Below are 64,096 nucleotides of genomic sequence, written 5' to 3' on the forward strand. Positions count from 1 at the left end.
TTGATTGATGATTTCAACCTGCAGCAATGACAAGATGCTCTCTCCAAATAATGGATTTAAACTTCTCCCGACCTTCATCATTTGAGACAGGCATGTTGTAGGGCTGTGTAACATTGTGAAATGTTTGACACTGATTGGCCAGTTGCGACTCCGGTACACAGTTTTTTTTAATACTTCATTTCTGCTTATGTTGTGAGGTAGGGTAAGAATCTGATAAAGAACAACACACAAACACACACACACACACAACACAACACATCTTCTCAAGAAACAGCACCAATAGCTAATTATTTAATGAATAACATGTTATTCTTGCTTTTTCAAAATCATAACAAACAAGAACCAGAGCATTCCTTACTGGTGGCAATTTTGAGGCGATGTGAAGTCTCATTTTCTGCTACATTATTAACACATTGCCCAGGCACAAGCATAACCAGGCCATGATGTGACTTTGGGGGCCAGCTATTATTCATTCTGAGACTGGCAACATATACGACTTTGATTTTTTAGCACTAAATAAATAACTGTAGTATTCCAAACCTGACCACTGACAAATCTCTCTCTCTCCCCTTATTTTTGCCTCCAGCCCTTTGCTGCCTTTTCTGTTCCAAATTATGTCTAAAAGCCAAACTCATAAGAGTCTTGCATTTTAATTTTTCACAAGTTAGTGTTTTGTTCTGAGAGGAAATGCTCCCTCTGACTGAAATTAAATTAGGTAAACGGAGCAAATTGTGTTTCATAAATATGCTGGGCTACCAAATGTCAACAGATGTGTGTATGCCAACATAATCACATTTTTATTAGTTTATTAAGTGCCAGTGAACATCCATTGAAGTCAACAATTTCAGTTTATGAACCATATATATTTTTTTCTTTATCTGTTTGAGTTTCTTTAACTTTCTCAAGTCAATTTAGAACTTACTTTATTATTTGCTGCAAATGTTTGACAAGATGCAAAAAAGGCTCCCTATGGCAAATTGTGGGAACAGGCAATACATTACTTTAAAAGTAAAAACAATTGAAACAAGTGTTTATTTAAAATGATTACTCTTTTAACCCATAACCATATTTCCTGTCATGGTAGTTTTTCTTGATTGTTTTAACACACTGCTACAAACAAAACGCCGCTTCTGAAAATGGGGAAATATAAGCAAACACTTTGTGTTACCATTTGCAAAACAAATAAATGCTCCAAAATGTTTTATGTTCTCAAAACTAAAGGGTTCTAAAGGTGTCTACATAGAATAATGATACAAAAAAATTCTTCTTCAAGACAGGAAAAAAGACAAACAACCTTTTTAACACGGACCATCACATCACTTCACACCTGCAGTGATTTATAAAACTGAAAATACTGTCAAATGTATTATTTTGATGAGTCTGTTTACTACTAATATTGCTTATCATTTTCATCAGCTCATAGATTTTCATAGAAATTGCACCTACTGTAATATAATATACTCCCTGGTCAGGCACATTACACATACTGTAAAATAGTTTGCGTGGCAAATCCAACCTTGGCATGCCTCCAGTAGTGTGTTACAGATGAAGTCCATGACTTCAGTGAATGTGGCCTGGACATGATTTTGTGTTTGTAAACTTCCCTTCACCACACAGAAATTTTTTTTATGAGAAGATTGACAGTTTATATTGTTGGATGGGCTTGAAAACGCAGCTCCACTGTCATATTGAACCTCATATTGTCTGATATGGCACTGTAACAAAGCTGGAAATAAAACAAATATTATTCCTTCATTGATTTCTCCCTACTTTTATTCACACACCCCTACAGCATAACTGTATTTCCCAGGTTGGTCTTCTAGTTCGACCACAGAAGCATTTTTCGAGGAACAAGAATGGCAATATTGTGAGCAGAACTCACTCTGCACTCATTGCCACTTGTGCAAATGGTCTGCAAACCTCTTGATGTGAAAGTTGTGTGAAAAGTAACAAGAATTACATGAAGAGAATCACAAATCACAAATATTTGATCCCGATGATCACTGTGTTGCTGCATTTTCCAAATCAATGGAGAAAAAACTGTAATATCTCCTTAAGTATGCCCTTGAGGTATTGTTCTCTGCCAAATTGTTGTGCCACCCCAGCTGTAGTGGTCCAGTCCTCTGGCCAAGTTATTCCTGCAGGCCTTTTTGGACTTTTTGCCTCCCTACTTTTCTCCTTTAGACTTGGTGCCTGTTGTGACTGTGTGCCTGTCATTGAACTGAATTTCATTGAGTCCACAACCTGTTTTATTGAGCTGTTATATAAACAAAATATTTTTCACATAGATGAAGGGGAAAAAATATACTTGAATTTAAACACAGAAAACACACTGAAACAAATTCAAGCTGAAAAAAATATCTATTTTATTCTATTCTGAAGGTAGAATACTTTATTCACTGAATTTCAAGTGACGGTCAACAGTCAGTTAGCATGTGATTGACAGAGCATCAGATATACCACTGGCAGGGCATAGCGAGACCACCGTTATCTCACATACCCTTTCTTTCTTCCTCTCTTGTGACACTTCCACGCTGTCTTGCAGCCGTCCATGCGAGTTTCACATTCAACCCAACTGCCACCTCAAGAGCAGATGCAGCAAAGGAAGCAGGGGTTGAGGGCAGGAAAGAGAGGCAGAGGGTGAGAAATGATGCAGGTAATGTGGGGGTTGGGGTTGGGAGTGGGGGGGAAATCCAATTGAGGTTTTGAATGCTCTCCAGAAAAGGCATTAAGAAGTTACTTATCTAAATCCATTATGCTTCACAGGATGTGCCTGCCTTTCTGCTCTAAATCAAATTATGTGTCCAGGTAATTGTTCTCACATTAGAAAAACTACATCCTACTTCCATCACCTGATCCCTGCCCTATCCATCTGAGTTGAGTGATGGGTAAGGGCCGGGTATGAAGTCTGAATCAAATAATGATGGTTATAATGTTGATGAAGCAATAAACACAATGAGGACGTGTCACCAAGATTGTGTTGATGAGATTAAATTAAATATAATGAAGCAGAAACACAAATAACGATGACAACAGTGGTCGTGGTGATAATGATGATGATGTTGATGATGATGATGATGATGAGGCAGCAGGATTTATTTATTGTGCCTGTGATTTTTCAGCAGTACAGTTTCTCAATTGCACAGTTGTACATGGAAGCTCTTTAATATAACGCCATTATTCTGCTGAGTAGCGCCAGTGGCATCTGTGAAGGATAAGTACCTTTTTCAAAGTAAGCATTATATGTGTTTTTGAAGGACCATTGAAAATGAAAACAGCGAAATGTTTAATAAATAGAAAATGTCATTGACTAAATATACTAGGGTCAAGTTTTTAAAGCAACTGTGGAAAATATCTTCATTGACAACTCCTTCAGTCTCAGGACATCTGAAAAGAACAGTACTCTTCATAAGATAGCAAAACATCACACTCCTTTGCGTGCTGTGCAGGCATTCATTTTAATTATTATGTGAAAAAGACAAATGCTAAAATATTTAAGGTCTATTTACTAGCTTTTTCTAGAGTTTTCAACTGTATCTCAGCAGAAGGCGTCTGCTCAAGTATGAGACTGTATCTTCTATAGGACCTAATTCCAACACAACACAAAGTTTGTTAATATGGCCACATGCATAATTTAAAAACTCATATAATATATGACACACTAGAACACAAGAATTTACAACACACTGCTGGCAGACCACATTAGTCCTCATTCGTTCTGCTGCAAGTAAGAAAAATGACTTTGCCACAGCAAATGAATTACTCAAACCTTCAATGTGTGAAGCCCAAATTGACCTTTACATTCCGCCTATCAAAGGGGTGCATTGCATAATTGAAAATCTTTAAAATATAAATGGACACTGAATCTCATCAACTTTCAATGTAGAGCATCAACAGGAGTGGACTTCTGTACCGTGTCTGCGTGGCTTGATGGGTTTCTGTACTTCACCTAGACATTATAATTTAAATATCAATTATTCTCCAACCGCACACACAGACCCCTCACCCACAGTCTTTCTTTGGCTAGAAGTTTGTTATAATATTACAGTTACAATTTTTACTCGTATTTTCCTTTAACCATTTTAATACTAAAACTGTTTAATACTGAACAATAAGTTACATCTCTCTGTCCTCTTTCACAATATCTTGCCCATTCATAGTCTTCTACTAACACTGAAAACCATTATTGCGGGATTTCTACCAGCATCTTTCTCCTTAGAATAGTTTCCCAAGATGCACACTTTTACATAACTGAGCCGCTACAGTCATTGATAACAACCTAAATTAAAAATTTGTTGGAGGGTTAGATTTTTGATTTGCAGCTTTTCAAAAGCATTCCTGAATCAAATGAAATGTTGTTTAAGTCAAAGTGTACACTATGACTCATCGAACTTGGCTCATTCAGTCCACTTCTGCAAACAAGAAAATTCTCTGGAAGTTAAGACTAATCTTCGATGTCATCAAGCGACACCTCCCCGAGCTGTTCCATTTACCATGGATGGGCCTACTTTGTGAATACTGTGACAGCGCTCAAGGCTATTTTCTGGGGATGTAAGCCCATCTTTTGGTTCAGAGCACTTTTATGAAATAAAACCCATTTGGGTGAAAAATACTTAACAGTTATTCTACAGAGTCGGACTGCAAAGTCGGACCCCCATCATCGGAGAGCAGCAGAAGAAATGGGATGCTGATCACAGAGTCGTGGTTGTCTGGATTTTAGCTTTGGGGTTCACTTGTTCATGTTCATAAATATTAATTGAACTGTCTGAGATGATGAGAGTATTTCATTTTCTTTCACATTGAGATACTATGCCTGTTCTCATTTGAAATTAACATTAGTTGATTTGATAGTGTAATTAACATGAAAACTGAAAAGAGTTGCACAGTTCTGCAGTATTTACTTCATAGTAAGAACTGGGAAAGTTGTACATCTGCAGATTTATATAATTCAATTCTGTGGATGCTTTTATTCAAAACCTTTCATATTGCTTTATACACATTTTTATTTATTTTATTTATGTAGTTTAAGAAAAAGGAAGAAATATGAATTAAGGAAATGCTTTAAGTGGAGTTTTACAGGGGAGTGTTACAGTTTAATGGGCTGGGTTGTCTATATATTTGTGCAGTGTACTACTGTTATGGACAACAGTTGTTCTGCTTGGATGATTTAAGAATTAGTCTCAAACAAACTTAAGAATAACGAGTGAGATATTACAAAATTCCCTACAGTAGTTTAGAGGCTTTGTGGATGCAGCATGTTGTCACCTAAAGCCTCTAAAAATACAACGTAACCAGGGGTATTACCATGAACTCAAGCACACTCCCAAAGAGGACTCCTGCACACTACATTTTCACCAAATGCATCGCTTTCAGCCCATGGCACTTTATTTTTTCTCTAAATTAGACACAAAGCATGTTTCTGTTCTCCAGGTAAAGCAAATGGCCTTGGGTTAGGCAACAGGCATGAAGACACTCCCACTGATTCAGAATACATTTAGCTGCTTTGTAAACAAAGCACTCTTGTAAACTCTGAGGAGTCACAGAATATAATCTGTAGCAGTTCCTAATGTGATCTCTGATTGTCAGTAGTGATCTGTCAACAACGGCTTTTGTTTATTTGCACTTCCTGCATGTCTTCACCTCTCCCTAGTTTACACACCAGGTTGTCTCCAACTGTGTATCTCTCTTATTCTCCCCTGCTATTTTTCATGTGTGGCTGTTGGCAGATTTCCTGTTCTTCATATCTCATAAGCCACAGTCCTGTCCTTGGTGTGTCTCCAAACATAAACCCAGCTGTGCACTTACCTCTGGTAACTCTACTGGTGGTATTTCTGCATGAGGAGCCCAAGGATCTAAACTTGCAGAGACATACAACACACGGTTATAGCTTTGCTGTCCGAGTTCATACAGCAAACCATGCCGGTACTGGGGCTCCCGCCAGGGCCTTTAAGGGCTGCTGATCAGAGGAGCAGAAAGGGATAAGTTTCCACAGACTCCCCACTGCTCAGTGGAGTGGGATAAAAGACATGGAGGCAGGCAGACAGCCTGCACTTACCAGGTTTCCAGCAAAATCTCAGGGTACACAAATACAGGTGGGTACAGAGGCACTAGTAGGTTGTATAAATACTGGAGCTGATTCCACATCTAGCATTTACTGGCCTAAACTTTACTGTTTTGGTTCACTCTCATGGCTCTCATCGGCTTTCTGTCCAGCCACATCAGAAAGGTGTTTCCAGCAAAAAAGGATAAACTCATTGTAAGCTACATGCCTACAACCTAAAGGCAGACGTTTAGTTTGTAGCTGATGAACATAGTGGAGCATTTAGCAGCTAATGAGCCATATATTCTCTTCAGGAATTGGTGAAGTCGAAAACAGAGCTAAAAGAGAGTGAATGTTATACTCATCAGGTATAAGGTACAAGGTACAAGGTAGATTTATTTGTCAATTACAACAGGTTGTAAACTGAAAGTAAGTTTGTAACTCCCTTCTGCTACGTAGCAGACAATATACAGTAATTTAAAATAAATAATAATTATGGTAAACAGAAATAAACTATATTTAGTGGAGCAGTGCTGAGGATGAATTTGAGTTTAAAAGTGTGATAGCTTGGGGGAAAAAGCTGCTCTGCAGTCTGGTGGTGCGGCAGCAGAAACTCCTATATATTTCTTCCGGTGTCAAAAAGCATGATTTCAGATAAATGCTAATGTTTCTGCTTGTGAGCCAAATGAATGCAGTTTTACATTCAACTTTTTTCATGTAGGCTAATTGTAATGTTTTGCCTGGAAATCCATGTTGTGGTACAACAGTATTGAGGCGATGTAAATGGTGAAAGTTTCTACAGACACCCTAACTAATGAAATCATCTTGGATTTTTGTTAGGCAGGCCATTTTGAAAAGAAACATATGGGTTTTGGTTTTGAATACTGCTAATTTCTAGCAACCACTTTGGAACACACGGAACATAAGAATGGACAGTGGAGAAGTGCATTATGTTGCAGGAGTAGTTGGAGAAATATTTGTTTGGATTTTTTCCATTTTTTAATTTAATTTGATTTAATTTCACTTTATTATCTGAATATTTATCCAAAATGTGTCTTATCTCCCAAGACATTGCTTCATGTTTTGATGGAGATTTTTCTTTTTTTCTTATTTTGTAGGTCTGATCATAGAGTCCAAACAGTTGCGTATGGTTTTGGTGTGTAATCTTTCATAATATTTTTTTTACCATCTTTTGTAATTTTTCATGAAAACTTAAGAATTACGTTTTCAACACTGTTGAGGCGTTTCCAGGGAGTTGAAGGCCCTGAATTCTATCGATATTTTAACCCTGGTTGTTTGTATCCTCTTAGTCAGAGACAAAATGGGAGACCCTCTCCATCATGAGCACAACAAGGCTGAGTAGATTATCATCTGTTATTGTGACTAACCAATAGGCATGCACACAATGGGATAGAGTGCTATGGCCTTGGGTTGAACAAGATGTTATGTAAGCATCCTGATAGAAACACAGAAAAGCGTGATGAGCTTTGGATACAGCCTTCTCCTTCGAAATGAATTTAAATCAAAAGCATTAAAAACCACTGGGTTGTGTGAAGATGTACTGCACTTATTACTGTAAGTGATAAGTGCAGTACAGGTAGGCCCCTTATTCATGAAAATAAAACTGTTGTGCTGAGTATGAGTATTTTTTTTCTTTAGCCCTTCTGAATGTCAGCGTAAAGTGAACGTGATGTGTTGCTCTAACCCATGAAAATAATGTTTCCAGGGAAAGCAACAGTTGCACTTTCATCTTTATTTACAGGTTATACTGTATGATGAGCAGTTTTTCATAGTGAATGTTAGACAGTCATTTTGTAGTTTCAAAGATTCAATTTCTGGTGGTTGAAATCTTAAAGTCATCATATCATCCATATCATCTGTTCACATTTTTCCCACAGTTTAGCCCAATCAAGTTGTCATATTCCATGACATTACCATGCTGCTATAGAAAAACCAAGTGTTGAGATGTGATCATTTTGATAATATTAAAAAAATAATGATGGCCAAAGGCTGTACCTTTGGCCATCATATAATCCTGTTTTAATATTATCAAAATGAGACAAATGATACACCTAAATCATTAAGACATGCTCTCCATCTGCAGGGGTGTTAAATGTATACGGGTGCAGTAAATGGACTAAATGGCTCCTCCTCTGGTGTGGTGCTTTGGATGCCATTAAAACACAGAGACAAGATTCCATAGCTGATGGTTGTTGTGATGGTGAAGTGTTCCCTCGGGACAGTCCATTTAGTGACAACGGGGCCTAGCACCCTATCCTCTTTCTGACTCACGCATCGGGCTACATTAGAGCTTTTTGTATTATCTGTGATCTCTGTGCAGTAAAGCGTCCATTTTACATCTCCTGACAAAAAAATGGACCGACAAGATAATATGGCTTCTCAAACTAAGATATTTTGGAAACTCGAGTCTGTGATGAATGGGGGATGGCAGAGCATTGGCAGTGTTTTTCAGATGACAGTTTGGGCTCTGACACAAATTGAACTACAAGAAAGGTGAATGGAAACAGAGAGGCCACCTTGAAGGTGAAAATACCAACAACACTTGCAGTGCAACATCAGGATGCAATGAAGGCCACATGCAGAAATGCATATGCTTTGTACTACAAAGTTAATCTCTACAGCTCTAAAAGTATTACTGGAATTTTTAGGGCATTTGGAATTCTGCCAGGGGAACAGCTAATATTGATGGCAACTGTGTAATGATAGGGAGATTTACTTTTGATTGAAAAATGCATCATCCTGTAAGTACATCCCAAAGCAGATAAATATTTTGGCATCTGCATCCAGTGTGTGTGTGTGTATTTGCATGGAAGCATTTGTGTTGTAGCTTTCTCGCAATTCAGTTGTTTTCCTCACAAAAAAGTAGACACATATTTCACTATCCCTTTAGTTTAACTTATTTGGCCTGCAACTTGCCCCACTCTTCCATTTTGGCATTTGTTTCCCTCATATGTAATCTGTAGTATCTGCATCAGTGACTTTGGGCTCAATTATGTTTTGTGTTTGACAAAGCCGTGACCCTAAAGAAAACATAAAAGCCTCAGAAATAATACCAGAGCTGAAAGCAGAAACTCCCTGTGATCTACCTTTGGGAGTGGAGATTATACCTGCTTAACATCAAGCAGACCAAATACCATATAAAGAGGCTATGAAATCAGTCAGCTATATTTCCCCCTAATCACAGTGGTGAGGTTAGATGCTGGCAGTCGAATCATAGCCACAGTTCAGGAGCATGTGAGAGCCTCATGGAAAGAAGTTGACTGAGCTTGACTGTTAAAAGCTTAGAGCAAACTGAATTTCTAAATAATCCTTATGGTTTATTCAGTCCATATACAATGGATGATTTACTGGACCAGAACAGTTTAGACAGAGCCAGATAAGTTGTCTTTTTGAACTTTCTTTCAACTCAGTAAAACAAGTTTGAAAACATGAATGGAGGATATTATTTATATTTTGTTGATGAACACACATTTTTCTAGTCCCACTGTGTTGAAGGCATTGTTTAGCTGTAAATATCTTCAATTACTGGACTAATTTAAATTAGATAAGATTAAATTAAATTAAAAAGCCATGATGTAAGACCATTCCAAACATGTTCCAAACAAAGATGTATGTCTGGTCCTTTGATCTTCAAGAATTTGGCATTTTATTATTTCATATATTATTACATATATATATGAACAAGACATATTAAGTGCAGCATGTTGCCTAACTGCACATTACCCTTGGACTAAAATGTCAATCATTTATCACATCGGCTTACTCACAGAGTCATTTTCCTCTAAGGCCAGTATTTAAAGTGAGATCCACCCACGATGCAAACACAATCCACATAGTTTGGTAGGTTAAATGCAAACAGTGTGAGGGTAAAAGCCTGTTTAGGTGTACAAGAGGTGATTGATTTGGTGGTTTGTGCCCCCTTGAGGTTGACGGATCTGAATGCCCACAAAGTTGAAACAGTTCACATACCTCTGCAGCTGCCTGTCCACAGAGAGAAGGTTTCTGGCATCTCATATCAAGCCCATTCTAGTGGTACTGTCCTCTATGGTGACTTTTAAAACTTTTAGTAATGTCAGACCACAAAGAGTGCTTCCTCATTTTTCATGTAGGAAACTTTAATAAAGAGACCACCTGGCCTTATACTGAACGTGTCTTTTCTAGTTTCAGTTATCTTGATTGTTTAGTTTTACTCATCGCTGCAGCAGCAGCATTGTGAAATCTCAGGAACAAGTTTCAAAATTTGTTGTGTTGTTCTACTGCTTTTTGGATTTTTGCTTCTGATGTTGCTTCACTTTGGTCTGAATGCCAGACTGCTTCTTGTATCCAATAGTGCTTACAGTAGATCATTCTGCTCCCACAGCTTGATGCTAACCGAGTGGGGCTGTGACAGCATATGTGTGGGTTGTAAAACTGGAATGCTAGTGGAACTGGGCATCTGTGTGTTCAATGATGCCATTACAGAAGACTATACCTCCCCCAGCTCTTATCTAAAGATGACACAACACATCATCACAGCCAGACTCACACATGTCACTCTGTCTGTAGAGAGAATGGGTGCCATGAAAGACGAAATCATTATTGAATTTTTTTAAAGCACAAATGTCACTAATCTAAGCCTTCACATGCCAGTACTGTCACTGCCCACTATGTGCCCAATCTTTTTGATTACAAAAATGAAAACCCTGGGTGCTTTGTAACAGACTGCTGTTATTTATGTTGTGCTGTATTGTAATATACTCAATATATTTCACGCACTTCAACATGACACTACAGGCGGATGCTCTGTTTTGCTTACTACAGATATCTGGATCAGGTTTGTATAATATAGCTGTGTAACACTAATTTCACATGAACGTCAAGGACCCTATAAGAATTCTAAATTGATGTCAATAAAGGTAACAACCTGCATGTATTTTCTCAATGTTATAAACACACACAGATGAATAGGTTTCTGGAGGTAGGTCAGTGCATGAGAGCTCAGGTGCATCCGTGATATGGGGATGCGCCAATTTGGCTCAAATTTGTGCTGTGACTATCGAACCAAGTGGATCTAACCTGACATATCTCTCTCTAGCTTGCTCTGTGTGTGTGTGCGTGTGCGTGTGCGTGTGTGTGTGTGTGTGTGAGATAGAGAGAAAGAGAGTATGAAAAAGATAAACAGAGACAAATATGTATAATCAGAATAAATGTTCAGTATAAGCCATATAGATTAAAAGTAAACATCTCAAATAGCAAATAAGTAGAGGCTTGTCCCTCTATTCCCATCCTTCATGTATCTAATTATCAACCAACCGTGAATGTCTCCCACTGACAAAATGCATCCACATTTCCACCATGGGTTAATTTCACAACAACGGTTACAGTATAGTGGCCATTTAGTATTTTCACATTTATCTAAATTACCTCTTCCATTTCAACTACATCAGTACCTCCAACTCCTGACTAGTATCTCTGGATGGTCAGAGTCTGTGACAGCTGCTGTGACATGGCTGCAGGGCAGAGAGAGATATCTGGCCCTGGGGACAGAATGATATGGACAGTGTATGTGTGTGTGTGTGTGTGTTTGCCTCTGTTTAGACCGGTGTAATTTACAGTATATGATGAGTAAGGCCAAAATATTCATTCATTTTCAAAGCTGTTGGTATGTAGACTATGTATACAATGATATACAATTGAAAAATAGAATGTGAGGACAACAGTAAATGGGCTGTACACATACACTCAACCACTCAAAGCACTTTATAATACATGTCACATACACCCACATTCATACAATGATGGCAGTGGCTGCCATGTGAGGTGCCAACTGCTCATCGGGAAGGAACTAATCATTCACACACATTCACACAGCCTTCAGGAGCAATTTGGTGTGCAGTATCTTGCCGAAGTACACTTCGACATGTAGACTGGAGGTCAATGAAATAAGATTGAGGTACAGTATGGCCAACGAAAGTGCTTTGCAAATTGGATATAGAAGTATATATTAAATATTACAAGTGACTTTTTTATATACAGTCTACGCTTCCTCTCTTTATCTATACTTTAGTCAGGAGTGCTTGCTGGCTTACTCTACTTTGAGGAGTGCTGCATGGTTGATGAAGCATCTGTCAATTTATGCTGAGCCTCACTTGCCACAAATAAACACATGATGGTATTTTCAAATCAGACACACCTCATCTTCCATTCATGTCACACTTAGGTAGCAACAGCTGCAATCTACTTTGATTGCCACAGTCAAATTTTAATAACTAATGTTTAAAAACAGATACCAGACAGTGGCTGGTTATCATTCTGAGTGAATGAGTTCATGAGGCCGCAAACATAAAAAAACAACAACAATGCAACAGCTTACCACGGCTGTAGCCTCATGGGACTTTAAAAGTGATAGTGCAGCATGTTCACTTTCTGTATGCCTGTGGAATAAATGTTCGGAGGGGAATTTGGGCTAATGCACCATGACAAGACGACAATTATGCAAGCACCTGCTTGTTTCCACTGCACCTGCCACTCTCCTCGGTACTCACTTCTTTGCCCCCTTCAGCTTCATGTCATTTTAAATTGGATCAATTAGATGTATTTTTGTTTCTACATTAGTTTTTTTGTGTTACTGGACCACAACATTTTTCTGGACAGGGACAAAATTTGAACTACCCACTGTATCAGCAAAAAGCTCTTCCCATCTTTCAATGAATATAACAACATATGAGACATGCAACTTGGATGAAAGATATATTTAGCATATAAAAACTTGGCAGATGTGAAAGTGTCCTAAGGTCAGTCAAAACAGAAGGCAGAACAATGCTACTGAGGACGCAGCTCTAACAAGCACCAATTCTAATCACTTCGTTTTTTGTGCGGATTATTTATTTATTTATGTTTATTTTCCTGCTCTCTCCTGGAGTAGCATTAAAAGAGATTGGAAACTTGCCATCCAAGCAATATGTGTGTGTGTGTGTGTGTGTGTGTGTGTGTGCGGGGGAATAATGTATAAGTGTATTAGGGAAGTGTAACAGCATAAAGTGTTGGAGAGATGTAACAGCAGTATCGCAGTAATTTATGAGACAGTTTGGGACAGGCTAACCCCTTTACATTTAAGATATATTTTTTCTGAAATATCCCCTCAAGGAGTCATTTGAAAGAACCAAAGCAGGAGCATTAGCATACTTATCTAAGGGTATTGAAATGGGTACTAGAGCACCTTAGAAAGGACAATTCAGACAACAGATTACTCTCCCTGGATTGGTTTCAAAATATGGTGAAAGACTTGGAAACCCACATATATCATAAAATAACTGGTACAGGTTGCATTCCTACTTAATCTCCTTCAGTAAAACACTCAATAAATGTATAAAATAAACATATCAGATTTCTAGGCTCCATTTTGGGGGATGAGGATATTTAGTGTTAAATTGACTGGGCTGTAAGAGCCAGTATCCCTCTCATTTAAGAAGACACTGACGGAAGCTGTCCTTGGTGCTGATTGGTGGTTTGTAATGCAGATGAAAATAAAAGAGCTCTCCAAGGTTCTGAAAGCCTGACTGGACTAGGCTCATGCCTGCGGCTCATTTAGAATTCCAAATAGATCTGTGTGGTATCAAGGAACATATACACACACACACACACACACACACACACACACACACAATCTCCACCTGAAATTATTTGTGTAATTATTTATACAAGAGTTGCCTTGAATGCACTGTAGGAAAAGTGTCATTCATGATTACAACTTTCTTCTATAGACCCTCAGTGTGGTCACTGATACTGTATGAATAGTGTATTTGCTCCTCGCTGGCTGGTTTGGGACCTCGGGATGTGACCTTAGGTCTAATTTTGTGATCCCATGCATTGCATTGTGTTAACTGCTGCATCACATAATTTGGCAGTAATTGACAAAGGGCTTACACCAGCACCCAGTACTTAGACCATCACCATCTTAACATAGAATAATTTTACAATATTAAAACATTTCTTTTATTAACAATAATCACGTGATATAAAGCAATAGTGTGCTAGCAGTAAAAAATAAAACCACCATTTTTCCCTGTAGCACCAGGCTAAGCACCCCCCCCCCCCCCCCCCCCCCCACACACACACACACACACAGTCTATGCAGCTCTGCTTCCGCTTGGTGAAACCACGCATGTGTTGCTCCCTACTGCAGCAACGTGCATCAGTTCCTCTCTGACCCCAGCGTTGATCTGCATTCAAACTGAGGCTCCGCTGCTTTTCTCAGCTGCTCGATATTACTGTAGCTTAGAGGGGGGGCTTCGCCGTCTGAGGCATTTTTAAGGCCCTGCTAGGCAGTCGATTCGGCAACAGCAAAAAAACAAAACAAACACACACAAAAAAAACAAGCGATACGAAATCCAAGCATTCGGCTCGCATCGATTTTGTTTTGGCTGCTTTCACTCCACCGCACGTCCGCCTCGGGTCTAGATTTGCAGACCCGCTCCTACTAACGTGCGTAATGTATGTAGAGAGGAAACACAGTAAATAGACGGACACGTCCATCTGCAATAAAGAGGAAACGAAGATGGTGATGATGGCTTCACCAAATGTAGCCTCCAAATGCTCGACAGCAATGGCGAAGCCTTCCCTCCCCTTGAAGCTGTTTCTCTGGGTGTTTATTGTCGTTAATCTCCCTACAAGGTAAGACATCGTTGTGGGATATTTCCTCTAAAAAAACATGATTCTGTGTCGGCTCTGTTGGGTAGCGTGTTCCTTATTTTAACAACGTATCCTCTTGCTAAACCTAAAGCCAACATAAACCTGCTGTTAATGGGAATCCTGGACGATTAGGTCGCTGAGTGGAATCTAGTTTTAGTAAAAAGCCTTGGCATGTAGTGTATATATCACGGGTATAACTGTGGTTTGACGTGGAAGTGTGACATTCATTTTTTTTTGTGAGACACAGCGACACATGCATCGCATTACTGGGAGATTTTGTGTCCATTTTTATTTTATTTTTTACAGAAAACAAAAGAACTGCTACAGACTGCCTTAAATATTTGTTGCTATGGACATCAGATGATTTAACACCGGTTATTTTGCAGATCACCATTTGTCCAGGATCCCTCACAATCTGTCCGGCGTTAGGAATAGCATAGTGGCAGGCTAATTTGCTTGCAGCTAAGGCTGCATATAGTCTTTGCTAAGCTGTCTTTAAGGATCAAGTCAATTCCAAGAGCCAAAGCCTCATTATGGAACGCGTGTGTCGGATGTGGCTGAACTAGAATAGCCATATGCAAACAGTATTTTGAAATAAAGGCTACTTGAATATGAATCGGCTACGTTTCATCCCACGTATTTGAAATAAAAAAAGAAGCAATTCAAAATGGCAGACAATCACAAAGGGAATACAAGTGTAAAGGCACAATAAGGACAAGGATAACATATGAACTAATCTTTGTCTTGCGCAAACACAAGCACGCACGCAGGCATTCAGCTTGAACTGAGGTGCAGATTTGAGAGAAGCTGTTTGGTTGTCCCTGTCAAGACATTATTCTCGAGTACTAAGATAAGAATAGTCAAGAGGAAGGATGGCTAGGCTCCTCGCATGGCTTTCGTCTTGTGCTGCTGGAGGGTGAAAAATGGAGGAAGATAAATCAGCCGACATACAATCACTGTCATGCTTATGGCAACCTCAGGGCTCCCTGCCCAGCTTACATTGTCAGGCCTGTGTGTTTCTAATTGTGTGCACTAGTAGTGTTCACAATATGCTTGAGTAGACACAGCACCATGTCCCATTGAACTGCAGCCAGGATTGAGAGATATGAGCAGGTTATGGATACTTCTTGAGTGTGAGCTCTTTATGTAAACACGTGTAGAGGTAATAATATGTGTGACTCAAACCTGTGTACTGCATAATGGTTAAAAGACAGGTATTGCTCTGTAAGTTGCATTGAAAGTAATTTGTGATTCAGACTTACATAAGACATCTCTCAAGGCCTTGGACATGCTTTCAGTAATCTCTGCTACTTTGTGACTCATTGACAGTTACTATGTGTAGTGATGTCAAACATTAACCCCGACGTAAAGTCACTGTTTTACACCAAAGGTATCACAGTATTGAGGTTTGGCGCCACAACCTGTAAGTAGACGTAAATCATGTTGTTTTGGTATAGGCCTATTATTCCATCAGTAGTCAGTAAGTAGGCTTCAGATGTAGGCCCAGGATACACTGGGAGAGGTTGTAAACCATGAGATCATAGGCATGACAGAAGGAAGTGATGTCAGAGTAAGGAAGCTCTCCTCAGGTCATCTATTAGGGTTATTGTTTGCTGTTCTGCAAACTCACCTAGGGCAATTGGGTTGCAGATGAAATTTATTGCATAACAACAATTTGGGACACATTATAATGATTTTTTAAAACTTACCTAGAACATATTTTGATATTATTTTAAAATCCCCATTGATCCACAAGAGACTATATTGGTTTTATGAACGAGGACACTGGATATATGTACATGGGGCATTAGCTACAGTAAATTATATTTCAGGATTGTCATTAAGTTTAAGCTTCCATTAACCCATAGTAGTTTTTAGTGACATTTTTAACATTTGGTTATATTGAATAAGAAATATATTTTCCTCAAATGTATAATTATGCATTTGTTATGTAACTCTTAGGTTATCTGGCCATTAACAATGTATTTTCTCCATAGAAAGTAATGAAAAATTCTCAGTACGGCACATTTTCTCTAAATCTTTCAGGGTTTTGCAACAACACAGCTTTAATAATTCTCTGATGTTATTGTTTTTATTTGAACTATATTCCCTCATCACCAAAAATTTCAATGTTAAACATCTGTAGTTGATTCAATGTGTCAAAGTCAGTGATGCAGGACTTCTATAGGATAACACAAGCAATAGAGTGCTACATTTAGCTGTGGCTTAAGAAAAATATCCCATAACAAGTAACAGATACCTTGCCAACAACATATACACCCAAACAGTCATCTGCAGTTGGCATAATTGTAGTATATAAATTAAATCTGTCATCAGTTGCTTAAACATGAGACTACTCATTCTGCAGATGTAATTTTCAGGCTAAAGTTAGCTCACTAGCAAGAATATGGTATGGGCATAGTACATTAAATGAGGATGGTACATAACAGTTATCACAACTGATAAAAATGAAAATAGACTTTTATAGACGTATTCTTTTGAGCTGCCATAAGTGAGGATGATGTGGGACAAATTACACAAGATAAATGTTATGCCAATTTTATGAATTCAGTCCTGTCCATCCTACCACTTGTTGCATTCCAGTTATCCCCATACTGCATTAAGTCTTATCAAATGGGCAGTGTTTATTGTAAGTGCTGTTCCATCCCTTTAAACAGGAAACTACAGTGCATTGGACTCAATCAAGCTATCATACACTATCTGTGTCTCGTCATCATTTGGAAAGGGTTGGGATGCAATATAATTATGACAAACTGTCGATCTGTCATGTATCCCATAATAACTACCATATGTATTTATTTCTCAGGAATTGTGAAATGCAGTTGATAGCACACAAATCTCAGTGTTCTTTTTCCTATGTTGATTTAAGACAGTTTGACAGGACAGTAGAAGATGACAGTCAATGCTTGTAGCTGCCTCCTGCATTTTCAGATGGAAAATAGTGTGGGGGGCAGCAATAACAGTGGTTAGTACTCCCATTTACTCAGCCCAGTAAGAATCGCAATCAAACTGAAGTAGGTTCATGGCTATTGGCACATAAAATGCCTAAGACAGTGTCCTATCTAAAGTTTTTTCACTGTGGCCATCCCTGCTGTCTCAGCCCCAGTTCTATCTTTATCCAGAGAGATTCTCTAAAGAGAGACCTAATTGGCTACCCTTAATCCAAAAAGGTTTGTGCATTCCTATTTAAAGGACACAAGTACACAGCAGGTGCATTTAGGATCCTAAGACTAGTCCACCAATGTTTTGTTTCGTTCTGTGGTAATACATATGATCTGCTTTTGCGTGATGGTTTATTGCATACGGACCTGTATTTGAGAACTATAACTGCTGATGAAACACAATTTACATCTTTAAATGCTCACAGTTTTTTAATTAGTAAAAAGTCGCCATTGTACTCATAGTAGAGCTTGTGAAAGGAAGGTTTTAGCAACAACCTGATGAGCAAGAGTGGTTTGTTGTGCTGTTGCTATTGGGGAAGGACCAGTTTCATGTCAGTTAATAATAAACATTCCATTTGGTTCTTTATTAGCTGCAATTTAAACATGCAAATATGGTAGCTTAAGGAAACTTGCTGTGATACTAATGGTAGGCACATAGCCATTTCCATAGGTGATCCTGCTATCTTTACCCTCCTTAGACTTTCCTTTGAACATGTAAAACTCTGCAGGGGATGGGATGGTTCTCTGCTGCTTTGCATGAAACCTGAGAGGAGATTTGACTTGAGACCTGTCCAATAGCAGAGACAGAGTTTGACTGGTGCATATAGAGAAGATGAGGGTGCTTCTTGATGATGGCGCTAAATGTGAAGGGGTAGAATGCATGAAACAGATTGTCCTCAATGAGGGTAGCTGTGAACACAACACTTAACTCCAGCACTCTCCATCATTGCATCCACAGCCACGGACATACATATGCATGAAATACAAACACAAACACACATACTAGCGTGGACGCGCGCACACACACACAGGCGCAGAACTCTCTGTGGATCTTCAGGTACCGAATTAGTAGGCAAAATCTCAGATCTGCCTGCAGTGGAGAACACATGGCTCTGCCTTTGATGTGCTCTTCTTTGGAACATTTCCATATACACAGAGATACTCTGTGAGATGAATACAGATGATAAAATTGCAGCAACCTGAAAAATGAGCTATTTTGAAGTTCTCACACCCTTCTGTGGTCTGTTTATCTATCTGTTTGTCTGTCCATTTTCCGTCCATGCCAGACACAGAACTCCCTGGATATATTTTTTACAACATCCATTAAGGCATATCTATAAGTATCCACCTGAGTAAAAGAATTAAAATTTAATGTTTTAGGCACTTGTGTTATGGTGGATATGGATGGCACTTAATGCAGTCTAAGGAGTACTGGTCAAAACATTATTCTTTGCACCTAGCCAAAGAACACGAGAACGCTATCAGTGCTTCTATCATCGTGCTTTACCATGGAAACAGTGTCCTTTTTTCCTCACCATCTACTTCTTTATTATTTCATTCAGAAGTCTGTTTTCCTCTCATTTCTCTAAAGCCTTGCCGTAACCTCACAGCTGTTTTCAAGGTTGCTCTTTTATGCTGTTGGCCACCCCCCTGATCTGATTCAGTGACTGTTGGAGGAAGTTATCCAGAGCGCTCATGCTGGAGGTGCACAAGTTATCCAGAGCTCTCACGTAAACATTTTCCTAACATTTCTTCCTTGGAATCCATCTCTATTTGTATCTATCCATTCATCTATCACTTTTCTCCTTTGGACACAGCCTTGCTTCTGATGCAGTTTGCACCCAAACAAATCTGCTATTTAACAAAGAGCCGCAAATGCAAGTTTTCTGTCATCTCAGGCACAACTTACATGTAATTACTGAAGTAGGCTTTTCTTTAATGCATGTACACACATTGGTTATTGCACGAATAGCAGAAGATATGAAACATGTGGTTGATTGTACATTCCATTGGCTATTACCCAAGTTCTTGAACTTGGTCTTTCTTGTAAATTAGTTTCAAGAGTGTGCGTAGTGGGAGGAAGACATTTAAATTTCCTGTATTCTATAGAAGTCTGAACAGCTTAAAGACAAGAAAAAAAACTTCAAATTAAGAGCAATAAATGACAGACTGTCCTGTTTCTAACACTAAACAGAGGGGGAGTGGGAGTTGTGGCTTTGATATCAACAAAAAGGTGAGCTTGAAATTTACTGAGCTGCTGCAGTACTAAGATACCATACCATACAGATACCAGCAAATTGAATTGCCTTGTTCAAAATTGGGCTCTATACATCAAAGTTAAGTTACAGATGATATAAAACAGTATTAAGACAAGACATAAAAAAAGAAAGTGCTTTGACTAGAAGGTACAAAAAAAATTGGAATTCGTGCAGTAGATGGCTTCAGCTGGCAGCTGCGAACTGGCTGCAGTGGCTGCAACGTATTCCTTTGGGGAAATTGCATCAATCAAAATGACGTTTTTTGACCGTTTTGCTACCGACAGGCTCAGAGTGTCATACCAGGTGTCTGACAACAGCATGGAAAGGATCAATACAAATAACACCCCTTGTTTTTAACCAGAAAGAGAAGTCTAGTTCAAGGACAATTCTTACCCTGAAATCTTGTGAGAGTCAAGAAGAACTTTCCTCTCATTTCAGAGGGAGAATTGTCCTTAAGGAAGACTTTTCTTTCTGGTTAAAAATAAGGGGTGTTACCGGGTGTTACACCAGTCTGAGCCTGTCTGTAGCAAAAAGAAAGTGTTTTTGTGGACATAATTTGGATGGGCGCAATTGCCCCAAAGGAATATGCAGCAGCCACTCGACCAGTTCATGGCTGCCAGCTGAAGCCATTTACTGCACGGATTCCAAAATTTTTGTACTTACTAGTCATTTCGACCCCAAAATGTGTGAAAATCATTGAAGATCACGTACCTCCATCTTCTGTCAAGATCTGTTGCAACAAAGAATAAACCTTCATTCCAGACCTATAATTTACTAAGATCATACTTGTCTGTGGTAGAGTAGGAAAAACATTTACAGCTATGCTGTGTTTTTCTTTGTGGTCAGGGGCACTTCAGACATCATTATCCTTTCAGTTTGAGACATCTAAGGTGAAGAAGTAAACTCGGGAAAATTGGCTTGTCTTCTCCAGCTCTGTCAGAAGCTTGGAGGTCCTAAAAACCCACTTTACCATTTGACAAACAATTTTAACTTAGCTTTTATTTAAAGTCATTGTGGAAATGATTTATTCAAACTCTGGGCTTGACATTAACAGTACATGAGATTTTTTTCTTTTGTCACGTTTATACGGTGGTCCTGTGGTTAGCACTGTCGCCTCACAGCAAAAAGATCTGGGGTTCGAACTTTGGTCATCCCAGGCCTTTCTGTGTGGAGTTTGCATGTTCTTGCCGTGTCTGTGTGGGTTCTCTCCAGATGATCCTGCTTCCTTTCTCCGTCCAAACACATGCAGGCTAGGTCAATTGGGCGACTCTAAATTGCCCTTAGTTGTAAACAAGTGGGAAGCTTCCGGTCAGCGAACTGATGATCTGGTGAACACAGAAGTCCCTTAAACCTGAATTCTATCGAACTGCCAGCTAGCTCCACACACGGCTCTTAGCTCTACAGTCTCTTCCAAATATGATCATGTCCAGTGCCGTTGGTTGCAAAAACATGGCGGCTCCCTATCGGCCAAACTCAAACTCATTGCTTCAAATGGCAATCCATAAACCAACAGGTGACGTCACGATGACTACATCCACTTCTTATACACAGTCTATGGGTGTAAATGTGAGTGTAAGTGGCTGTTCCTGCCCTGCGATGGACTGGCGACCTGTCCAGGGTGTACCCCACCTCTTGTCTGATGCCAGCTGGGATTGGCTCCAGCCCCCAAACAACCCTGTACACGGGATAAGCGGTTGACGATGGTTGGATGTTGTTATCCCCATACTGTACCCCATACTGTTGGAAGCAGTGGGAAGACTTTGAAACTCAATTTGGTTTGTTTGTCACAGTTCCAAAACATCCTTGTATATCTTATAGTGTCCCTGTCTGAAACAAACTGTTTTAGCTCCTGTCTCTTTGAGGCCCACATCCCAAAAAGCCCACTTTCTTCTGATTGGCTAACTTCTGAAAGCCTGCCGAGGGGCTGCACCTAGTACTTGTGGCCTGCTCTGCCTCATCCCCTTGCAGACGTGCTCAATGGCATAGCAGTGGAGGTTTTGCATTTTCTGATTTCTAAATTTCCTGATGGACAATAAACACTAACTGCTGTAAACTATAGCTGCTATTATTTAGTTTGGCAGTTAGCTGTGCAGCTAGTGGTCCTATTAGCTTAGGTGACAAGGCCTGCACTGGGAGCTCGAAGCACCAGGAGAGTGTTCGTGTTTACACCACTAGCAAGGAGGTTTTCAGGCTCTGACTCTTAACCAGCCAACAGCAGCTATAGTTTGCAGTTGTTAGCAGTTACTTTAACAACAAGTAAAGCCATCTGGCCATCAAGAAACTAACTAGCCGAGTAGCTTGGGACGAAAGTAAACAAAAACATTGGAAACCTAGTATTAGTAGTCTAAAGCCTGAGGGTTTAAGTATTACTTTTACATACGTTTACTTCATTATTTACAAATTTGACAAAGTTTAATATGAACATCCCACACTGTAAAATTGATATACTGTATATAACAGAAAATAAGGCAAAGCAAAGTAGATCACCTAAATGTAACTTTTTGCTACAATAAAACCCAATTCCTTGAGTCCATGTCTCAGTCTCCAGTCTCATTGGTCAATCAACACTTAGGGCCTGATTTGCAAAGGTTTGCATGAGTAAAAACGTGTGCAAACTTGCTATTACCAGCAAATTAACCCGCAAGCTGATCTACTAACGGTATGCACAGAGAATGACGCATTTCTAAAGTGCAAAATAGCACTTGTTGTTCATTTAGTACTTTTGCCTTAATGAATATACAATTTGGGCCTGTCAGTTTTATTGTGGGAGGGTAACATGTAAATACCTTTATTTACTACACGCAATGTGATCTAACAAGCCTAAACGCAATTTTATGTGAGTGCAACAGCATCTGTATTTAATATGTTTAAAAGGAAGGTGCAAACCGCCGAGTGCTGCGCAGAGATGGCTGCTGTTATTGTTGGAAACACAGCCGTAATCAAGGAAGATGTAGCGAAATTAACAATATTAGATAATATTATTCCGTGTCCACTATATAGAAATACAATTATTTTATTTTATTTATTCCCGGACTATGTGAATTGAATTGAATTAACATTCATGCCAATAAAGCAAATTTCGTTTTGACCTGACTTCTTTTCTCTGGGAGATGGAAGAATTTACAAAGTGGTGTGGCACTGCGGAGAGCGAGTGGCGTATGGATCACGCGTAAAATTCATCCAGCCTGTTCACAGCGCGTCGGTCGTAATAGCAACACAACCCATTGTAGATATCAGAGAGGGAATGGGGCGTTGGGGCGTACAGGGCCAGGGACAGGAGATTGCGGCGCGACCGGGCACGTTGCGGATGGAATTGTTCCCTCTGGCTGGATGAAGCACATACGATACATACGATTTACACATACTCGGGTAGCACTGAACGAAACAAACAAAAGGTTTTTACGCAGTGGCTGCACCTCCCCCCACTCACACACACACACACACACACACACACACACACACACACACACACACACACACATTTCCACTTTCCATGGCGGAAACCGTTAAAACACGCAAACCCTCTTTTAAATACAGCCATCTCCATTGTGTTTGCTCCTGTTGTCATCTACGCAATAATTCTTATTAATCACCCATAACAGGTACTAAAATTGCACATGCAATATTTTAGAATGCACAAGCAATGTAGTGCTCGGGATGTTAGTAAATCGGGCCCTTAGTCACTAAGAACACAATGAACTGTAGTAGGTACTGGGACGAAGCTATGAAATGAACAGAAATCTGGATTTTGATTAAGACCACAGCAACATACTTCAAGAGGTTTGACACTTTTGCACTTTTGTGATGAAACACCACAAGGAATGTGAGGTCTGATCTTGGCATTCAATTTCTATAGCCTTGTATTGCTGTGCATATTCTTAAGATATGAAAGACACTGTCAAATATAAGAGGTTTAAAAGAAGTTACTTTGACTCACTTGCTGACCTGTCCATTTTGTCAAATTCCAACTCCTATTGAGTGAAAACTGTCTAAAGACAAAACATCTCACTTTGAAGGAGTGATTCTTAAGACAAGAAGGAATTCATGAGTCTTTATGATGAATCTGTGCAGGTAGGAAATTAATGTTCAATGTCCACTTTACTTGCTGATTAAACTTACCACATTACTTTAAACATTAGCAACACCTCTTGATGAGGGAAAAGTGTGTACAAGGCTGCCAGGAAGACAAAATAAATGATGAAAGCGATGTGTTGCATAGATTACAGTGGTGGTGGTGGTGCAGACTAATATGCACTGATTTAGGTTCCAATGAAAATAAACAAAATAGTGTGAAACTCAGATTTTGAATTGCCTCATTTAAATCATCTAATGGCATATCCCCTCAGAGATTTCCCTCGGCCAAAAGCTCTCTATAAATCTATTTTATATCCTCTTAAATTAGCATATATGTATGAGCCGTGTGTCATTTCCAGGCTATGATTGTTTTTTGCTTTTGTAAAACTGAGAACCACGGGATTAAGCGGGGGAAAAATCAAGATGCCATCTCCATGCAGGAAATGCCAAGATCTCAAGCAAATAAGTTCAGCCCTTTAATCTCATTTTCACATCAGCCATCAGATAGCACAAAGTTTTATGTGATCTGAATATATGATGGGATTGGTCTTGAAATACTGGTCGGTTCTTCACCAAAACACCACCCTAATTGGTCCCAGATGCGGATTAAGTTTAAAATAATTGACAGAAGTATCAATGTGAATAAAAATCAAAGAGGCATGTTTGAGGAGACACTTTTTAAAATTTGAATTATAATATATGCACAAGATGACATTGCTGCCAGAATTTCACTGTGAAAGAAAACCGTATATTATAGACTGGTACATAATGTGGATTAAGACCTTTGAACCACTTTCTCTCGCTGTATCTCGCATCTCCTAATATTCCTCTATAAAGAAAGCAGAGCACACAAAGAAAGATACTGCTTTCTCTCTTTTTAAAAGAACTTATTGATTGCATGCTATTTTTCTCTCTCTCTCCTCCCTGCAGCTCCTTCCAGACTGATGACGATGATGAAGTGTCTAACAAGACGTGGGTGCTGACTCCCAAAGTGTATGAGAGTGACGTCACACACATCCTAAACAGCCTACTAGATGGATATGACAACAAACTCAGACCTGATATTGGAGGTGGGTGCCGATTTTTCACAGATGATCCATTTAGTTATAGAATCACAAAGAAATACGCCCACGTTTATGGCCAGTTTTGTGCAATCATACACATATGTGCACTCATTAACTGATATAGATGCTGAAATCCACACACTTTACCCATTAACTGTAGAAAAATAGGGACATAGTGTCTGTGATGTCATGTCATGTCTATTCTTTAAAGCCTGAGGCCTGCCATCTTCTCACTTTTTAAAGACAGATAATCCACGATTGTGCAACGGTACGAGAAGCCTGAAATGCTCATCAATGAACCAACTATCCCCAAAGTAGACCCCTATTTAATCTTTAAAAATCATTCTCAAAATCCCTCTCTAAGACTTTTTTTCTCCTTTTTGGAGCCAGAGTCAAGCTGAAATTAGAGGAATTGGAACTTAAGTCGCTGGTGCAAACTGAAGGGCATACTTGCATACTATAAAGAACACATCTAGTGACACTTAATACTACTAAGATCAAGTTTTCAAGGAGCTACAAAAACAGCCTTGTTTAGAATGATGACAACGCTCCATCGTCATTATTAGGGCGGTTCTTAAAAGACATTTCCCTCAGTGAAGATCATCATTACTGGAATAATTTGTTTCTCACACAACAACAGCATATGAGTAATGAATCTATTGACTTTACTTAAAAAAGACTTGCAATTTGACATTAACACCAGTGACTCGTGACTTCACTTGGACTCTAGCCTGATGCCTTGGAATCACTTGATATCCTTCCAAAGTGTAAAGATTAAAAACGATGTTATAAAAAGTACCCTTCTTCCTGAAGACAGATATATTTTGCAGTAATCCAGCAGCAACCAGTCACAAACACAAGGGAAAGGTGTGTTTGGCAGGCTTCTCATTTTCAGCCGGCCCCAGGCATCACTTTTGCTGGTTTGAATGACACATTCCCCGCAGCTAGTTAACAATAATGGTGTTAGTTACTTGTCAAAAGGCCAAAGTAAAACGTGGCTGTTTTGAAATATATATATCAACTTGAGACTTCATGGCTAAGACTTGCTACTTGTGACTTGCAGCTAGTAATAATGTTAGTCATGCCACTTGATATATGTTCGAATATATCTGCTGCAAATTGTAAAATGATAAGAACTAATAGCTTTTTAGGGGAATGAAATGAAAATGGTAGGCCAGCTTAATGGCCTGTGCATATCCCCAACATCCAGGCTATATATACGTACATTCTATGAACAGGCTGTACCCATACTATCTGTGTGTTTTGCAGTGTGATTTGACAGGCAGCCAGCCTACTATAAAGTATCTGGACCTGGGTTTATACACATACATGTGTCATGGTCGGGGATGGCACACCATAATGGTCCTGTATGCCTTGTCTTGTCCATGTGAGAAGGAGATAAGTAACTTAATCCCTTCATTTTGACAGCTGGGCAGGGCTCCATTGTCTACACAAGTGCACATACATCCTAAAGTCTGTCACGTCCATCTGCAAGAGCAGAATAGGGAGATATTCGGTGCCCTGGAATACTTGATTCATAGGTCAGTATTGCAGGGAAAACTGGTTAAAGTCACTATGTGTCACATACACTTGTAGAATAATAAAGATCTACCACTCTCGCTGTATGCTAGCAGTCAATTGCTTCCCAGGGACACTGGGTAGTGTTGTATTAAAGCTGCAAACGACAAGAATAGTTTGAAAGAAATCCCCAGTCTAATCAGTCTATGTTACAAAGTTAGAGTTGAGACACTTTGTATTTGGCTTGTTTGCCTAAATTAGGTTTTGTGTCTTGTAGTAGGGTAGACCCACAGAAAGAAGCAAAACTGCATCCTGCACCCTAAACAGCAGCAACAAGGTGCTCCTTCCAAAGAAGAAAATATTGAACGCTTTTTTTCTATCTCTGCCTAAACAAGTGATCACCAACTGATGAGACAGCTTTAATTGATCATATCTTGTGCAGTTAACCAGTTAACGTTTGCAGTATTGCATGATTTCTGGGGATAAATTACAAGTTTTCAATTAGGTGTTCATGCATTCAAAGCCACCAACATTTAAACTTGTTTAAATCAACCATTTTTGGGTTGTTGTTTTTTTAGTGTGTGTTTTTGTCCGAATTGGAATGTGCTGCAGTTTTGGCCACTGCTCACTCCACTTAACAATTGTAGTAGAGTAGGCCATTTGTTTGAGGTGACAATAAATGATCAAGATGGCGGTACCACTGCTGGCAACTGACAGCTTTAAAGCCTTACTAATGGACTGACAAAAGTTATGCCACAAGATGAAAGCAGCTGAGTAACATGATATACAGTATATTGTAAATCCATTACACTCAGCTACATTTGTGGTTTCTCCATATGCTGAACAATGTTGCATATAATGCGGCACATTTCATGAAGGGCATCATCATTATTCTTAAGACTTTAGAAGTGGGCCTGTGCAGTAAATTGAAGAGCAGCTCAGATCTGCTTTGAGGTGCAGCTTCAGCCCAGAGAGCTGCTGCGTATCTGGGCGGCTGACTGCCACCGTCTTAACCATCATCTTCAAACACACTATGATCTCGCTCTCTCAGCGTTGGTCTTTCAGCTGCCAAGCTACACAGCTACAGAGGGTTTATAATTAGCTGGCTATACTGTCATCTGATCCACCAACCAACCAACCAACCATACCAGGGCATAGCGAAGTTTCACTCCTCAGAGCGCTGAAATGCTGTGGATTTAGATTCATCGCTGATTGTGCCACAGCTTCCCTTTGAAGTCCATTGTGGTGCTCATTTAATTTTAATGCCCCTGGTGTCTACTGTACGTATGAAAGCTGAAGCAAATGGGATCGAGACATTAAGAGAGACAGAAAATTTTAAAATCCTTAATTCTTAATTCATAATACATTCATGGGATTGATCAAGGTCATTTTTTCATAGTATTTACAAATATGGAGAGCAACGGCAAGGACAAATAGTGATTGCGCAGTGAGTTTAAGAGCGGGTCTGTGAGCTAATTTGATCAGCTTTTTACCAGGATGCCTGTGGTGGGTGTATTGGCATGTATTATATTGTATGAGACAGCAAGTTAGAAATTTTAGCACAGCCACTTTATGTTCATTGGCATCCCGGAATAATGTCTTCTTGGCATCTGTTTGTGCATTTATGAAAGGCATCCAGTTGGCTGTATAAAATAAGACAAATTAGTTGTTATTTATTAAAATTCTATTTATGCCATGCCTGTAACTTTACTTGTGATGTTACTAATAATCCAGTCCAGTGTTACATATTTCATACATCGCAATGCAATAATGTGCACTACTATTCATAGCCACTCAATGATATATCTGGACCAAAAGCAACATTTAATAATTGAGAACATTATGGGAGATCAAGTGTAAACAAGTAAGAGCATTGTGTGTGTGTGTGTGTGTGTGTGTGTGTGTTCATGAATGGTAAAGTGTGTGTGGAGTGGTAGGGGTGCAATGCACACTCACGTATGCCTATAAGTGACATGAAAAATGGAAGCAACTTGCACTCATTCCCTTCCTCATCTTTCACACTCACTACAGCTCCCACATCAAGCCCTGAGTCTTAACCTGACTCTCCTCTCCGACGTAACATCCAGTCATCCATAAACATACACATTAGAGTGTAGATGCTGATCCAGGCTGACTTAGAGGATCTGACAGAGCATGGGTGTCCGTTTGACACCAAGCTGTTCAGTTTCCTGACCCATAATGTGTCTGATGTCTGTCTGTCCATCTCAGTAAACCCGTTTAGGCAGTAGACACCAAGTGGTGTAATGCATGGTGGTGGCCAGATGTGTGAACATACAGGTGCACAAGCAGAGAAAATTCATTTCCACACGTGAAGGTGCACATGCAGCAAATTGTGTGTGCACTAGTTTTCTTACAAGAAATTATCCTTACTTAAAAAACAAATGTTTAATAGTTTCTAATGTAACTGCTGTGGGATTGTTATGTATCATATTAAATTTTTTTGGTCTCTTATGGGCCACAAATTGTAAATCTGGTCAAGACAAAACATTAATGAGGCATGTTTAACCTAAAAGTCTGTCTCTGTGGGAGTGCCGGGCCCCAGCAGGTCTGTGAGAAAAGAGAGTAACTGATTAGCTATCAAGAGGACCTCACAGGCCTAAAGCATGGAAGGACAGAAAAAGGGATGGCTGGGATGTTGCAGAGGGCACCAAGGTATTCGAGTAAATGGGTCAGGAGTTGGCCGTAAATACAGACAAAGTGTGGTTCTCTGACATTGGCAGGAAGCCTGTTTGAAGATGAAGTTGGCCCTGTAGGCTCTGGTGTAGTCTCCTCACAGACAAAGGAAAAATCTGAGCCAGGGTTTCTATTTCATCAGCACTATCAGATGTATCATAGACCTGGTGAAATACTGATAATGTAATACAGTGTCGTAAAAGTTGAACTGAATCTCATTAGAAGTAGCAGTAATGTGTTAGTAAAACTAAATACAGCAATAAGAATAATAGCGAGGAATCATGAGCAGTTATCACTGCAATTATTCACTGTAGATTTGTAAAGACATGTTGGGTATTAACTTAAATATTCATTTTTAAGCATTTTAACATATACATTACATGTTAAATGTATTGGAAATGCAATCTATCAGTCATGGACCTTCATTGGGCCAGAAGTTCACAATATTTTCTTTTTTTTAAAATTTTCATTCATTTTATATTTTTACTCTGATATTTATATTTCTTTATATACCACTATCTTTATTTATATTTCTTTTACCTTTTGTGCAATGTGTGAATTTCCCCTCGGGGATCAATAAAGTATTTCTGATTTGGATTCTGATTTCTGATTCTAATATAAAATCTCCAGCATCTTTATAGCCACAGGCTGCAACAACCAATGCAACATCAAACAGCAAATTGCAAACATCTGACTCAATAACAACATAAGTAATTCATTGTAAAAAGATCCCTGGCATGAGACAATCACTATATTTCTGAAGATCAAAATCTCAAGTTTGTTTTGTTTACATTTGCCTTTATTAGGAGTGCATTGGAATATCGGCAAGATATGTTATGAAACAATGTTTTACTTGAGATACTTGCTTGATATTTTGTATAGTACTATATTATTCCCCTTCTCCCTCATTTGATCTGTTATTTTGCTTTGCCCATCTTGTTTTGCATTTGCACTTTTCTATTGTATTAAATGGATCTTAAGCGATATTGTTTCTTATTTTAGGGATGTAATTTTGATCAATTATTGATGGTGTTTGGTTGCTTTTTTCGATTGGTTGTTTCAGCCTGTGGCGTGAGTATAAAGATGTATAAAGATGTTGTTTCATATTGTAAATGTGATGCCTGATAAAGCTCCATGATTAGACTTCCACTAAACTTAATGCAGACAGTGTGCAAGAATAGAAAACTTTCCTTTGCACATCCTACTCACCTGCCTGTCTGCTGTGTATTATACAAAACATGATTTACCACTGAAAGCTATTCACAACAACGAGATTATTTACCTCTTTTCCTTCATTGATGATGGTGTTATAGACAAAACTGACAAACAACTTCCTGAAACTTGTTGTGCATGATATGATAAATTTTCCTTTAAATGTTTTTTTCTTCCTGTGCTTCTTTGCAGTCAAGCCGACAGTGATCCACACAGACATGTTTGTCAACAGCATTGGTCCAGTAAATGCCATCAATATGGTGAGAAATACCGGAATATGATGTTAATGTGTCATTGCTGTTATTAATAATATAGCCTGAAACTGCACTGTATACCTATGTGAGATTATTTATTCCCAAATTTGTGTTCACCCTCTCTCCATCCTTAGGCAGGTGAGAGTATAATGATCCTGAGAGTAGCTCTCTCTCTTGAGCTGGATTCAGTGTCTTAGTCAAGCACACTTCAGCAGGGCAGATGCTTGCTGTCATGGAGGATTGGTTGGTCCACCTAATCTCTATGCTGCCCCACTGCCCTTATAGTGTAGCAACACAATGCACGTGTCAATCAGCTACTTAACCACTGCACTGGCCTTTGCACCACAGTGGATATATGCAGTCCATGTAATGCATATGTTTGCATTAAACAGCTCTTAATTAGAATTAGAAATACTGATTAACAGTTAACCACTTGTGTTGCTACACACAGTCGCGTATTTGCAAATGGCTGCATGAGCTGACCTTAGATGTTTTTCCATTGTAATTGCAAAGAATTGCATCAGCAACAATCTGAGGTGTCACCTGTTCAGTCTCTTTGTGGGTTGTTCTAATAAATATACCAATGTGTGATTTTCCTTGGATATGGCTTGAAGACAAGGCCTTTGATCATTTCTGTCTGTTGTTGTGACAGAGAGAGAAAGTGCCGCATTCAAATTGTGTAGTGGTTGTACTACATTTAGTTGTGTTGCAACTGCAGTGCTTTATTTTCATTAAACATTTCTTTAAAAAAATAAAAGCTTTATTTTCTTTGAATACCATTCTAATAATCAACATAAGAGCAAGAATGACTGTCCTTGTTGGAAATATCAGTCTTGGTCCAATAATAGTTTCTATCTGTGTCTGGATGATTGTTGATTTGGTCTTTTTCATTATACCAAGTAAAGTCGAAATCACAGTATTTAAAGTTAGTGCAAGTTGCAGGCTTGTACTTTGTAAATATTACACCTTTGACCAATTTTATTGCAATTTTATTAAAAGTGTGTTATGTCTGCAAAGATAACTTTGTGTAGCATTTGTTATATTTCTCTTACAAGAATGCACATCAGTTTCAGCCAATATGAGTGGGAGAACTGTTTATTTGTACAGTGTCCAAAAATCATATCTGTCTATGCCTATTTATTAAAATTTGGAAAATTTTAAAGTTGAAAATGTTGGAAATGCTAAATGTATCAACTGTCAAATTAAGCCAGCAAGACCCTACCCCATGGAGACCCTACATAACACATCAATTTGATGTTATTAAAACTGAGGAATAGTAATACAATGCATAGCTGTCGTGCTGCAGTGATGACCAAAATAGGGCAGAACAGGTCATCGGATAGTGGAGAGGGAAAATGTTTGTAGGAGAGAAAGAAGCATTAGAAAAACCTAACATCAGCAATGTTTTATGTGTCAATGTTTTCTGTTGCATGCTCCCGCTGAGAACCCACTTCTTTTGTAATTCTGCAGAACAGTCTGCTCTACATGGTGGTGGCGTTCCATTTCACTTAGTCTTAGCTAAAACACCCACTCTCAATAACCGCAGTCACAGTGAAGCTGGAAGAGAATCATTGATAGGATCAGTTAGAAAATGTGTGTTTGAGCTCACATTAGGGAGTCTGCATGCATGCGTGTGTGTAATGGGGGCATTCCGCTGAAGTGTTGACGGATTACTTCATATTCATATGTAATCAGCGTGGCTGGGCCAGTGCTTTAAGACTATGACATGACAAATGCGGTGAGGTTGGTAGATTCTCTAAAGAGAATCTAAGCATGAACATAATTCTGAATTATGCGTTAGGAATTCCTGTGAAATGGCAAAGTTACAACTCATGTGAGAGAGGAGGAAGGGATGGGGCAGACTAACAGAGAGAAGAAGAGGGAGAGATCAAGGTGTGAAAAAGAAAAAGAATTATAAATTGATGCTTTGGAGCCACTAGAGCTGAGCGGTTCATAGCTGTTCTTAGAGGTGTGCAGCAGTTTGAATTGAAAGAAGTGCGATTCTGTGAAAGATTCCAGACTATATATAGGTTAAAGGAAGAAAAAAAATGAAGTTTATCCCACTCAGCAGGGCCCAGATGAAGATCCTAAGGCATTCAATCTTGCTCTCATCATTGGATTTCAACTGTCTGTCTGTCCTTTGTGGGGGGGAAAAAGGATGCTGAAAGGATGGGAACGCTGCCTGGTGAAAATGTTGTTTTTTAAATCTCATTTAGGACTCTTTGGCATGGATTTAGGCTTTATTGTTGGGCTAAGCTTTGTCAGGAAGTTAATACCTCTTGCACACAAATCCCCTGATTTTTTTTTTCTCTCCTGCTGTACTTCACTTTGAACCTCTGGGCTCAACCATTCCAAATAACAAAATAAATAAGAAAGACTGATAGCTCCCTCTCACTCACTTTCCCCTCTCACATTAGACCGCATCTCACTTCAACTCTGCACGTGCCTCTATCGCCTATGTTTTCACCTCTCATATGTATGTTCGAACAGACAGTCTCTTACTGAATAGTAGACAGAGTGTTTTGTCAGGCTCAGGACAAAGTGCTGCCAAAGCAGCAGGTTAAGAGGTTAGATAATACTTGAGCCAAACAAGGGAAATTATTAATTGCCCCGTTGAACATTTAATTTTCAGGTTGAGGGCGTCAACATGGTCTTTTTCAACAGAATTCTTTAGTGTGGACAAAAGGACTTCTTGGCCTGAATACACACTGTATCGTCTGAGGAAAATGTGCCTGCAAATGTGTTGCAGCCTTATGTTTCCCCCGGCATAGAAAAGTTCCCTTCAGACAGAACAAACAGAGGAGTGCTTTTGCAGCCCACATTTCGATTTGATCTCATTGCATCTCACAGTTAAAAGCTACACATTGGTGACAGCCCTGGTGGCAAACAATACTGTTTGCAAGCTTTTCCTGACAAACAGAGACTTGTATCTAGCGGGTTACATGTTCAGCTTTTAAACTGAAGTTAAACAAAACACAATTTCGGTAAAACTGTGTTTTATCTGTCCTCAGGAATACACCATCGACATCTTTTTTGCTCAGACCTGGTACGACAGAAGGTTAAAATTCAACAGCACGATGAAGGTTCTGCGTCTCAACAGCAACATGGTGGGGAAGATCTGGATCCCAGACACTTTTTTCCGCAACTCAAAGAAGGCCGATGCTCACTGGATCACCACACCCAATCGCATGCTTCGAATCTGGAATGATGGTCGAATACTCTATACCCTCAGGTAACATCAGCGATGCCCGAGATCAGATAGATTTAGATAAACAATAAATTATATTACTCTCCACTGAATAAAGCAGAAAACAATAGATAGCAGTGAAAATACATGGCTACTAGTCTCCTCTCTACAACTTTAGCATTAAAATTGGACTAAGAACCTATGACAACTGTATAGCATTTTATTTTATATTTGTATTATAAATGTATTGCCACTAAAGGTGCTTGGAATCCATCACTAGCAGCAAGCAATGCATGTCCTTTGAAAGCATTGTGAAATACCCAACAATTTACGGCCGCTCTACATAAATGATTCATGGTACTGATTATCCTGAACAGGCCCTGGGCAATTTGAGATTTCAGCATTTTAAATTTGACTTTAATTAGCGTGTAGGAACTCTGTCTTACTGAATGAGGCTGGAAGTTGTTGGTGAAAAGGGAACACTGGAACTACATTGCCCTAAACTGATGTTTTTTGGCACTCTTGCTGGGAGTATATGTCTTTAGAGGTAGGGTTATTTTTAAATAACACAAATATCTTACTAATTGTAAATATTGCTAAATTGTCTGAAGGCCCATTATTGTCTAAAGAGCTTGAAACAGGACAGTGGCACCCTAATTGTAAAATTGTTGGTTGCTCAATAATAACATGACTGCATATTGTTTATGGGCGTAAAGCCCACAGAACTAACAAGATATATGTTAAAGGGAAATGATAGTTGTGCTTTATTATTATGTTTTGCATGCCATCATAAATACAGCAGGCGTTTACACTGACACAACAATATATCATTAGTGATAATAAGACAAAAAGTGAACTCTTCTGGACTCAATCAAGCTGTGACGGATGTTCTGCTATGCAGAACACTACATCTGCACTTATTAATTTGTTAAGGAACTCAGAATTTAACCACTGGTTAATTAGGATGACCGCTGTGATTGGGAGGACAATGATACATGACAATACCGAGTGCATGGATGGGTAAAGTCATTTAAGGTCATTCTCTCATTAAGGGGAAGTTTAATGACTTTGCCTTCAAACTCCCTCAAGTGTGAAAAGAAGGGATGGATGTGTTGCTGTGACAAAAACATCAATTTGCTTTAGTGAAATATTAATTAATAATTTCTTGTGTTATTACCGATAAGGTTGCAGGTTTAATTCTGACTTTTCCAACACATACATGCATACTATTGTTTTTGATAGACGGTTATGTAATTTAAAATCATTATTTACACATATACGTTTTACTATATACATACGTATTGTTTTTTTACTATAGTAACTGAGTCAGTGGATCCAAATATTGTGTCTCTGCAGGTTGACCATCGATGCAGAGTGCCAGCTTAAACTGAACAACTTCCCAATGGATGAGCACTCATGTCCCCTGGAGTTTTCAAGCTGTAAGTTTGGCCATATGCTGATACCCTACTGTCTTACCCCGCCCTCTCTTCCTCCGCTTCATTTCAAACACACACACACACACACACACACACGCTGTGGCCATGAACAAGTGGCATATTAGTTAACAAAGACATAATTTAGATAATAATTATGCAACAGGCCAAATCGAAGAATTCAAGCTGCAGGGTTTTCTTTAAGAAAACTCCAATCTCCTGAAATCTCCTGCTATCTTGCATTTAAAGCATTTAAAGAGATTAGAAAAACAAAACAATATGTGTTTATGTGTTCCAATATGAGAGATGGGAACAAAAACATTTGTTAAACCATTCATTCATTCACAGTATGCACTGGCATTCAGTAAAGGGTTTTAACAATAGATGTCTCGTTGCCAGCTCGACCAGAAGCAAAGTACTGATTGATTTCCCTGCACACTGTCAATACTGTTCTAAAGGACATTTCAGAAAGTGACACAAGTCCAAATGAGTCAGCGCCTCCGTGTGAGGAGCGGATGAGGGGTAAGTTATGCTAATGAGGCTGTTATGAATCTACAGAGAGATGCACCGTGGGATGGTCTCCAGAGAGAATACTTCCTAAATAGCTCTAGAGCAACAAGAAAGAGAAACCAGTGGGGTAGCAGGCCTAAAAATAGAACAGAAGCATTCATTTAAATTTGATGAAAGCCATGGATGTTTTTTAGAACTTTGAAAATCACTTGATGTACAGTACATGAGCTCAATCTCAGATGCAGCAGGCGGAGCAGCAATATATCACGCGGCATAATCCTCAACACGTGCCACAAAGCAACACATCATTGTAGATTTTCAGTGCAACCTCTTTTGCAGACAGCAGCCGATCACGCTGTATTCAGTTGAAGAACGATTTCCAGATGAAGTACATTATCTCAGCTAGCTCAAAATTGCATATTCATTTTTAATATTTTAATTACAGCAACAGTTTCGACAACAACACAAAAATGGCTCCAAAGTGAATTCGTGGCATTGAGCTGCGGGAGCATTGTTGTTCTGGCTTCCCAAAAGGACACTGAATCAATAATTTGTCCTGGATGCATTGCCAGTGAAGGAGCAGACTGCCTGCTTGGTTGGCTGTAATGAGGCAAATGGGCAGATCCTTCCATCTCCTACTCCTCTGAGGTCCAGCATTACTGGATGTCTGAGAGCACTTTAGTCATAAAGCCATTTAAAGTTTGCACTAAGGAAGTTTTATGTGCATTATTCAAGCCACTCCCTCATCAGCTGCACACAGCTCATCGCTAGACTGAAGACAGCACTGAAATGGAAAGAGAACTGGCTAAAGATCATCACATTCAGCCCTGTACTCGGAAACATTAAGTCTGATCCCATCACAGCATAAGGAGCCTAACTCCTAATTCAACTTTCTATTAGTTTAAAAGACTCTTCCTTCCTTTCGTTTCCCAAATTTGGATACCAGACATAATTTCAACACTAACAAATATGATTTGATTAGGATAATGCATCTGCTCATCTTAGTGAATCAGCACCAGACTAGTAACATTGTTATTGTGATTTTCACAACCAGAGAGCATTGCTTAAGGTAATTGAAAGTACTGAAATCCAACTCCCAGCCAGCCATTGATCAGTTCTGTAATTTGGACTTTCAAATCAGCTCAGTGTTTCTGAAAGGATGTTTTCTCCCCACAGATGGACTGCATATATTGTCAACATGTTGTGCAGGAGTGTGTTATATAATTGTTCTTTCATGAAACAGTTTATTTGCAAGCTAGCTGACTTAGTGGGTATGGATTACTTTGAAATAAAACAAACTGTGCTCTGTGGTTGTATTTTAAATTGAACGGTGTTCCAGCACGTTGTTTTATATAGCAGAGAGCTTATCTGAGGAGTCAAATCTGAAGATATTTCCTAAAATGGATGAATGGTAGACTTAGAAAACATTTTTTGAACAAAGCTTCTCTCCTCTGCTTTCCTTGTTTTAACTTAGTCCAATGTAACTATGTTCTTTCCTGTTCAGATGGCTACCCCAGAGAGGAGATTGTGTACAAGTGGAAAAGAAGCTCAGTGGAGGTTGGTGACATTCGCTCCTGGAGGCTCTACCAGTTCTCCTTTGTGGGCCTGAGGAACACCTCTGAGGTTGTCAGGACTGTCTCAGGTAAGAAAACAATACATTCTTTTTCCTAACAAGCCCTCTTCTTTAAAAGTCTGACTGAAAACACATGTTCTTTGCCAGTGACACCCGGCTTGTGTCATTGGACAGTCGTGTGTGTGTGTGTGTGTGTGTGTGTGTGTGTGTGTGTGTGTGTGTCAGAAGTGAATTCCTGAACATGTGAGGACAACAACAGAATGGGGATTCCATGAGAGCTGCACAACACAACACCCATGTTGGGCATGATATATTTAATCTGATGGAGGAGGGTGTGTGCAGGCAGCATCACCCTAATGAGTGGAATATTATGGAATTTCATTTATGAAAATTTGAGAGGCAATATTATTAAAGAGGTGGAATTATGCTCATTTTCAGGTTCAAAATCTTATTTAGGGGTTGTACCAGAACAGGTTTACATGGTTTAATAAACACCATATTTATGTCATACTGCACATTAGCTATGGAGTGATACATCTTGCCTCATATATACATACATGATCTTTGTTGGGAGTTGCACATGCACAGTTCCTAGTTAAGGACTACTAGCCAATCAGAAGCAGAGAAGGGCAAGCCGGTAAACACAGCTTCGGTTCAGCAGTATATCCTCTTACCAGCTTAGCAACATGGACTGGAGCAAGAGTTTTAGAGTGGTGAGTTATTAATCTGTAACAAAAGTATCTTTCATCCACAGTAACAACGTTATGTCCATTGACTGCTTGGAGGCTAGCTAGTGTTTGGAAGGGAGAGGAGAGGTGTGTGCTGCAGCTCAGTATTTTTCCACCGGTGTTTTTGAGGGTATGTCAGACTAGCCGCTTGGCGAGAGTTATATGACGCGAATTTTTCTTTCATCCCTGTGATGTCACAGGGATGGAAGGGAAACAGCTCGACTACAAACGAGCTGTTTTCAGGCAGTTCAGAGCAGTGTTTTCTATGGGAGATGGGTACTCCCTTTGGGGTGGACTTTTCACTTTTTCGCTTTTTCACTTTTCAAACCTATTACATGCACAAAGAAGATATATAACTCAATAAAGGAGAGGGAAAAAGGCAAAAAGCATAATACCACCTCTTTAAAACTAGACGGTTGGCACTTTATAAGATAAAGTCAATTTCTCTCTCTGAATCTCTCAAAATTGCCATTCCTCCTCCAAGTCTGATCTGTAGACTGATCTGGTGTGTATGTTTTGCTAGGGGTTACAACATGAACTTTTAGAAAAACAGGGACATGGCCTGTAATGTTTTTATCCACTTTGAGTTTCTGCTTCCTCAAGGAAAATCCATAAGGGCTACCTACTGTATATATCACTTCCCCTGTGGGTTGGACAGACAGATTTTCAATAGAAAACCATTTTCTGGCAGAATGGGATGGCACATTTTAAGGAGCGATGGATGTATTGTACAAATCGGATAACTATGTTCCAAGATGGTGTCCCATTCATTCACTTAGTGCATGCGCTTTAACTTTTTCATTCATCAGCATTTTTAGGCCATCAGACATGCACATAATAGTTTTTCTATGGCTTGTCCTTACAATCTTTCACCACACACGAATGAACACAATTTTTTTAAAAGACTCTTTGTTGTTTTTTAATTATATATTGGGCCTTATGGTTCAAATTGTGATCCTTTAGAAAGCAATGATCCAAAATCCCAGCAGAGTGATTTAAAAATATATATATTTGAACAAATGCAATTAACTGAAATTCAATTAACTGAAAATGAATTATACTAAAAACTATTATACTTCATCTGTCCTCTGTGGCATTCTCTAACAAGGGTGGATAAATTTAAAGAATGTGGTGCCTATTACATAACAGAGACGAGAAATGTGCATCAGTCCTGCAGTATGGTGCGCTGGCTGGGTTCCATTCAGAATGGTGCAGGAATGTGAATGTTTGCTTGATAAAAAAACAGCTGCTTTCCCTGGACAGTGTTGTGGACGTTTTAGAGAAACAAACTGTGTTTGCATGCATATGCTTATGTTTATTTATGTTTATATTCATGAGATGTCGGTATGTAAGGGATGTAATGCTCTGCAAGAAAATTTAGAGTTCATTCTCATCAGAGGAACTGGCTAAAGTTTTAAAATAAGAGTGTATTATATATGTAAAAGTAAAAGACCGACTCATAAATCCTACTGTTCAATCAATTAGAATGAAACAGCCATTTAAAAATGAATTTGCCTAAAAAAAGAAAAGCTGTTATGGGTTTCTCTAACTACACCAATATAAAGGTGGCCATGTTTTTCTTTTTTAGCTTCAACTCAATCTTCTCTTTATGAGCTATTCAATTTATCCTATTCTATCTGTTATGTGAGTATTGATCAGGGGAATGGATGTTTTTTGGCTGTACTCCATCTGTTTAGAATAAACTGTCAGCTGGAGAGCTACAGAGAGTAAAGTCACTGTATCAGACGTGTGACATAGGGTCATTATTCTTGCTATCATTTGCAGTTCAGTATGTCTAGTCCTTTAGTAAACTGCTTCCGTTTGGCAATAAAGGCTGCCTTGTGAGAAGCACATACTGCAGCTAGTTAAACAGGCAAGCAGTAAAGTAAAATATATAATATGTACAGTTTTTAATGTTTGAAAGATTTGTATGTTTTTTTTGGTGACACAGGTGTAGCTTTACTGCACATGAATGTTTAACGCTTTCTTTAACAGCAGACATACTGCCAGTTGGCAGTGGTGCAACTAATGAACAATACTCTTTTATGATGAACAATTAAGTTGGAGGTAATATTGTGTTTAGAGTGTTTGCTGAGGGTGTAATAGCTGCTATCACTGTTAGGTAATCTCAGCGCTCTATAATGACGACAAACACAACTGTTAACAAAACACCATGAACTTTTAAAGAACAACTTTTACAGAAAACACATTTGAAAAATGTTTGATCACGGTAGAATTTGATGATCTAGTTACATACAATAAAAATAATGCATTGGCCTCTGCAATGTAGCTGATTATTTCAAAATATTTCACATAATCATATCAGACACAGAGAATCTTGTAAATGCTCACTTTACAGTGATGGCCTACAAAATCAAGCTCTATCAGAAATCCAAAGGAACAGCACTCGTACACAAAGTAGCCATGGAAGTAACTGAGTTCCCCCAGTCATTCTGTAATTCACCACAGTTCAACAGAGTGTCACTGCAGCATGATGCTAACACGCACCCATAGGCGCACACAGAGGGAGGCAGAGAGAGTGTTTTCGTGTGTACAGCACATGTGCATTGCTTGTAAATTTTATTTCTGTTTTAATCAAAACATTTTTCAAGTGACAACATGAAAAGGCAATCTGTGTAGGAGGATGAGCTGTAGTGGAGAATTTGCAGCGTCCTCTGACTCTCTCTCTCTCTCTGATCTGGTTTGTTATTTCCACAAACAGCCATCTGCTCTCTTGTCAGAGCAGAGAACCTTGACTGTGGCTGAGAGACCTCTTGTCTCATTTTGCAGTCAGTTTGGGTATCTGACCTGCTTCAAGATTCATGAACACAACATCTGTCTCAAAAAGCAGACAGTTAGGGCCTTATAATTACCCAGTAATTTCGAGCACTTGCCTTGCGGTAGGTGGTGCTCATGAAAGGTGTGCTGGAAATGTAGACACATTCCTTAGTATGCTGTATCATTACCAGCTACTGTTGTGCATTTTAAGTGTAGACAAACATTATAATAATAAACAGTTGTACAAGTTATTTAAATGTTTTGATGTTTTCGATCATTTGGATGATAAATCCACTCCTTTGAATTCAGCTAAGGTTGCTTTCAAACTAAATGCTTATTGACACTATTGCATTTACTTTTTCTGCTGTAAATTCACTAAAGATCTTGTTTTTATTTTTGCCTTTTAAATTTAATTCATGGTTTCATTCAAATGTATACAAATGTCACCATTAATTGTTATGATTGATATCTGGTATTATATAGTTTTGTTTCCTCATTTTAATCATGTTTTGTGATAAGCTCCATACAACTAGTACAGATATTATTTCTTTTAATAAGAAGCATAAACATTATATAATATTTTTGTTGTTGTTGCTGTTGTTTTGTTCATTGACCTAGAGTGAAGCCTTCACACAGCTGCTGCATTTTCTAGTCTTGACTGAAGGAGTGTCTGTAGACTATAGACCAGTGAGTGTGGGGGACTGTCCTTCAGCCAGACGACCCTGGGCTCAAGCTCTCATTTCAGCACCGTCTGGTGCATACCATACTGCGTTGTCCATCGGCAAGATGCTGAATCCCTGCCAGCTAAAGGGTTGTGTGTCTTTGTCCTACCTCAAAAGGTTAAAATTAGTTACAGTTATTCTTAAAAAGCAAGCCTTTTTACAACATTTCAGTTCAAGCACTTTATGCTGGATCACCATCAATTAAACTGGGCTGAAATGGGTCAGGTGAGGCAACAGAGGGATGTATAATGGTAAGCTAAGCAGACAGGCAGGCAGGTGAATTGGCCTGATCCAGACAATGACTGTAGCAAATATTAAGAGGAAGAGATTCCCCTTCATTATATGAGACAAGCCAGTCTCTCCCAGGCTCTACTTGTCACAGAACTACTCTCCTGCATTTATGTATCTGTGCTCGTCTTCTTTTTTTTTTGTTCAAGTTTTTTTTTTAAATAAAAGAAAGGATGATAAAAAGAGATACATGATTAAAGAACGATTGAGTGATATTGTAAGTAAAGGTGGCCGGGACGGTGACGTGCCATCTGCTGCTCTGATGCAGTTGCGTTGTAGCTTTTTATAAAGGCTATGTCTGTTTCTATTTGGTTTCTCTTCCCTCCCTCAGCCAGTGTCCAAAGGCTTGGTCTCTCAACATGTCACTTCACATCAGGGCCGCTTGTACTGCCTGGAAGCCTATACCTGCATTCACAAACACAGACACACAAACCACACACACGCACACTTGCATGCATGCACACAATTCCAGGCCCAGAATAAATAATGACAAGCAAGGACCCTTGAAAGGACACCGGTGGACAGAATAGAGAGAAGCTAAAAGAGATAAAGAGGTTTTAATGTAGCCAAGGCACTAGGTACACAGCTAACATTGCTGTTAACCCCTTGTTCACCAGGTTAAGCTTGATGCTGGGAGTGTGTTCTCACCCTTCTGCTAGGCTGAAGTTCAGGGTTGAACTACATTGTGCAGACAAGGACAAAGAGAAAATAGAAAATGGACAAATGATAGAGAAAGGTGAAGGGAATCAAATGGAAAGACATGGTAGTCGGGGCATTTTATTGGTGAAACTGAATTTTAGTAAACTGTCAGAGCTTGACAAAAATATATCTGTTATTTTTACAGTACCTAAAACAAATGGTCAGTTTGCATCCAACAACAGTGGTGTGGTTAATGTATTATAGATGCAAGTGTTTGATAGATAGAGAGGAGGTTAAAGAAGATCTGGATGTCTTGTGAGGGGAGAATAATGTAGCCAGTGTGGTGCATCCACGTTAACCATCTTTCCAGCACATGGAATAAATTAGCCCAAAAAATCCCAACACTTAGATGGGCCAGAAGCTTTTCCTGTGGAGCTTAAAGGGAATCGATGCCATTTGCTGTCTTTCTTTCTTGTTTTGCAGCGAGTCTCACTTTTCTCAGCAGTGAATCATGGGACGTTTTAAGCAGGACATGAGGTGGTTAATTTGCTGTCCTTTTAGCCGAGCACAAACGTATGCTCTGTGCATCAGCTAGTGGTACATATATGTGTTGTGTGTTTGGCAGCATCCCGAGTGCTTTGGTTTGCGCCTGTGTCCATTAATGAATGCATGTGTCTGTTTGCTTGCATGCACATTTCAGCGTGTGCTCTCCACTGGATAAGTCTTTTTTTATATATATATTGAAAGCTATTCTTAGAGTGACCTTCCAAAAGCCATGGCATGCAGCCCTGTTGTCTGTGTGTGCCAGCCTGTGTGATTCAGTTTGAGTGGAGAAAGCCCAGGGACACATCAGTGGCCCTCTTCCGATTATGGAGCTCCACAGTTTACAGATGATTCGTTGATGGGGCAAATGTGGAGGCATTTTGGCCCGGCAAGAGGAAAACGTTAGCGGAACAAACACATGAACACCGTTGTGCGCTGTGTGCATGCGTGAATGTGTATATAAACACAATCATGTAAGCACAGTCACTCTCTGACATGTCAAAGGATTCTCCTTATAGCATGGCAGAGTGCAACGTTGTTCTGTATTTAGACCTAGACCATGATTTAATCGACGACTACACAAACACACTTTTACACACAACTAGAATAGATACAGTTCTGTTGCAACAAAATAATGGAAGGTGAAGAATCAAATTAGAAAGAGCCCGGAAGATGGAGTCATAATTACTTTATGTCTTGGTCATTCAGTTGCCAAGAGTGGGTCATTCTTATCTCCAGTCTTCTTTCTGATATCACCTTTGGGTCTGTATATCTGAAAGAGGGGTCTTTGTATAAGAAAATCATTGTCATTGGGTCCTTAGATAACATTTGAGTTTGTGAAATCCCCCAGCGGTGGTGTGGTAACTGGCACATTACATACTAGGTTCAATTGTGAAATCCAAAGCAAATTAAAGGAAAAATGTTATCAAATTCTTTCAAAAAAATGATGCCACCGAGACTAGGATGCTTGTCACCACCTGCATGGTTTAATCAAGAAAAGATGGAGGGAGACAGAAAGCAATAACACCAAAATGCCAATAGTTTTTTTTATTGTTACTGAGACATTGCATCCCTGATCAAATAAAGCACCTGTGAGAGCTCAAGCATATTGTCTGAAATTATTTCAGTTCCCAATGCATGAATTGTCTTGATGAGTAACACGTCAGAATAATTCACAAAAATGTAAAAAATAAAAATAAAAAAAATAAACAAAAGGTACAATATGAGATTGTGGAATATAGGAAAGGAAATAGGATTGGAAATATAGGAAAATGTTTCAATATTACTTTGTATCATAGGTTTCCGAGAATAGAGGTACCACTGCCAGTCTTCATATGGTTGTTAAAAGTAGTTACATTTTAGTAAAGTATTAAATCAGACATGAGTAGACAAATAAAAATAGACGACAGGTGCACAATAGGCTATCCATGACTTTATGCTGGATATGAAAACAGTGATTTAATCAGGGTAATAATGCCTTGCAGCTTTTTATCAGATGACAATCACTCTGTCTTTGCTGAAGGAAAAAGGTTAAGAAGCGCTGAAACAATGCCTTGCCGTGGTGTGACTCTGTTACTGTAATAGCTGCTCTCTCTAATCTCTCCCTCCCTTCATTCCCCTTTTCTCTCTGTGCGTTCTCCCTCTTGCTTCTGGGTGATAGTCGTGATGGGCAGGAGTGGGAGGAAAAATGCTCTGACTCAGCCAGAATCCTCCTTTTGTGAAGTTAAATACCAATTTACACTCCTCCCCGTCCTCTCTCCCATCTTCCAAACACACATCCTAACCCACCCTATACACTAACAGTATGTACATTTACACATTTTTGAGTTTTCTATACAGCCTAGCAACCAACTCACCCCTTCTTCCTCTTCTTCCCTCTTCCCTTTATTTTTCACCCGGTGTATTCCTGTGTCCTACTTTTTACACTCCCCTCCCCCTCCTTGCTCTCTCTCTCTCCCTCCCGCTCTTTCTCTCTGCCTTTCTCAGTTGACAGTCTAATAAGCCAGTAATTAAAACCTGAAAACAGGGAATGGTGATAGGCCATAGGAGAAGAGATTGCTTTGGGAAAATAAAGCTCTTGTTTTCCTCCCTGTCGACCACCACCTGCATATAAACGAGCACCTGTGGTGCACAGCAGAGGAGCACAGATTTAGAGAAATATATTCTTTTTTGTCTTTGTGGTATGTTAGATTGTCAGCCCTCTCAGTGATCTGTATAGATGTTTTGTTCATTTTTGGAGGACACACCATGAAGCACAGGAATATGGATTATAGGCAGGTTGAGAAAATAAAAATCAGTGTCAAAGGTAGCACCTTGCTCCACCCCTGCAACCTACTAAAGTTGTAACGTCTTCTAACTTTAATATAAATGTCCTTACAAAGTATATTTTTTCCATCTACTTTAATGACACAAAACTTTTCAATAGAATGGCAAAAACTGTAGCTGCAACATGAGTTTCAGGACCCTAAACTAGGACACTGGAATACATTGACTACAAAATTAAAGTCATCTAATTTGCAAGAGCGAGAAAGATGGGGAAAGCGAGTGGTCGTAAATAAGTGAGGTTATTGTTGGTTCCTGTTTTTCAGTTGAGATGCAGTAGATGAAGATGAAGGTCACAGGGCGGGGAGATGCAAGGAAAAAAAAAAGATGATAAAAACAATAAGTACCAAAACAGGTTAAAGCTGTCAGAGATGCCGTTTTTGGAGGTTAGTGTTCTTCTTGACTTTTGCTGTTGCAGCCGTCATTTTGAAACACTATTGGAGTGGAACAAGAGGGCTCCTTTTTTTTTTAGAGATGTGCAGTGATTTTAGAAATCTTACATTGGAGCAGCCATAGCCTAAATGGAGTCGGTACATGCATTGTACATGCCCGCATATGCATGCACACACACACAAAACAGTAAATGTACAGCCTCTTTTTGCTACCCTGTTGGGGTGGACAGAGCTGGTTTAGAGGCTAAAAGCAATTCAAAGTTGATCCCACTCTGTGGAGCTATTGTTCCTAAGCCAAGCCCTCACCACTCAATAAACTGTTACAGTGTAAAGTTCCGTGCTAGGGTCCTAAATACTCTTCTCACTTAGCTTATTGGCCTTTGTGTAATGTTCTGCAACTGAGGGTTTCAAAGTAATTAGCCATAATAAATATGAAGAGAGTAGTTGTTGAACAGCATGGCATAAAAGGATAAATCTTGAATGAAATGGAAACAGAATGAGCAGTTTTGCCAGGAATCAAAATTACACTGTAGACACAATGGCACATTCTTAAAATGCTAGGAAGCACTTGATTATGACAGTTAAATGCTTTTTTTTCTGTTATTGTGGTATTAGAACTCTGCACATCCAATATGTATGTCATATGTGGCATGTGCTGTTACCAAACCAAGACTTGAAAAGAGCACGGTATGTCTAATCTCTGTATATTATGCTAATACATGTCAGAAACTATAATATCTCAGAGACATATTAACAGTAAGTCTAGCAAAGGCTATTATTGAAATTATATTTCAAGTCATCTAAGCTTAGACTTGAAATGTGTTCCCTGTCGATGAATCTGTATGAGGGGATCCATGGTTTATATCCATGCTGTTGGGATCATGTATGAATTCAAGCACAACGAGCATGTTAGCTTATTACCAGCACCGCATTGAAAATATCACTTTCTTTAAGTGTACGTGTTCTGTGTTTTTGGGAGTGCTGTTTTGGCAAAGCTGTGATTATTAAGTTACTTGCTACTTAGTCTGAGTATGCACAGGCATAAATCAGTGCTGTGGTTTTGGGCAGCTCAGTCAGTATTTTGAATATGATTAATTAGATTTCAAAGCTTGAAACCCAGGGATCCAAAACTCTAATCTGTAATAGCACAAAACCATTGGCATTGAAGTAGGGACTCATTGTCTTGGCTTATGCAGTATTTGTCTAAGCTTATCCAACAAATTTAGATTTAAATTCAAATTACATTGTTGCTATTGTAAAGACCAGTACATTGTGCCATTATGACTGGAAAATCACCCTGAACATGTTCTTATGTACACTTAGCACTTTTAGACATTACATTAATATTATAATATGAGATTTAGGAAATGTTAACTGATACCTCTTGGAATATGTAGTGCAAAACTTGCATTTATTTGACTCAACTTAATCAGCCTTAAATAGCAACGTCAAATGTCTCCGTTTAGATTGTCATGCACAGCTGCATAAGACCATATCGTTTAACAGTTTAAATGTTCTGAAATATCACATCGGAAAATTACAGTTTATATGTTGTTGTTGTGACTCCTAAAGGGGGCATGTGGGAGGTACTTCTAGATTTTTTTAAAAGCATTATTTGATGATAAACTGTGGTGTATTTGCACTAGATCCTTTAGCCAGCTCTGTTACATCCATGACAATCCTTGATTTTGTTATTATTACTGCAGCTAACTACTGAGTGCTTCTTATATTTATTGCAAAGAAACGGCTGTTTGTGCTGCTTTTGCTTTTTTTTCTTGATAGAGACAGTATTCTGCACCAGATGAGTAGAACAGAACAATGAAGGTAAAAGATAAAATGTAAAATGGCTTAAATCACACATATTATATCACTGAAATATATATTCATATGGTGCAAGATTTTACTGACAATTGCAAATATTGTCCGTCTATCTCCTCCGGACTGCTTGTCACCCGTCAAGCCATCTGTGATATTTGGTTTTTCTAAGCTGAACAGATCCACTACCAAGTGGCCCCTGGAAAGCTTTTTTGCCGTGTATGCTTATCTGTAGCTTTCCATCCCTGGCACACTGTCACATTCTCTCCTCTCCTCTACTTCCCAAATTAGCTGTATTTATTTTGGATTGCAGCTATCTTTTTTAAAGAAGCACTAAATGTGACAAATAAGTCCAGCCATCAAGTGTTATGTCACCTGGCCAAAATAGTTGGCCAGGTAAAATATTAAACACGGGGAGGAAGGAGAGTTTGAGTTAAATTTTAGAACTTGGGAGCTTATGTAATGAGTGTGAATCGCATCTTTCCTCAGTGTGTGAATAAGAAATAATGAAGCCATTTTTAGACAATGTAAGCTGGAACACAGATAAAACGGAGAGAGACTGAGAGAGAAGTGAGAGAGAAGTGAGAGAAGTAGCTTATGAATGTGTTGTTTTTAATTATATGACGTGATGGAAATGAACTCCCTGATGGAGTTTGTGTTTCTGTCGAGAAATAAAACAATTTAGGTGAAGACAAGAAGTAAACATGTTTGTTTGTGGCCTGAAATAAAACAGAACCTTTTTATATAGAAAATACCAGAAAGTGTGGTATTGTTTAGTTAGGCAGCAGAGACAGGGTTACCAACTGGGCTGAGGAGGCCAACTGTCTTATGGTCTGTGTGGTAATTGCATTTTGCACCCAACTTGAGCTCAAAAGGGCTTTGGTGGGGGGGCTCAAAAGGGGCCCGGGCCCCTAACTGGGTTAATCGGACCCAAATTACAGTATGTGATATCATCTGCTAAAAGGATACTTTAAAACTTAACTTTCTAATTTTTCCACTTTCTTTTAAACTCTTCCAATAATGGTAAGGAAAACAGTTTTGGCAGCTACTCACTACATGCTGTGAATCCCATAAATAGCCTTGCTCTCAATAATTTGAGAACCATTAGTGTGTCTGAGAGAGGGACAATCATCTGTCTCTGTAACACAATGTTAACAACAAGGAAATCAAACTGCAGACATGTCTGGTGTTTAATCATACTGCCGCAGTTACTAGCCATGACAATGCTGTGCCTTTTTTGCCATGACATCATCATCCCACCCACTGACGGGTAGGAATAGCTGCAGTAGCCTGTGGAGGCAAAATGATAAGCCATTGTAGCTAGTTAATCACTTGCATATAGCCCCAAGTAATGCCACAGAAAGTGGTGAGTTAACATTCTCTGTAAGTATTGTTGACCCTGCCAAACAGACATAGCATAACCCTGGTCATTAGCAAAACTCCTGTCTATACACACATGCACAATAGTATCCACTGTCACCTCTGATATAGATGACCCTTGACAGGAGAGGAGCTCAATATGACAGCATGTCAGCAGCTCTACAGTGTGTCTGGCTCGTCTCCCTTCATTGGATGGCCAGCATGTGCCTCAGGTCTCTCCTGCCCTTCCATATCCACACCAATTTACAGCCTAGCTGCCAGCAGAACGATATTCTCATTTGACAGTTTTTTTTGTTTTTTTAAACTTCTGGTCAGCAATCCTGAATTACCATTTTTCATTCCTATGAACTCCGCTGTGGCTATTCTGCAATAATGTACAGCCACATTGGGATCGACATTTCTTCTCGCATATTCAATACTCTCCCAGCAAATACAGATTATTATAACAATTTCTGTATTCTAATAATAATGAAACATCCATCTTTATCTGTATTTCCACAACAGTAGAAGGCCCCCACCACCACCACTGTGTGAGTGTCTGTCTCTGCGGCTTTTAACAACAAAGCAACACTGTTTTGTTTTGTGAATGATCATCCCCACCAAGTTTTTATTGCTTTCCGTAGATTACATCAGCTTGTAGTAATTTGCTTTTGCCAGAGAAATGTGTGATCCTAATAGAAATACTTAAACCATATCTTAATACGAACAATAGTTTGGAGCTGTTGTCTGCATGGTTGATTTTTCATACAGCTGTCATCAGCATTTTTCCCTAATGAATTATGAACAGAAAGGAAGGGATTGAATTGATAATAAGATGATGGGATTGGACAAATCTCAACTTTGAGGAATTTTGATAACAAAGAAGCAAAGAAAACAGCAGCGGCCAAATGGGAGGCCTCGAAAGACATCTGAACTCTGAGGGGTGAATTCACAAAAGTATTGCTCACCTTTTGTGGCGTCTAAACCTGCACAAATATGACAAAAAGAAACCATGTAATTCTCAAAGGGTGAAATGCACCCCTATCTGCACTGCCGAGCAAATAGCGGCCCAGTGCTATTTGCACATATTTAAACGTGGTAATATGCACCCTTTCTATGAAATGAATCTCATTGCGAAAGAATTCCAATTCACAAGCACCAGCGCTAATAGCCACATGCAGTTAAGAGTGTCTTCGGAGAGTTGGTGATAACTGAAGGGCATTTATAAGGGGTGTCACACCCAGACTTTCCAGTGATCGTGGCAGTGGTAATTGTAGCCAGGCAAAGCACTAGCGCATCACAGTCCATCATGCACACAAATGGCACAGACAGAACAATACCTGATATTCACCACAAGGGAATTAAACTGGAAACTAACATAAAACCTACTCCTGTGAGAAGTGGAGACGATGGTTACACACTGGAACAGTCCAGTGCAGAATAGAGAAAACAGCTCTCAGTGAGCCCAGACACGTAAGGGGGAGCGCACAATTAGAGCACCTCAAAAAACAATCACTCTGATGAAACAGCCAATACGGAGTGAGTCATAGAAAAACGAGAGACATCCTGCAGATAGAAATGAATGTAAGAGCAGGGGGGAGTTAATAGATAATTAGACATTCTCTTTTAAATCTAGCAGTTTGATATGAGTTGAAAGTTTTGTTCTCGCAGCTCCATTTATAACAATTTCTGACTCAAATGTCTACTCTCAGACAGAAAATTGCAGATGAATAACAGACGCAAAACTATGGCAAATTGCACTTAGCTGCAAAACTTTATAATAATTATAATAATAATTTATGGGCGTGTTTGCGCTCTAATATCATTAGCGCAATATCTTTATGAATTGGTCCTTGAGACAGGGCAGAAAGGGACCTTTAATTCCACACACAGGCGTACACATGTGAACTTATTCTAATTAAACTCACAACAAAAACAAGACAAAACAACAATTAGTTGCTTGTATGTTTGGAGGTTTTAGGCTCGCTGAGGTGACGCACGACAGTAATGGATACAGTATGGATACAGTTGAAGCGGTTGTAAGCTACGTGATCTGAAGTGAAGACGCAGAGGGACAGCTCGATAAACTGCTTTTTACAATTGGGGTTCTATTAATATATAAAGTCCCTATGCATAGGATTCCCAAGTGTCTGACATTGGCAACACCTTGTGGTAGCAATACAGATTTGCACACGCCGCTACCCTCCGATCCACCCCCACAGATGGACTGCACAAGTTTTCACCAGGATTGTATACTTTTCTTACATACAAAAACATATTCATTTAAAAGATGACAGAGAAAAATAAAAACACTTTAAAAGTCAAGCAGGGATTCAAGTATCAATATGTAAAACACAACTGTGAAATGTAAAGTGTTCGCACAGTCCACTAATTGTGTTGGGCTGTTTATCTGGAGCACTAAACGATTTGCTCCCCATACGGTAATGTTGTAAAATCCCGGCCAAACACTTAAACCAGCGAGTGAACTGGAAACCATTTTGTTTTGAGTGGAATCAGGAAGTCATTAACAAGCTGATGCATTACTACAGAGTCATAATAGCAGGCGGGTTGATACAGATACATCAGCCTGCCAGAATGGAGGGCATCGGTCGATAACACTTCCTCAAAGGGGCTTCCTGGCAGGCACTGTAGCCCTTAATGAAACTGGCGAACACACGAAGAGAGGCGTGTGGCGTTAGGTTCTTGCACCAGCCGACCTCACCCCTGTGGTGGGAATCCCATTATCATTAAGAGTCTGAGGTAATGTGAAGGAGGCTTTGTGCTGCTGACCAGGCTGTAGTAAGTGTATTAACCGGCAGTTTCTCAGCTGTCAGGGGTCTCGATTTTGGGCCCCTGCTAATGGAATGTTAATAAATACAAAATAACAGGCTGTGGGGCCCCTGAGATCAGTCTTCCTGTGTTTCCTGTACTCGTACAAACCGAGGCAGAGCACTGTAATATACCGTGCGCTTGCCTGCATCAGCAGAAAACACATGGCGATATGAACAGTTATGGTTGTGCTGCTGGGGTTATTGCACTTGGTTTATTTAATGATGCTATCATTGGCTGGGTGAACATAGGTGCATGCTGGGATAAATCACAAAGACTTGGTCTGCTTCCAGACACTACGAGGGCTCAGTCAAACAGAGCGCACACGTTCACAGACATAATAAACACTGACAGCCTCATCTCTTCCTCTCCCTGTCGCTCATTAACACACAAATACACAGATGTTGGCTGTTTTTCAATAAACTGCAGTATGTGTTGTGCGCCCTTTCTCGTGAGGAAAATTATTAGCCAGCTGTTCAGTCCCCAGCTGCAGAGCGTATTCCATGTGTTGTGGGTGCTTAAACACACACACACACACATACACACATACACATGCTGTAGATACATGGCTGAGAGAGGATAGGTTTGTGCCCTACAGGTTACAAGTTACAGCGAGAGGCCAGGGGAGGTTTCCGACACTGTTAACAGTCTGATGTTAATCAATTAGCAGACAGCTGACTGAGCTGGAGGCCAGCAGTGAACTGCCATTAAACCCGGAGATACAGAAAGACAGGTACATAGGAAAGAGGACAGTAACTATTGGCAAGCATTGCTGAATTGTCAAGCTGGCAGGGGATGCTACTGGAACGTGTGTGTGTGTGTGTGTTTGATGAGTTTGTACTTTTTTGCACACCTGTCTCTCTGTTTGGTCCTGGTTCAGTTCACCCTCCTTGCAAGGGTACGTGCACACGTTTGTGCATCCGTGTGCATGCATGCCATCTCACATATTTTAAACAGACAGGCCAGATGATCCATTTTGCCGGGGTCAGGTCGATCTGGGCTCAGCTAACCTCAACCTCTTAACATCTGCTGGGGTCAGACAGACAGCCAGCACAGGGACGGCTCATCATCAGCTGGAAGTGTTCATGTTCCAGCTAACGACTGGCAGGAGACCAGGGTTTGTGTGTATCCGAGCAAGTCTGGCTCCAGCTCTCTGAATCGCTCCGTTTCATTTTAGATCTTGCGTTGCCTTGGGCAAACATACAGTGAAGATTTTGGTTACACTACATTATGTACTGATCTGTCCATGACTTAACAGTTAGTTTAATCTATGTTTGGTGTGTTGACAACCTTTTTGGATCGGAGTGAGATAATGTGAAATGATTTAGTCATCTGGGTATACTGGCTACCTCCTATAGTACATGTTTGACTTTCTTAGTGAACTACATGTCATGTTGACCTTGTTTTTTAGTAGAGACTGTGAACATCAATACTCAAGACAAATAACTTTATTTACACTTATGTAATAAAGTGAATTATATCCTGCATATAAACACGATATAACTTATGTTTTATCATACATTCCACAATGCCCTCACTCTCCCTTTCTTTTCTCTTGTTATTTAACTCTCTCCAGGAGACTACGTGGTGCTGACCGTCTTCTTTGACCTGAGCAGGAGAATGGGCTACTTCACCATTCAGACCTACATCCCATGCACCCTGATTGTTGTCCTCTCCTGGGTATCGTTCTGGATCAACAAGGATGCAGTACCTGCCAGGACATCATTAGGTAAAAAGAAAAGTTATTTTTGCCACAAGATTATGATTATTTGTTTTAAATGAATAAAGGAAAATGTCAGGTAGCAGAACCAATTACTTTTTATACAATTCTCCATAACCCGCTTATCTGTAACTGCTCATCAAGCCTTTGCTTTAGTTCATTTTTATAACCTGTCCACCTAGCCCAAACACGCAAATGCTGCAGTTATACTATTGAGGTTCATTAGCATTCCTGGCCTTAATTACTCCCTGCAATGAAACACATCAAAAACCCTGTGGTGGTCACACACCACCAGCCCACTTAAGCCTCCTCTTTACTGCGGTTCTCTCCTTTCTTTTTGTCTAATCCTTCACCATTCTTCCTCCTCCACTTTTCCCCCTCTGAGACAGGGCAGCTGCTTAGGAATCTAGTCCATCTTGATTAGAAGAGCCTATCCTGGCACATATGTTTTCATGCATGCCATAATGAGACATTAATTATGCAGTACAGCAGGGGAGATGTAGAGATGCAGCCTCAGCACAATAATAATGGAGGTGGCCTCTTGAATGCATGCAATAAAGGGGCAAGGAATGAAAAAAAGAGGGCAAAAAGTAAGGATTTCAAGGAAATCCTCACTTTTTGTCAGCTTTTGAACTTGCCCTTGGCGTCCAGTGGACAAACTCAAAAGTTCACTTGTGATGCAGTTATGTACATATACCTTAGTCAGCTTTAGTTTTGGCCCCTTAAGGCTCTAAATCCTGACCTCAAGTCCATGTGATGTGATCATTAGTGAGCACATCTGAACGTAAAACAATCCTGTGGGCAGAAACCCTCATTCTACCTCACTATCATCATTACTTTGTCCATCATTAATCTCACTAAAAATAGGTTGTGTTTGTTTTCTCCTGCTTCTGCAGCCCCAGACATGATTTGCAGTCGAAATAATAACACTATTAATTCCCTGCTAAAATTGTACCAAGAGTCAAATGTCTTAATTTCCTTTGAAAGATGACGCGGGAGGTACAGGAAGCCAGGTGGTTAGGAAGCGGATTAGCACAGATGACATAATTCTTAATCCTTCAATGCCATCCAGAAATATATCAATTCACTCACAATGCTGCAATGGTAATCTTGACGCAGACTGATGTCTTTCAGTCCACATTAAATTTAGACATTAATCATCTCCTCTTCACAAGGCACGTCTCTTTACATGTATGGTCTATTTAAAGGACGAAGTGGTCTTGTTAGCTGCTTGTTTGTTGGTGTTTAGGAGTTGTGACCCTGCTGTTGGTAATCTGCTCGGTGTACTTACAAACGCATTTTCTCGTCATATGCCCGTCACCCCGCCTCCATGAGTAAAAGGGGAGAGGGTTACCAGATGGTGGATAAAGAAATTCAGTGTGTCAGTGTGGTGGTCAGTGGCAGCTAAACCGTAAAGTATGTGGAGCAAGGGGACAGTAAAACAGAAAACAGCTGCTCACTCCTTCCTCATGGATGTGTAACTGACAAGGGCTATATATGTATATGTGCATATATGTATGTATGTGTATGTATATATATATATATATATATGGACTTATGTGACATGATTTCATGTCTATTAATATATTAATTTATTCTTGTTCAAAGCTGTGAGCAGCAAACTCTTGTTCAGCTTTGTGTTGTCTTTTGTTGATATTATAATGAACAGTATGGCACACTAATATTAACAACAGACAAGACACAATTTAAGACAGGCAGTGTAACATTTTGATGTAGGGAAATTACTGTTACAATACATAATGCAAATTCTAGGGAATTGTTTTAGTTGAAATAGTAATGCAGAATGTGAAATGACACCATTGAGATCTATCCAGCAGTGCAAAAGAGTACAGTATAACTGAACTTTCTTGTTTGATTTCATTTGAACCAGATCTAATTTTCTCTGCTCTCTCCGACGTCACTACCAGGTATCACCACTGTGCTGACCATGACCACGCTGAGTACAATTGCCAGGAAATCCCTTCCAAAAGTTTCCTATGTGACTGCCATGGACCTCTTTGTGTCTGTCTGCTTCATCTTCGTCTTTGCAGCGCTTATAGAGTATGGCACGCTGCACTACTTTGTCAGCAACAGGAAGCCGAGTGCCAAAAAGGACAAGAAGAAGAAAAACCCGGTGAGCGTCTTTCTAAAACTAACTGAAATTAACTTTTTTTTAATATATATTTCTTGAAGTTTATGCTTTTGACAGAAAAGTTGCTCAATTTAACGAGGTAGCTACAAACATTATTTTGATTTATGTACTCTTTGTGTGATATCTTTACAGTGTTTATAGTATCCTTTATTTAGGTGAAAGGTCAAGAACTCCCTACAAACTCTCTGTCCCTCCTCCACTGTATTACAATACTAAGCCTTAGAGAAAATCTATACACTGCTTAACATCCGTAAGGGAGCATCTCCCAGTTCTCCAAGTCAAATGACTCAATGAGCGAGGCATGCAGCTCGAACCTTTTCCTAATCTGCCACACATCTGTTACAGTTGTAATTTGGACCCATGTCACGTGACAGGAGAGTTGCCCTCGTGAGCTTTAAATCCCTCAAGAGGTCAGGGCAGCTCGGTTGAAGGGCCATGATCTCTCGTAGCCGAGTACATTTCCCCTCGACAGCAAGACTAGCATTTCTCCCTTATCAGATAGTGTTGGCTTATGGTTCTAGAAATTAAGATTTTGAATGAAGATTAGATTAAATCTACCACTTGAAGTCTACTTAGTGGAAAAAGTCTACGTTTTTATGCTTTTAGTTTTTTTGGATAACTAAAGTTGCCATGCTTTTTTAAAGGGTTATAGGTGAATTGAAATCCATCTTTGCAGGCATGGTATTTTTTGGGAATTGGACTTGAAAGATATTAAATCTCAAACCTCCAAGTATACTGTGCCTGGATGAACAGGAGTATTGAACTGGAGCTCGGAGGAAAGTGGGCCATTCTAGTTTCAGCCACTGTAACTAAGGTTTTTCACATGGTCTAACTGTCTCGTGGAAAAATGAATGACTAATGATGTGGAAGGTGTGATTCCAGTGTGCCATGTCAGAGAGACTTTTTTAGATTCTCTGTGGGAAGGAAGTATGCAAGAAAAGGAGGCTTTTGATTGAAATTCTTTTGATGTTTTTGAATTGTTAAAAATGTGGAGAAGGAAATCGAGGGAAATACAAATATGGAACTTCAAGAGTTTCTGTTACTACTTATAAGCTGTTTTGGTTCCACGCAATCTAAGTCTTAAAATACAGAGGGACAATTCCGTATCAGATTGTGTATGTCAGAATACTGTACATTACCACAGCATTTCTTAAATTGCATGTGCTAGAAGTGAAGATACTTGATGAAGTGCTGTGTAAGAACAATGTTTCCATGTGAAAATGCAATTATGTCGCACTCGCAGGGAGATTTTTACCTCTGCCTTATGGATAGTGTTTAATCTCTCTAGTTTTGCATCTGTAACATTTTTCCTAAGGTAATCCTGACGTAAGAAGCATGTGAGATACATATATCCCACCATGCATCTCCCCCTGTGTCTGTTTGTAACATGTATGTCTCTCTACAGTATATTTCTTCTCTTTCCATTTTGTGTTAGACAGTACAGTGCTTCTGAATTTCACACATTATCTTGTGTTTCTCTTTATTTATCTTTTTATTTACGTTTGTTTTTTTCATTCTCTGTTTACATGTATTCTTTGTTTTTTGTTACTCTCTTTCAATTCCACATATTCTTTGTTTCCTGTCTGGACAAAAGCTCCTCCGGCTCTTTTCCTCAAAGGTATATTGCCTGTGTCTGACTGCATGTGTCTGCTGCATTTTGGCTCTTTGAGCCCCCAGCAACTCACTGCTTTTTCTGTTTTACAACAGATAGGCCTCTCTCTGTCCCCTCTTTATCTACCTGCATTCTTACTGTACTCCTCATCAGTTACTATATAGGTTTCAGATATAACATTAAAATGGGGCGCTCTGCAGTGCACAGTGCGGAGGCAGCCAGCCAGACATACTTATGCAGTTTTTAAAATTCAAATAAGCATCCCACACATCCCGTGTCCAGAGGAATATAATAGTCCAGGCCCACTGTGGACTCATTCTGGCTCCCTCTGTCCTGTTTCACTCTTTGTTGTTGTTGTAACCACAGTGAACTAGCAGCCGCTGCAATAGCTTCCTCGTCTTTCCTTTCTCCTGCCAGTAAATATATACCTATGTGTTTGTTGGGCTTCTCAACCTGACGCTTCCTACAGAGTCAGCAGAGCCTTAACAGACTGAAACAGACAACCCCTGCACTGTGTTAAGTCTAATTAGAGTTGGAGGTCCATTCAGAAGATTAACATATGCTAATCCTCAAACACCCAAAAAGCATCCAGGGTGGGTGGGCGCTAGCAAAGATCTAAATTTAACCTAACAAGATAATCTGCTTTTCCACATAGAGGTCCACATCAATATATTACTAGGAGAAATATTTTTAAGGTCTGATAAGTTAGATTTAGCCTAGACATGAGTCTAAATGTACTGCTGAAAAATCCACCTGCAGTATTTAAACACTACCACCACATATTCAACTTCAGGCAGATACCCAAGGGATCCTCCAGTAATGATCCTGAATGTTTCCGCCTTTTGTCTTCTCTGAGAGGTTGTCTACCTTCAGCCAGTTAAAGTTGCCAATGCCACTGTGTTGTTTCTTTGTTGTTTTATGTTATTTTTTTGCTAACACCGACTCAGCACAGCCTAGCTTGACCAGGCCACGCGGCAGGATGCTTTTAATGCTCCTTCTGCCTGAGCTTTCACTACGCTTCCTACAGTGCAACCAATCCCCTTTGAGAACTGAGTCATAACCTGTTCTGCTAATCCCCTCATTAATGCAACATACTGTCCGTTAATAAGGACAAAAATGCTGAAACTAACCCGTATGTTGTTTTGTGTGTGGTTATGTATGGTTTTCAAAGGGATAACAGGTTTGTGCACTAGTGCTGGGCAAGATGAGAAGTTCTGGGGAATGAACAGTTCAATCAAGTTTAAGAATTTTAAGCTTGTTTGAGGATGCATGCTTACAGCAGATAATGATATGTTCAAACTAAAACTGCAATGACCTAATTTTATTTGCAGAAAGCATGTCTAGTGTAGATACATAAAATTGGGGGCAAAAAATATGAATGTGGCAAAAGAAAAAATAAGTATTTAGTGTTTTGAGATTGTTGCAATTAAAAGAGAACTGATTAATATTAACAAGTATTTCATATTCTCACAACACAGAGCATAAATATATGCTGAAAAACATTTTAAGAGTGTTTATGCAGCCATTTATAGATTATTGTTCCTTTGTTATAAATACAAAACATAAAGAACAACTTAAATGACAGCTACTGGCACTTTTTTGAGGGAAAGTGGTGATGTGAAATTCTTAGAAGTTGAACTTTGGAGTATGCTCGGCTTGCTGCGTATTTTTTAAATAATGAGCTTGACACCCTAGTTTATCAGCAAGGTCAAGGAGCATTCCATTTCTGCCAATGGGGGGAGGGTGAGCATTTAATCTGCCAAACAGCCAGAATTCCAATTTGTGCAAAGGTGGCATGGTATTTCAAGATAAAAGCTGATGAAAATGGTCTGTTTGAATACTAACTGTCTGCCTTTAGAATGACAGGGCCACAGACTCATTGATGTCACTGTCCTATTTTAGGAAACTTCACAAATGAAAGGCATGTGCCCTCCAGTGGTGAGCACAGTTTGAAAAGAAGGTTTATTTTAACCCATTTAGTGACAGAAAGAGTGGGCTGGAGGAAATTTGAGCTGGGTGCTGCACATCTGCCAACACATGCTCCTCCCTAAGCTTGTCTTTATGATGCATTATAAGCCAGTTACAACATATCCTATAAATGTATTTCAGAAAAATTGCTTACAACATCCATATAAGTCCAAATTATGACATTTGTTGAGTCACTGGGCATTAAAACATTTTAAAAAACTGTAATTTTTGTACAAATGACGCACAGTCATCTGTTTACTACAGTGTTTTTGAATGTTGTGCAGCAGCAATAGCATAATCACATTGCCCAGCACTAGTTTAATATTGCTGTTAAATAAAGCAATATGGACTGTTGTACTAAAAATGTTATGATTGCCTTTAGCCGCCAGCTATACCCCAGCCCAAAGGCGTAATTTGCATCATGGGTTCCATGGGGACTTACCCTTTGTCACTATGCGCCTCTCTAATTACAACCACAGGTGGTAATTATAGGTCTATATGTATTTTTATGACTTTAAAAAAGGGTCCATTTGCAAGTTGAAGGTGCAAATTACAATTTGGCGCTCTGATGGCTAATTGTCTCATTTTCTCCTGTTAAAAGCAGACACCCACGGTAGACATCCGTCCACGCTCTGCCACAGCCATTCAGATGAACAACGCTACGCATATGCAGGAGCGAGACGAGGAGTACGGTTATGAGTGTCTGGACGGGAAGGACTGCACCAGTTTCTTCTGCTGTTTCGAAGACTGCCGCTCCGGAGCCTGGCGGCACGGCAGGTTGCACATCCGCATCGCCAAGATAGACTCGTATGCACGCATCTTCTTCCCCACTGCTTTTGGTCTTTTCAACCTGGTCTACTGGGTTTCCTATCTATATCTCTAGGCCGGGGTGTGGAGCCAGCCTAATCATACAGTTCATTACATTCTACATATGCTCTGCGGCAGCAAGGGACATTTTGAAGGAGGGGACCCACTGAAACACCCAACGATATGATTCAAAGCATTTCCTCTAATTCCTTGGTTTTAATCTCTCATTTGATAACTTTTACAGACATTGCAAATGTTGTAGCATTACATTTAACTGGTATGAAGAGGTTTGTAGATGTGTTGTGAAAGCATCGATTGTGTGAGCAATTAACAAGAATCTTAGTTTAGTTTTTGTGTTCATGATTTTATTTTAGACCTTTTATCTGGAATTTCCTGTTAATTTCTTCTCAATGGGATTTTTACCCATTGCTTTATTTTTAGACAAATGTGTTCCTTGCATAGTAAACAGCTTAAATAAATAGCAATTCAGATCACAGCAAATGCCTATCAGAAAACTCTAAAAGACATTAACTGTGTTTTATCATTTATTTTCACTTGGGTTTTTTTTTCACTTTTTTTCAACATGCTAAAACACAAAATCTGATGCACTTTAATAGAGCTGTATTAGACAGTGACATTACAATTCATTTTGACGATGCTAATTTATTTTCAATTGATTTAGCTTAAATGTTGGTACAATTAGACATTGTATTTTTCATGTGTGGTCAGAAAGAGAAGATGCTGTTTATGGACAATGCTCAACTGTACAGAAACTGTATATATTTTACTATTACATAGTGGTTTACATTTATTGCATGCACCTTTCAGGCCAGAAATCCACAGGTTTTATGGTCTTCTATTGTTGGCTATGGAAACAAAAAATGAGCATTGTTGATTATCATTCAGGACTTAATTATACTTTTTTCTAGGAAAACTGAAATTTTAATGATAAAAATGCGCCCAGTTTATGTTTTTAAGTTGAGGAATCGTCTTTGCATACAGGTGGGACGATCAGCCCAGAGTTTCAGGCAAAGCGACTGGTTTAATCATTTTCCTCGCAGCCATTAGCTTACAGTATAGACAACACTGACCTCTCATCCTCTTCTCCATTTGCTGTTAAAAGCGAGCATTTCCATAATGACACACTGCTGTTGTATTTTGGTTATGCAAGCTTTTACGAGACAAACTGGGCTAAAAAAAAGGTTTTCTTATAAAAACAAATATTTTTTTGCTCTTTACATTAGCAGAGTGATAACTGCAACTGCATAACCAGGCTGAGTGTTGCCTTCAAATAGAGGAATTCAGACTAATCTACACTTTAATGCAAATGTCTATTGAGACAGCTGTAGGGTATTTTGAAATCCCTGCAGTTAAATAGGGTTCATTATGTCATCTTTCTAAAATGAGCAACAAAACAAACAAAAATATGAATTGATAATAAATTAAGACCTTCATTTTAGTAAAAAAAATGATCAGCTTGTGTCAAGAACAGATGTGGAAGCCTATAATCAAGCAGCTCAATTCTTGTCTCTTTGAAAAGAACCACATTGGGAATGTAAATGATCACATATTGGGCAGAATATTCCTTATTTTATTTATTTTTTTTTTACTTTTTTCCCATTCAAATTTCCTTTGAATGCAGTATTGCGTGAGGAGAGCAGAGAACACAGCGAAAATATCTGAACTGTAAATGTTGTGTAAGATAACGTATAACAGTCTTGAATTACAGCCCCTAACAGATCAATTTTGATAGACACCAGTATGCAACAAATGGAGACAGTGCTTCAGTATGAAGTGTAAACTCACAAGGAATAGGTGTAAATCACATTGTTTATGTACATAAATTATAAACGGAAGAAAACACTTGTCAAGCCCTTGGGATTTTGTAAAAGGGTATATATTTTGTAATTTCAGCATAGTTACAGTATATCATCATACAGTATACTAGACTTATTGTATTATGCTGGACTGAACCGTGTAGAATACTTGGGGGTAATGGGGTATTTATTTATTTATTCATTGATGGTATTTATTTATTTATTTTATTGAAAGAAAATGTATTTTATGTTCATATAGCCCCTGAAAAGAAACACAGAATGCTGTCATTTATAACAAAGAGACATTTTTGTTTGATGTGTCAATGGAGCTTGAGCTTATTTATCTTGTGTTTTCTATGTTGTGATTGATGTACACTACTCTCACAAAGGCCTGTCAAACTTGTTATATCTGTTGAATTAGTAAGTTGCAACATTACCTGTTGTGCAGCTTCTGAGTAGTAAACTTTTCTTAGGGGAAAAAAAACAAAAAAAATAACTGTTCCCAAGCCACCAGAAGAAGAATATTTGCTTGTCTAAGTGACTATTAATTATTTACACTTTTTCCACCGCCACAAGTTTTCATTGGTCTTGATATTTGCCATCATTAATAAAGCATAAGTGATGATACTAACATATGCATTTACCAGATTATCTCATATTTCCTGAAGTTCTTTCCCTTTTGTATTTAATGGTGGTTCTTTTGTGATCAGAAGCTGCCACTTAGTAGTCTAAACCTGTCTTCAGTGTGCACATACTCACATCTCTCACATCTTTAGGGACGTAAGTGTGAACAATAGCAATGTAGACTGGTCATCATCAGTGTTCAGTAGTTTAAAAAAGTGTGAAAGAATGATCACATCTTATAAAGTGCCAAACAGACACACATGCAATAGAGAATATCAAACTATTATATAATTTATGTACCCACTACTACATTGTGGAAGACAAAACATATGCTAAAAGTGAATGTTTTCTTGGAAGGAAATGCTTTATAACGAATGTTGGCCACAGTGATGACCCCTCAGACATATTTGGTGTTTTTGTTTGTTTGTTTTTTGATATGGTACAGAACCAAAAGCATGAGAACAAATGTTAAAATGTAGAACAGAACAATAAAAAATAATTATTGTATCAGGGTGAACTGGAAGAAATTTCTGATTTAGCTTGTATATGAATTTATTTACAAACCCATCGTACTGATAACCAAGCATGTCTTGTGTTTGAACAGTGGTGCAGAAAACAAACACACTTCATGGTATTTTTTTCCATAATAGTAAAAGCTTGTTTATTATTTATTAATTATATTTTTGTGCACTCTACTGTAAATGGAGAGATACAAAGGTGAATGGGAGATACTGAAGTGTGTTTATATTCAGTAATGTGCATGTTGAATATGTTTTCAGACAAACAGATGTTTTGAAGAATTTGGAAAAATTCAAGGATTGCTTCATCTGGTCTCAGTCCTTTGCCAGCATTGACATGGACTTTTATTACACTGTACTTATATTTGACAAAGTGATTTTATTTATTTTGGGACCTACATATATGTCAACAGCACCTGTAGATATTTTCTATTGTCATGTATGTTGTCAAACTGCAGAAAACAAAATAATGTGCACTGGAATTGGAGAGCTCAGTAAAAGGTATCAAGGAACAAAATACATTTCATATTATCCCCATACATTCAATATGTTAGTCGTTTGCCATCTATGTATCTTTGAGTATTGTCAAAAAAAAAGGGGGGGGGGGGGGGGGGGGGGGGGGCGCTGATCACTTCTATTAGGGTCTGCATAACATACTATATATGTACTGGAAAAAATCCTTTTCATAAGGGAATTGCACATAGCTGTGGAATTTTACAATAAAATGGTTGCATTTATCAGTGTGCATAGGTTCATCATTATTATGTATTATTTATATATTGGGTATATTTATAATTGGGTGGCATTCTATATTGTTACAGATTGGTGTGATTATGCACAGACAAGGTGAAGCTAGTTTTAACTATTTTAGATACAGTTGGGCCTCTACCAAATGGTCTCTAAGGGGTCGTGAGATGATTAATGGGGTAGGAAAGAGGGGGGGGGGGGGGGGGATTTTTTCCAATCTTTGGTTTTTTTTTTTTTTTTTTTTT

General features: G+C 39.1%; 1 protein-coding gene across 2 annotated transcripts; it reads left to right on the forward strand.

Moving 5' to 3' along the window:
* Positions 1 to 14,354: 14,354 nt before the first annotated feature.
* gabrg2 (gamma-aminobutyric acid type A receptor subunit gamma2) lies at positions 14,355 to 60,589 on the forward strand. Of its 2 annotated transcripts, XM_046039631.1 has the most exons (9): positions 14,355 to 14,713; positions 24,957 to 25,096; positions 30,707 to 30,774; positions 33,780 to 34,000; positions 35,312 to 35,394; positions 37,403 to 37,540; positions 53,463 to 53,615; positions 55,535 to 55,740; positions 59,943 to 60,589. In XM_046039631.1, the coding sequence occupies exons 1-9, from the start codon at positions 14,598 to 14,600 to the stop codon at positions 60,219 to 60,221; spliced, it is 1,404 nt and encodes a 467-aa protein (XP_045895587.1). In that variant the 5' UTR covers positions 14,355 to 14,597; the 3' UTR covers positions 60,222 to 60,589. The 2 variants fall into 2 exon arrangements, with proteins under 2 accessions (XP_045895587.1, XP_045895588.1); XM_046039632.1 differs by lacking the exons at positions 53,463 to 53,615; positions 55,535 to 55,740; positions 59,943 to 60,589 and adding an exon at positions 41,596 to 41,660.
* The last annotated feature ends 3,507 nt before the right edge of the window (positions 60,590 to 64,096 follow it).

Source organism: Micropterus dolomieu, linkage group LG23 (genome assembly GCF_021292245.1).
Source record: "Micropterus dolomieu isolate WLL.071019.BEF.003 ecotype Adirondacks linkage group LG23, ASM2129224v1, whole genome shotgun sequence".
Classification (NCBI taxonomy): Eukaryota; Metazoa; Chordata; class Actinopteri; order Centrarchiformes; family Centrarchidae; genus Micropterus; species Micropterus dolomieu.

Excerpts from the sequence above, each read along its gene's own strand:
- gabrg2 (XM_046039631.1), top strand. The coding sequence starts at position 14,598 with ATGGTGATGATGGCTTCACCAAATGTAGCCTCCAAATGCTCGACAGCA. Across the intron at positions 35,395-37,402 it reads TCCCCTGGAGTTTTCAAGCT|ATGGCTACCCCAGAGAGGAG; the intron begins GTAAGTTTGGCC and ends TTTCCTGTTCAG. Across the intron at positions 55,741-59,942 it reads ACAAGAAGAAGAAAAACCCG|ACACCCACGGTAGACATCCG; the intron begins GTGAGCGTCTTT and ends TGTTAAAAGCAG.